The 66,649-nt window shown below is 43.0% G+C and overlaps 1 protein-coding gene across 3 annotated transcripts; it reads right to left on the bottom strand.

The window, feature by feature from the left end:
- Nucleotides 1-12,915: 12,915 nt before the first annotated feature.
- LOC115118634 (uncharacterized) lies at nt 12,916-44,723 on the bottom strand. 3 transcript variants are annotated; one of them, XM_065024914.1, is made up of 10 exons: nt 44,565-44,723; nt 42,157-42,408; nt 41,854-41,973; nt 41,699-41,752; nt 41,435-41,514; nt 41,175-41,268; nt 40,653-40,724; nt 29,310-29,516; nt 28,120-28,211; nt 12,916-13,865 (listed from the first exon to the last, which is right to left on the bottom strand). In XM_065024914.1, exons 1-9 carry the CDS (start codon nt 44,608-44,610, stop codon nt 28,159-28,161), a joined length of 978 nt encoding a protein of 325 aa, XP_064880986.1. In that variant the 5' UTR covers nt 44,611-44,723; the 3' UTR covers nt 12,916-13,865; nt 28,120-28,158. The 3 variants fall into 3 exon arrangements, with proteins under 3 accessions (XP_064880986.1, XP_064880987.1, XP_064880985.1); XM_065024915.1 differs by having other exon boundaries at nt 12,916-16,337; nt 29,310-29,513; XM_065024913.1 differs by having other exon boundaries at nt 12,916-16,337; nt 44,565-44,721.
- Between the last annotated feature and the right edge of the window lie 21,926 nt (nt 44,724-66,649).

The following is a 66,649-nucleotide window of genomic DNA, read 5'->3' as shown; positions in this document are numbered from 1 at the left end:
CAACTACATTCCAACCAAAATAGAAAACCCCCCCAAAAAATCCCATTTAGTCAGTTAACATGATCAGTTAAATATGTGATGCAAAAAACAAAGTAATACGAGTTTTAAAATATCACATAAATAAAGTTGTCCTCAGGGTATTTTCATGGTCAGATATTATGAGGTATTGGTAGGCAGGTAACCTGCCCCATTAGTTCCGGAGACACTTTGAAGTCAACTCGGTGCTCTGATAGGCTATATCATCAGCGATCGCCATGGTAATTTCACATTGTGCTTCACATGAACAGTGGGGTCTTTCAGAAGGGCCAGGTCCAATGCTAATGAACCATGACATCTCTCTTATCATACGGTGGCCTGACAGACAGGCTACCAGAGAATACCCAAAGCCAAGGTCAGTAACGTATGTCCTCTTCCTCCCCTCCACTCTATTCCTGTGTTCAGGGGCCCTGGTGTGTCATCATACCACAACCCCTCACACCTTGGGGTTAACAAGCTTCTATTCTATTTTTCGCTGCATGGGATGATATTTGATAAGGTTTAGAATATCATCATACAAAGCTGTTGATGTTTAATGCAGCAGAAAACACTTGACAACATATGCACAAGGAAAACCAAGGCACAAAGAAAACCTTGAAGTGTTGTTCCCAAGACATCCTGTACAGTGAAAGACTTTCCACGTTAAATTGTTTTATCCCTCATCAATTTACACACAACACCCCATAATGACAAAGCAAGAACAGGGTTTTAGATTGCTTTTGCAAATGTATATATAAAGAAACGTAAATATCACATTGACATAAGTATTCAGACCCTTTACTCAGTACTTGTTGAAGCACCTTTGGCAGCGATGACAGCCTGGAGTCTTCTTGGGTGTGACGCTACAAATTCAATCAATCAAATGAAATGTTATTAGTTACATGCGCCGAATACAACAGGTATTACCTTACAGTAAAATGCTTACTTACTTATAACCAACAATGCAGTTTAAAAAAAATACAGATCAGAATAAGAAATAAAAGTAACAAGTAATTAAAGAGCAGCAGTAAAATAACAATAGTGTGAATTTGATTTTTACCTTTATTTAACTAGGCAAGTCAGTTCAGAACAAATTCTTATTTTCAATGATGGCCTAGGAACAGTGGGTTAACTGCCTGTTCAGGGGCAGAACGACAGATTTGTACCTTGTCAGCTCAGGGGTTTGAACTTGCAAACTTCTGGTTACTAGTCTAACACTCTAACCACTAGGCTACCCTGCCGCCCCAATTTGATATATATAGGGGGGATACCGGTACAGAGTCAATGTGCGGGGACACTGGTTAGTTGAGGGAAAATGTACATGTAGGTAGAGTTATTAAAGTGACTATGCATAGATTATAACAACAGCAGTGTAAAAGAGGGGGAAAGGTGGGGCCTAGGCACACCTGTATTTGGGGAGTTTCTCCATTCTACTCTGCAGATCCTCTCAAGCTCTGTCAAGTTGGACGGGGAGCGTCGCTGCACAGCTATTTTCAGGTCTCTCCAGAGATGTTCGATTGGGTTCAAGTTCGGGCTCTCGCTGGGCCATTCAAGGACATTCAGAGACTTGTCCCGAAGTCACTCCTGCGTTGTCTTGTCTGTGTGCTTAGGGTCGTTTTCCTGGTGGAAGGTGAACCTTCGCCCCAGTCTGAGTTCCTGAGCGCTCTGGAGCAGTTTTGATTTATTTTATCAAGGACCTCTGTACTTTGCTCCGTTCATCTTTCCCTCAATCTTGACTAGTCTCCCAGTAGCTCCCGCTGATAAATATCGCTACAGCATGATGCTGCCACCACCATGCTTCACCGTAGGGATGGAGCCAGGTTTCCTCCAGACTTGACACTTGGCATTCAGGCCAAAGAGTTCAATCTTGGTTTCATCAGACCAGATTAGGTGATCTTTTTTTAGGTGCCTTTTGGCAAACTCCAAGAGGGCTCTCATGTGCCTTTTACTGAGGATGTCCTGGCCACTCTACCATAAAGGCCTGATTGGTAGAGTGCTGCAGAGATGGTTGTCCTTCTGGAAGGTTCTCCCATCTCCACAGAGGAACTCTGGAGATCTGTCAGAGCGACCATCGGGTTCTTGGACACCTGCCTGACCAAGGCCATCTCCCCCGATTGCTCAGTTTGGCCGGATGGCCAGCTCTAGGAAGAGTATCGGTGGTTCCAAACTTCTTCCGAATAAGAATGATGGCCACTGTGTTCTTGGGGACCTTCAAAGCTGCAGACATGTTTTGGTACCCTTCTCCTAGATATGTGCCTCGACACAATCCTGTCTCGGAGCTCTATGGACAATTCCTTCTACCTCATGGCTTGGTTTTTGCAATTTAATTTACCACAGGTGGACTCTAATCAAGTTGTAGGAACATCTCAAGGATGATCAATGGAAACAGGATGCACCTGAGCTCAATTTCGAGTCTCATAGGGTCTAAATTGTTTTATTTTTTAATACATTTGGAACAATGTCTAAATATCTGTTTTCTCTTCGTCATTATGGGGTATTGTGTGTAGATTGATGAGGAAAAACATTTATTTAATCCATTTTAGAATAAGTTTGTAATGTAACAAAATGTTGAATAAAGGAAGGAGTCTGCAAAAGTTTCTGAATGCACTGCATGTAGTCCTCCATATGACCCCTGTGGAATATAACATGGATTTTATTGGTAACATGAGCCATGTTTTAACATTATCCTTCATCCCTGGGAAATAGACATGGACAACAGTAGAGATTGGAGGATCAGTTTACAAAACGGATGTTCAGCCTCTTAGTCCACTCAAACAGTACACATTGACCTAACTTAACATCAACACTCGCTTGAACAAAATACATTTTCAAATGCAACTGTTAACAGCAAAACAAAATGGCACCAGGTTTACAGGCCTACAGGGCAAATATTGAACGCTTCAATAAGTTAAACAATGTGACATGTGTGACCTGGTCATGTGGCGGTTTATGATCTGTTCAAGGGGTTGATGCCCTTTAGGGTCAGGTCTCTGGGACACTCCGGCACCAAACTCCTCTCGGTCACACACTGAGAACCACCCAGCACCTGGCATCAGCTGGCCTAGCAGGACAGGTGGGGTGACAGTGACCCTGGGACACTGGCCTAACAAACCCCTTCCTTTAATGACACTAGACTAGAAACAGCTTATTTTACAATCAGACAGATACAGTAAGCAAAAAGCCATTTCAATCAATCAGTCAATCAATCTATAAATTACAATAACCAGTCCTAGACCCCAAAGTCCAAGCAGAAGCAGAACCAAAGTATCCAGGATAAACTCCCAAGTATGAAGAACCCTAGAGAGGAACCAGGCTTTCCATATGTGAATGAGTAAATATCATATTTATGATTCTTGTCATAATTGTTTATAGCTAGGCTATATTACTGATGATTGGAAGTGACCTGCAGAATTCGATAGACCATGTCTCTACTGTAGTTGAAAAAGCACTGGATGACCTTTCCTATAAATGATTAGTAGAACGTCCAAATATATCCTTTGCGGTGGGCTGTCACTGGCATCAGATTTAAAGCCATGCAATGATGGAAACCCCCCTCCGAGGCCCGTCCTCCCTGGATATGGAGAGATGGAGAGGAGTTGACGCGACACATGATCTAGGCATCTATGCCAGCAGCCAAGTCTTCAGCATTCTCACGTCAATGTCTTAGATTTTTTATGATTATTATATTTTTCATCTAAACCATGATTGGACGACAGTAAGCCTGAGGGTTCGCTGGGTTCTCATGACGGTGGGTCACGATGACACAGCATGACACAGAGAGGCGTGTTGCGGTCAGATTGGGAATCCAGGGAGAATGTGAGAATGCACCCTCGGTATGGCGCGGCGCAAGGTCACGTTAAGATAAATATACTTAGTGACCTTTTATAGAGTAACATACGTGTATGATAGCTATTAAGCTATAATCATGATGACGTTGGTCCACACAGTTTCAATTTTAAAAAACGCAAGTCTTCTATACTTCTTTCTCTTTTATCATGATTACCAAGTATAGTCAAGGAGAATAAGGAATGATTATTGCAGAAACCCAAACTTACTGTTCTAGAAATGTAAGTGTAGCAATAATTTATCATTCATTCAATCTACCACAGCTGGTACAAATGAAAAACAGTTTCAAGTGATTAATATGGCTCTTCTGTCACTGAATCACTTTCTGGTGAAATGGGCTCAATCTATAAATCTCTTTAATACGGATAGGATGCACTGGTCATAAATCTTTTGTACATTTTAAAAAATGTATTTTTTTTACCTTTATTTAACTAGGCAAGTCATTTAAGAACAAATTCTTATTTACAATGACGGCCCACCCCGGCCGAACCCTCCCCTAACCCAGAAGACGCTGGGCCAAATGTTCGCCGCCCTATGGGACTCCCGATCATGGCCGGTTGTGATACAGCCGGGGATCAAACCCGGGTCTTAGAACTCTGCGCCACTCGGTCCCCCCCGGGATGAGATTTTTATAAGGGGGCCCATTGAACAACGCATGGGTGGGTGAACTCTGGGTGTGCTGCTGAACTTATACCTTAAATAATGCAGATAAAAATAAAAGTCTGTACTGTTTCTGGAGATGCTGACGCGTTTCGGACAACACTGCATGGTACTTAGCAACCTCCTCCCGTGACAAACGCCCCTTAACGTGTGCCGAATACCCAGCATGGCATGCATTCTGCATCTAGGTCCTTTCATTACATCTCCTAAATAAGTCCTGCATTACCTCCGCTCGTCTGGACAGTTATAGGAATGGAAAGGTGGGTGTGTCCGAATGGTGTAACTATAGAAACAAACAAACCAAGCTTTTTATATAACTGTATAACCCCAATGGTTATTTACTTTATTTCTACGGTTTAAGAAACTATTTCTGTTTCGCTCCAAGCAGGATAGTGTTTCCTCTCTAGTTGTCATCCAACCCAGGCAGTACTGTAGTTCATTATGGACCATTAAATTGTTCCAGGGGTTAAATGCTAAGTAGAAAATGCTAGCAGTGACTGCCAAAAGAGTTGCGCTGAGTATATGTGCTGCCTGTGTATGCTGCTAATAAGGGTCATTAGCCTAGGATTAGCCTAGCATTAGCACAAGCCTAGCATTAGCCTAGAGATAGCATTAGCCATAGCTGTTGAGTCACAGTACAGTAACAGTATATAACACATGGCATAGTGCTGACTGACTCATTAGCTTGACTGTACTGTATCAATGGCCTAGTTGTGTGAGGTTTACCTTCTCTGTTCCCATGCTCTTAATGATGGCCTTTGGTAAACAGAGAGAGGTTGGGCAGGGGCCAGGGTATTCAGCTCCTGCTGCTGCCAGGTCTCACTTCACCATCCTGGGGACAGGCACACGATGACAGACCCTTAATGACCCATGATGGATGGAGAACAAAGCCGAAGTGTATTCTCAAATCCCCCTCTTTCCTCCCTAGAAGAGATTGGGAATTCCTACTGTCTATGTCATGCTTGACTTTTGCAGCAGTTGTTCGTTCCACTAAGGTGAAGTCAAATTGAGGTCCAGGCAGAAGCTTACATGACTCATGCTTTCCGGTAATGTATATTTTCCCCATGTTCCACATTTTCCCATTACAACCATCGAGAGTTTAGGACTTTAAGGTTCTATCTGCATTTTAGTCCAAATTGAATTATTGCCATAGCCTTGTTCTGTTCAATGTTCTCTGCCTATATAGTACTCTAAATACCCCAATTCATGTTGTTAAGTTCCAAAGAATACAAGATACAAATCACTGACACCATTCAAGCCAATGAGGGTTCGGTACTTTAAATCCAATTATCTCAGAATCGTCTACATGTACGCTACGGTCACAAGACGCAGGCCTCCTTACAGTCCCTTGAATTTCTAAGAAAACAGCTGGAGGCAGGGCTTTATAGAGCTCCATTGCCTATCCATGTGAAAGATGCAGACTAGGTCTCAACCTTTAAGTCTTTATTGAAGACGCATCTGTTCAGTAGGTCCTATGATTGAGTGTAGTCTGGCTCAGGAGTTTGAAGGTGAACAGAAAGGCACTGGAGCGACTACTGCCCCTTGCTGTCTCTGCCTGGCCGGTTCCCCTCTCTCACTGGCTTACTGGTGCTCTTCCATGCTGTCCCTAGGAGGGGTGGGTCACTTGAGTGAGTTGAGTCACTGACGTGATCTTCCTGTCCGGGTTGGCGCCCCCCTTGGGTTCGTGCCGTGGGCGACATCTTCATGGGCTGTACTCGGCCTTGTCTCAGGGTAGTAAGTTGGTGGTTGAAGATATCTCTCTATTGGTATGGGGGCTGTACTTTTGCAAAGTGCTTGGGGTTATATCCTGCCTAGTTGGCCCTTTCCAGGGGTATCGTCAGACGGGGCCACAGTGTCTCCCGACCCCTCCTGTGTCAGCCTCCAGTATTTATGCTGCAATACTTTGTGCGGGGGGCTAGGGTCAGTCTGTTTTATCTCCTGTCTTATCCGGTGTCCTGTGTTAATTTAAGAATGCTCCCTCTAATTCTCTCTCTCTCTTTTTCTATCTTTCTCCTTCTCTCTCTCTTTCTCTCTGAGGACCTAAGCCCAAGGACCATGCATCAAGACTACCTGGCCTGATGACTCCTTGCTGTCCCCAGTCCACCTGATCGTGCTGCTGCTCCAGTTTCAACTGTTCTGCCTGCAGCTATGGAACCCTGACGTGTTCACCAGACGTGCTACTTTGTCCAGGACCTGCTGTTTTGGACTCTCTCTCTCTACCGAACCTGCTGTCTCTAACTCTGAATGATCGGCTATGAAAAGCTAAGTGACATTTACTCCTGAGGTGCTGACCTGTTGCACCCTCTACAACCACTGTGATTATTATTATCTGACTCTGCTGGTCATCTATGAACATTTGAACATCTTGGCCGTGTACTGTTATAATTTCCACCCAGCACAGCCAGAAAAGGACTGGCCACCCCTTAGAGCCTGGTTCCTCTCTAGGTTTCTTACTCGGTTCCGACCTTTCTAGGGACCTTTTCCTAGCCACTGTGCTTCTACATCTGCATTGCTTGCTGTTCGGGGTTTTAGGCTGGGTTTCTGTGTAGCACTTTGTGACATTGGCTGATGTAAAAAGGGCTTTATAAATACATTTGATTGATTGATAATCCCAAGTGCTCACATAATTTTGTCTTTATCTTCCATGAATTTGATTTACAGAAGTCCCTAACAAATGACTAGTCATGCATATACATTGCCAAACATCTATCATGTACACTGAGTACACCAAACATTAGGAACACCTCCCTAATATTGAGTTGGGATATTAAGAGTAACCTGGCAAAGAATATAAAGAAAAATCATTTAATTATATAATCTACATTCATGTGGAAAAAAAGGTGCTATCTGGAACCTAAAAGGGTTCTCCAGCTGTCCCCATAGGATAACCCTTTTTGGTTCAAGGTAGAACCCTTTTAGGTTCCATATAGACCCTTTCCACAGAGGGTTCTGACACCCAAAAGGTTTCTACCTGGATCCAAAAAGGCTTCTCCTATGGGGACAGCCGGAGAACCCATTTGGAACCCTTTTTTTCTAAGAGTGTAGGCTACCATATCAGGACATAAACATTTGTTTTACTTTAGCGTTATATATGTCAGTAAATTCCTAGCCATGTCCATGACACCACTTACTTCTGCGTACTGCTGTGTGCTGAAGCACCACCACTTCGTCGTGTAGGTTGTCTGGTCATATCTGTCACACTGTGTTCACGCCGTGTTTAAAAACATTCTTTGCATTCTCAACAAGTCTGTACATTTTTATAGCACTTGAACATCTCATAACCTCTACATCATGGTGTTGATGAATGGGTTGTTACAGCTGCACGGGACAGTTGTGGACATGCATCCCTGTAGGCCAATGTCAGTAGTGAAGGGGAGTAACGTTACTTGTAGAGGACATACTGTTATTTTACTAGGCTGCGCCATCAAAGCTGCTGTGCTAACAGACGACAAATTATAGTGTCAATGCATTCTGGCTGTTTGTGACAGATGCTGCCTTTACACAGGCATCCCAATACTGATTTGTGTTTCACTGATTGGTCTTTTGACCAATCAGATTAGTTCTGAAAAAGATCTGATGTGAAAAGATCTGAGGTGATTTGTAAATGACCAATTAACAGCCCTAATCACCCACAGTTTTGCACTCAAATGAGCAAGCTTAGTCAGGACTGTTAATAAGTGTGAAGCAGATGCTGAGGTGGAGGATCTGACAGTGAGGAGACAGACAGGATGTTCTGGTGCTCACCACTCAGAGGCTTTTATTTACAATATTGAACAGGTGCAGGACAAAAATATACGTTGTACAGAAAATAACAAACAGGACGTTGACAAAGACTTGAAAAAAATAAAATATCAAAGATATTCTCAGTAAAAACTATTCAGGCAACAACTATTTGCCCATAACAAAACTCAGGTATGGCTCTACTCTAGCCAACCTGCTACCTGCCCAGCCTGCACTCTCATAGGCAAAGGAAAATTGAGCACCTAAGTACTCTTTAAAGAGTCTTTCTCAAACCAATCATTTGTTTCAGTGTCATTGTCTATAAGTCACAGACAATAAGGCAATGGCAAATACTCAGCACCTTCATACTTCACACTAAATTCAGTCGCCTCATACTTAGATCTTGTCATAGAAAATCCTACTTCAGTGAACCTATGGGTCCTGGCACTTCTAGTGGAAAACCTGGAACTGTAGGCTACATGAGGGTCAAGCCCTGCATCTTGGGGGAAGAGGGAAGGGGACAGTACAGTGGCAGTGGGGTGGAATGTTTTCTTAGTTGTGGATGGAGTGTCCTATATAGCAGAGCTGGGTCTGCAGCTGCTGTCCAGGCAAGAGCCATGCACCCTGCCGGGACGCTGTCTGCCACAGTTACAGTATATTACATAGGAATGTTACACTGTACTCTGTCGTTGAATGACCAGACTAGCCCACTTGTCCATGCTGTCCCCATTCTGTCAGGTATAAAGTTACTTTAATGGCTTACACTCGTGGGAATTGGCCTATATGGATCGGGCGAAATGAAGATGTTTCTTACGGAAGAAATATGGAAAGCGTATGTTAGACTAAATTAGACTAAAGGACAAAACAGTCAATCTGACACAAGACTGAATCCAAAAATTACAGTGTTGATTTTATGTGCATTTGACATTTACTGTACTTTCCCCCGCATTTGTTGATAACGAAATCTGAAACACTCTGGACACATTCAGTAACATAAGAATATTCATGGGACATTTGGGGTAGGTACAACATAAGACAAAAAAAAGACCCCAAAAAAGTGTTTGAGTGAGAGGACTAACTGGTTTCTTTCCCCAGGTGGCCACACACCTCTCCAAAGTAATGTCAATGCACTTTTATGACTCAAAGAAGAGTCTTTACCTATAAGTTGTTGTTTTTCAGCTCTCCTAGCTGCTGTTGAGGAACTGGAGCAAGCAGACTTGTTGAACACTGCCCTGTATTCCCAGCATCACACAAGTACTGTTGTTTACACATTCCAAAAAAGGTCCATTATGAATCCACATCTGGTCAGGTGGGCATCATTTGAAAGTGTGTTCTATTGCCAACATGACTAGCTAAGTTACAAAATGCCTTTTTTGTTGTTGAGTGCTCCAACTCCTTTTTATCTTGAATGAGTCCTCTAGGAAGTTTTTCTTGGTAATTTTGGTGTGCATAGAATAGTCACGAGTGCATTCGGATGCTTGTTCCACGCCAAATTTCTTCACAATATGACAAAACAGGCTCATATATTTTTTTAAATTATTATACACAATTATCAACAACTTACATCTCTACATAAAACATGTCTAACAAAAACAAAACACAGGTATAAACAAGAAAAAACTAAATACATTAAAATTAAAAATATATATATATTAAAGTGCAATTGTATTCACTGAAAAAAATGGCATTATAATGATTCAGTAAGATGTTATTCTTTGTTATTCACTATGGATAATGTCTCAACAAGATGATTAAATTCAATCAAAATTATTTGTCATTTTTGTTTGTGTATAAAGTATTTGGCAACAAGAATTTTTAAAAATCACTATCATTTCAATGGTCTTGTTATCTTTGCAATAGTAACATATTATATCCTTCTTGTTAAAAACACGAGTAGTGTTCAAAACGGTAAATACATGGTAAATACGTATTCAGCAAGGTTTCCCCAAAAATCAGAAAACGCAGATATCATCAATAGATGTAGAAACGAGCTCATTCTGTTCAGAACAACCCAGGGTATGACGCCATGTCATCTTGTAACTGTACATCAAGCTTAGTGATCATAAACATTGACACTGTATAAGACATGAGTTTTATGATATGGAAGTGTGAAGTGTACATTTGGACTAACTGGTGTTTGGCTTGTATGACATCAAACCGGTATATTTATTATAATCCTAATCACCTCGTCTTTCAAAATACATGGAGTCCTCTTTATTTGCAGCATTTCCCTCACTCAGACAACACCATTTTTGTTGTTGTTGCGTGCGGTGTTCAAATTCAGAACCGCTGTCAGTCAAAACCAATACTGAACTGTGAAGTGGAGACCTTGAACTCTGACTCCATGTATAGCATGTTACTGTACAGCCATCGCGTCCAATTTAAACGCTTATCAGTGTCCAAATATGCTATTTTGAACCCGTATACACTCCTTCAAATTAGTGGATTTGGCTATTTCAGACACCCGTTGATGATAGGTGTATAAAATCGAGCACACAGTCATGCAATATTCATAAACAAACACTGGCAGTAGAATGGCCTTATTGAATAGCTCAATGACTTTCAATGTGACACCATCATAGGATGCCACCTTTCCAGTCAGTTCGTCAAATTTCAGCCCTGCTAGAGATGCCCCTGTCAACTGTAAGTGCTGTTATTGTGAAGTGGAAACTTCTAGGAGCAACAACGGCTCAACCGCGAAGTGGTAGGCCACACAAGCTCACAGAACGGGACTGCTTCGTGAAATGGATTTCCATAGGAGAGCATCCGCACACAACCCTAAGATCACCATGCGCAATGCCAAATGTTGGCTGGAGTGGTGTAAAGCTCGCTGCCATTGGACTCAGGAGCAGTGAAAACGCTTTCTCTGGAGTGATGAATCACGCTTCACCATCTGGCAGTCCGACGGACGAATCTGGGTTTGGCGGATGCCAGGAGAATGCTACCTGCCCCAATGCATAGTGCCAACTGTAAAGTTTGGTGGAGGAGGAATAATGGTAATGGGGCTGTTTTTCATGGTTTAAGCTAGGCCCCTTAGTTCCAGTGAAGGGAAATCTTAACACTACAGCATACAATGACATTCTAGACCATTTTGTGCTTCCAACTTTGTGGCAACAGTTTGGGGAAATCCCTTTCCTGTTTCAGCATGACAATGGCCCCTTTCGTAAACAGAGATCCATACAGAAATGGTTTGTCGAGATCAGCGTGAAAGAACTTAACTGGCCTGCACAGCCCTGACCTCAATCCCATCAACCACCTTTGGAACGTCGACTGTGAGCCAGGCCTTATTGCCCAACATCAATGGCCGACCGCACTAATGCTCTTGTGGCTGAAAGGAAGCAAGTCCCCGCAGCAATGTTCCAACATCTAGTGGAAATCCTTCCTAGAATAGTGGAGGCTGTTATAGCAGCAAAAGGGGGGGACGAACTCCATATTAATGCCCATGATTTTGGAATGAGATGTTCGAACGAGCAGGGGTCCACATACTTTTGGTCATGTAGTGTATGTTTAGAAGGTCCAATATACCAGATTCTGAACAGGGAGAAGTTCTAGTGGCCACCTTCTCGCCCTGATCACGTCTGATAAGCCCCCCTCCACATCCTCAGAATAGCACCCAGAAAGAGGGTCCACCATAACCCCTTTCTCTTTGCTTTCACCCTTTAACGCAAGCATCCGAATCATCCGGCCCTCCTGTAAAAATAAACAGCGTATAAATAGGGGATACCAAGAAGGATCCGAATACATTTGGATCCGGTTCAGTTCAGGGAGAGGATGGGAGGAGGAGGGTAGTATTCTGCCTCCTTTAGCTGGTTGGCGCGAGGCCCCAATGACTGTGGTCAGGTTTGAAGGGTATGAGCCTGCATTCCAGTGCCTCTCCTGCCGTCACGAACACACCACAAGGCCCAACGCAGCATTTCAGCTCTTAATGGTGGATTAAGATGTAAAAACCACCCGATTGGTCCGCTGGCTGTAGGGACTGGTGTTATCACCTGGCGTTGTCACTAGGCAGAACAGGACAGAAGCCCTGGAGACAAGCTTCATATAACACCTGGAACAGGCCCAAAAACTAGGCACTAGATGGGTGGTACTATAACTACATTACATAAGACTTTAAAAAGTATGTATGATCACGATAGTCATAAGTAAGCATTAATGCACAAGATTGTGCATTGTCAGGGAATAACTACACCTCCAGCGGTGTGAGAAGGCACACGGGCCGAAGGACTTCACCCTGAAGGAGTTGTAGCTACAATGTCCTGGTCCATCCATGTTCCAAGGCTATATTCAAGGTGATGATGAGCTAGCTATTGAACGCCAGTCCAGCTAAAAGAGCCCTGCTAGAGACTTGAGGGAGTGCTGCACTGCAGTCCCAGGAATGTGTGGCAGAGTGTCAGGGAATTCCTGTCTTTTAACGCTGTCACTTTGAAGCGAACGCATTTGCACCTGTAGCCCGTGTTTACACTTACCAAAACCTGACCGGCTGGACCGGAGGTGGGATGCTGGACAGTTGGCCGGTCAGCAAGAAGAAATGACATGTTTGAGACTATGGGAACCTTATTACAATGACAGCTATTTTAAAAAGGTTTCTTGAAATGTTTTTTTCCCCTTGAATAATCTGAGAGAAGGAAGTGTTGTCTCCACGCTTTTAGAAAAACCACAACTAGATGCTGCAGATGTTTTTTGATAGATTTATTAAAATGTACAAACAAGAGAAACAGGTGTTCTAGACAGAGCATTATTTATTGAAACGTCTTCTAGACAACTTAGCTTTTTACATTTTATTTGTGTCAAGATTTCAGACTTAAAAAATATTGTGACACACTACATTGGTATGTTTGTGAATGAGTGTGTAGAAAGAGGATAAACTATCCTTTAAAGGAAATAGTTTGCAGTTGTTGCCCATGTCCCACCTCTCCCAGCTGTTTCTCCCTAAAGACATACTTCCTATTACACCTCTCCCAGCTGTTTCTCCCTAAAGACATACTTCCTATTACACCTCTCCCAGCTGTTTCTCCCTAAAGACATATTTCCTATTACACCTCTCCCAGCTGTTTCTCCCTAAAGACATACTTCCTATTACACCTCTCCCAGCTGTTTCTCCCTAAAGACATACTTTCTATTACACCTCTCCCAGCTGTTTCTCCCTAAAGACATACTTCCTATTACACCTCTCCCAGCTGTTTCTCCCTAAAGACATACTTCCTATTACACCTCTCCCAGCTGTTTCTCCCTAAAGACATACTTCCTATTACACCTCTCCCAGCTGTTTCTCCCTAAAGACATACTTCCTATTACACCTCTCCCAGCTGTTTCTCCCTAAAGACATACTTCCTATTACACCTCTCCCAGCTGTTTCTCCCTAAAGACATACTTCCTATTACACCTCTCCCAGCTGTTTCTCCCTAAAGACATACTTTCTATTACACCTCTCCCAGCTGTTTCTTTGTCATAGCGAAGTTATATAACAGTATCACTTTAATTTCCCCTTGATCATGAACCAACACTGCTATCTTCTTAGCTAAATTGTTTATAGACAGAGAAAACATAAATTTAACCAACTAGCCTATATATATGAATTGAAAGAAATACTTTGTTTTCAGGCGTTTCCGATGAATTTCTTCAGTCTAAAGAACACAAAGAAAACAATGTGGAAGTCAGCATGAAGTCATTGGGTCACTTACGATTCAAATGATTCATTTTGTTGTGCAGAACAGTTATTCATCTGTAAAGCACTTAGCTTCAACCTTTGCTAACCCTGCTTTGTAATCGATGGAGCGTCACGATGGGGAGATCAAACTGGGCCACCTTTCAGGGCTTTTTAACTTTCTCCTCAGTTTTCTCCATCTATATTTCTACCTGGCTGGATTTTCCTGGAAAGTTGTGTCCTTAGTCATCCTGTGACACCACTATCCTGGCTCTCGTCAACTGTAACCCCCTGCCATACCTTCTGCTTTGACCATGTTCACGTGGCCTCTGACCTTTGACACCTGTGCTGAAACATCTGTTTGCGGGACAGGATACCGGACATGGGGGGAAAAAAACTATTGAATTGATTTATGATGACCCTTTTATGGATTCTTCGAACCGGTGTATGCCCCCTAGGTGTGAAGACCGTGGAGTTGAGGTGGTTCAACTCCTTAAAAAGCCATTGATGACTTCGACTAGATTAACTTTTAGGTTGACAAAAAGCTGCGTGTACAGATTTCATACATAAAACTCCTACATACCCAAATAAGAATTGAAGGCAGCTAACAGATGCTTATTGGATATCTATGGAGTGGAGTACATCACCAAATCAATGGAAACCGACCATGCTGTAGGAGTGTCTCATCCTCACAGCTCTTATATCCTGCCATTGCACTTTCAAATGTGACCCCCCGGTAATCTCAAATGCATGCAATAAAAAGGAGACCAGGTAACAGAGAACAGCTTTATGTGATTACTAAGAGGCTGATTGCATATTGCAGAGCTTATGTGATTACTAAGGGTCTGATTGCATATTGCAGGACAGGTGAGCTCTCGCACAGCTCTGGCTGGGCTAAACTGAGCTAAAGTTGAGCCATATAGGAACAGATAGGGATCTGTGTGGAGAGAACCCCCAGTTAGGCAGTTACTATAGTGAAGGAGAAACCTAGTCACTGAAAGGCTTGACATTCCACTGGGGATTTAGTGACTCTGGGGGAAATGCTACTAAGGCTAACCTGAATCCAGCGAGAGACTACCACCTCCTCAATCTGGTCTCTGAACAAGAGCTCAAATGCTGGGTTACAAAAGTAGTGATTACAATTTATTAGATTGCTCACATTGTAGTAAGGCCTAGGAGTCAAGTGTTTGAACTGTAGCGGAGGTAAGTTTCCACCTATCATTTTGTTAATGGATAGTAATAGACCAAAACCTCAGCCGGTTTTCAGTCTCATTACCTACAACCTGCATTAACCTGTTTACTACCTTCACCTTTACCCCCCTCTAAAAACAGGTGGAAACTAAGTGAAATCCGAAATCCTTTGTCCTAAACTGACTATATACCTGTTTTATTATTGCTTTATGACATCACAGAGGGAAAGTTTCAAACATGACAATTTATCACCGCTCTTTCCATCTCCTCTGGGCTTTTACAGCGTGCAGTAAAGCAGATCTGGCCTTTTTGAAACGTCCACTCGTCATCACAACGGTCTCCTCTAAACTACCTGTTCCACGCAGTTAATATTCCTACACTGCATGGTAGAATACAATAGAACTGTAATTGTCCATTTTGTCAGAAGACGTTTCCATAAAGACATTTTTGGAAACACTTTGAATGAAAGAGCAATGCATGTGTCTAAGCTAATTACCTACCTATTAGTATGAGCATGTAAAACAGCAAAATAACCAACGAGAGACAATAACTAGGGAAGCAAAACCTCTGATCTGACAGATTAACAACTGAAAGGTTAAGTGCTGAAAAGTTTAATAGCTAATCGTAATATCTTTTAGGTCAAAGCAATGCAGCGATTTACTACATATTTAGTATGCAGTTGTTAATATCAATGGGAAAGCTTGCTGAGGAAGAACACGACCGCAAGTTCATTTAAAGGTACAGTGTTTCTTCTAATAGGTTTATGTGCAATATAAACATAATGCATTACATTAACAACAACAAAAGCCAAATTCATCATAGTGAATATGCACAGCCCTGCGTCAACTCGCATGACTATTTCTCAACTAGTAACATTTCACTATCAAACATCCCCATTTTAAAACCACCATAAACACACATCAAAATGTAGCAATAGTGGCAGAAGTGTAACATACCTAAAGCGTTCATTTAAAGTAAACTGTTCTTACACCTGGAGAGTGGGGAGAAAAGTCCCCCAACTGAGATGACTAACACACTGAAAGACACAGGCATATTAAGCCGTGGTGTGACTCCTCAGTTTGGGCCTGAGGAAGGAATGTTGGAGGTTGGAGCTGATGCTTGAGGCGATACCAGCAGCTGAATGTCCATCTTTCACCAAGTCTCTGATCACAGTAGGCCCAGAGGCCCGGAGAGTAGGTTCGACCCAGGAGGAGTGGACAGGAATGCTAAAACAACCAATTTTGTTGGATGGGGACACCGGCTGAAAATACAACAAGCAGAAGATGGTGACAGGTCTATACATACTATTGAAGTCACAGACAGTATAACATTATGGGGATGGGCATTAAACTGTTATGGCTGCTGCTCCCTCCAAACAGTGTGCCTCCAGGACAGAATCTGACCACATGGGGACTGTCAATGAGATCAGAACGATGACTGGTTTGGTACTATGACGTCAGTCCATCCAGAGATAGTAAGATAGTTTGAAATACCATGCTTTCTCTTGACTGATGTAGAGATTTGGTTATGGCTCATGAGAATAGTAATGCCTTATCAGGAACTAAGACTAAATCCATCCACAGTACTTATTGATTTGTACATAGAAAGGTGACAGTATTTGTGAATGAGTGTGGAGAAGGCATCACCAGGGCCCAGTTATCCATCTAGATTTCACCTATCGGATAGGATTAAATGCATAGAAATAGAATGAATAGAACATAGTAATTATTGACTTGAATTGGGACACCCGTTCTATTAATTTAAATGGTATCCGATTGCCAAAATCCGGCTAGATAACTTTTGAAAAACTGAGCCTAGGGACTCTAGAGGAGCTGAAAGGATCAGCCACTTCCCTAATCCGGCATGCGGACTCAATTCCCCGGAGATTATCTGGATAATCCTGCCCCAGGGGAATTCTGTTCAGTAAACAAAGCCTGACATTAGTTCTGCAGACTACTAGAGACGTTCGACTAACTGCACCTCCCAACTCCCCACAAATGATTTTCTGAACTCTTAGTAGGTACTCAAAGCACTGACTGTTTGTAAAACAACTGGAAGTGACAGATGGTGTTGGTCAGAGGAACTGTAAGGGTTTTGTTCAATGGCTGGATTATTGTCCTTCATTGTTAGTCTAGGATACCAGATTTCAACTTCAGAGTATAGATACGTATAGTATAGATCTGAATTTGATCACCCTGTTGCAGGAGAACTTTCCTGCAATGCATGACATTTAAAAAGGTTTAGTAATTCCACGATGAAATTTCAGACTTGATTTTCCCTTACGAAATATGTATTTACCCCTACAAAAATGTAGATGAATTATAAACCACATTTCCTGTTGCAAACTGTCTCAAATTAAGATCCTACATCTGCAATAGACTGCCCTTTGGCCTGGTCTCCTTTGTAAAGCTCAATGGAACATCCGGATGCAATAATAGAATAGAGTAGTAGCCTCTATCTCTAGGAAAAGTGTCTGGGCAAAGTGGGCATCACAGCATGCTACCAGATCACACACACAATGTCAAGGGCTGCTGCTAGCCGCAATGAAGGTAGGTGCTATTCGGAAAACCCTGTGTCGAACAACTGGCCCCTATTTAGAGAGCTGGGTGATCCCTGATAAGCTAAACTACCAAGGTGTAAATACCATTTCCATATAGCATATCAAATTTATAGCCATATTATTTTATTGCCATTGCCTTTCTATCGTCTGCTTTCCTTTGTTGACAGACCGGTATTATTGTTATTATTATTATTATTATTATTATTATAAAGCGAAGTCAATAATGGTGTGTGTCTTACAGCACTTGGCAACCAGCGGTCTGCTAGCATGGCGGGAATACAAGAGAGAGAAGGGAAAATGTGACAGCTACGGTGGAACTCTTGGGAAGAGTCTAAAATAAAACACTCAAAAAAGGTCAGAGGTCACCGTCCTCTGACATCCATCAAAGATGGGTAAGGTAGAGGGTATGGTGAACAGTGAAATTGTAAAAGTGAGCTCTTAAGAATTATCTTCCTTTACCTGGCTTGTGTGTGTGTGTGGCATCTTTTTATTTTATAGGTGCAATATGCAGAAATCGCTCTCCCATTTCCTGGTTGCTCAAATTCTAATAGTTAGCCTAATTTTAGTTTATGTGACCAAACAAGCAATGTATAGTGTAGATAATCATTATACCATCTAAACCGCTGTGAAATATCTTATGAACATACAAAAAAATATGTTCTGTTTGTAGCTGGTGTATGAAAGAAAGTAAAATTCGCAACAACGAAAGGTAAGAATAGAAATATTGCACCTAGAACATATCTACCACTTCTTAGAGTTGAGAATGACACATTTCTATGTGAATTTTGTCGTGTCCCCCAAACAGTTACATATTGCAGCTTTAAGTGAGTGCAGGTCTAGATGTTCCTCGAGGACAATTCCCTCTAGCTCAACCTCTGCATGGACATGTCTCAGTGACCACTAAAGAATGTGGGTGTGTCTCCTAGGACACAGGGAGTACATCACTCTCCTCCTTGTGTTCAGCGTATACCCTTTAATTAGGTTGCGCTGACCTCTGACCTTTTCATTTAGCTTCCACCGCAAAGGGTCACTGAAGGTCAAGGAACCCAAGCAGGAAGTTGGACCGACCCCACCCAGCGGTTTTGTGATGTGGAGACAAGTTCAGGAAGTGAACATGTGAGATGTGTGTGGTATTATACAAACTAGATCTGACTGATCTCTGGACCAGATAGCAGTGGTAAAAGCACTGCCGATATGACTAATGGGTTGGGGCATGGTTTCAGGTCACATAAAGGAGAGATACTTCCTTTCATAAAGAGAGGCACAGTATAGTGTGTAAAAATATCACGGACCAGGGCTAGCAATAGATACTCAAATCAATGTCTCAATTATAATCCCTTGTATTCTACAGAAAGCTTATGAAGAAGGCTAATCAGTTTACTACGCAACAAGAGTTTGATAGCAATGGAAGGCTATATTTTAGGCGACTATATGAGTATGATTAAACAGCTAAACTATAATTCAAACAGAGTGAGAGAAAAAGAGAGAAAGAGAACAAGAAAGAGACAGTGGTTGGAGGAGGTTGTAGTTCCTCATTGGTTATAGATAGCTCTCAAGCATCTGTTTGACTTGACCCCATTTGTCAAGGTTTCAGCTTCTTCTACAAAGGCAAGCCATGACCACATAATGGGGCTTGCTTTCAAAACAACCTGCCTCTAAATTGTTTGGAAAGCCATGTCCTCTAGCATAGGCTACCCATGAAGGTTGACATGGTGTTAACATTGGTGGAGATCCATAAGAGTCAATGAGCCTAATGGTATCTAAACTAGCTAAGGGGTTATCTGAATTTTGTCTTTGATTGACTTGTATACTTAGGGTTGTTACAGCAAACAACTGCCACTAAATCAACTGGCTGAACTAGCAAATGTCTTTTTCACTCAGTTATTGGATTTTTCACAAGATGAATTTGACACCCAGGATGCTCTGACCTCTGCCACAGAAAGTGATAGTGTTTCAATTGCGAGCAGCTAGCTAGCTACATTCGCTACATTCCACCCACACCAGCAGCTGTGTACGGTACTGTGTGGCAGGGCTGCATCCTACCGTTTAAATATAGTAATGGTTAAATACACTAATGGTTTCACTGAGTGTTGGTAAAAAATTAAAAATTAAAAACAGGAAAAGGGCAAAGGGCTACGACCAGGTCATGACAGATGCAAAGCTAACAGGAAGCCTTGGGTGAGCCAAATGTTTATAATAGATTAATTAGCACCTGTAAGTGGCCCTCTTGTAAATTTACCCTCTTGTATTCTAAACACATTTAGATCGTCCGAAACACGCCTGACCACTAAAGCCAAAGGAAAAGACAGCTGGGTTGCAGTTGTAGGAAGTGTTTCTGTCTACCAAAAAAAGTGAATATACTCCCACATGGAATATTAATTTATTTATTTAACCTTTATTAAACTAGGCAAGTCAGTAAAGAACGAATTATAATTTACAATGACGGCCTACCAAAAGGCACAAGTCCTCCTGCGGGGACAAGGGCTGGGATTAAAAATAAAAATTGGACAAAAACACACATCACGACAAGAGAGAAAACACAGCACTACATAAAGAGAGACCTAAGACAACACAGCACGGTAGCAACACAACATGGAAGCAGGACAAAAGATGGTACAAACATTATTGGCACAGACAACAGCACAAAGGCTAAAGTAGAGACAACAATACATCACACAAAGCAGCCACAACTGTCAGTAAGAGTGTCAAAGATTGAATAAACAGTGCATCGGAAAGCATTCAGACCCCTTAACTTGTTCCACATTTGTTACTTTACAGCCTTATTCTAAAATGGATTACATTTTATCCCCTCATCAATCTACACACAATACCCCATAATGACAAAGAGAAAACAGGTTTTAGAAATGTATTAGGACAATAATTTACTTACATAAGTATTCAGACCCTTCTCTATGAGACTCAAAACTTTGCTCAGGTGCATCCTGTTTCCATTGATCATCCTTTAAAGGTTTCTACAAATTCATTTGAGTCTACCTATAGTAAACTCAATTGATTGGACATGATTTGGAAAGGCACACACCTGTCTATATAAGGTCCCACAGTTGACAGTGCACTTCAGAGCAAAAACCAAGCCATGATGTAGAAGGAATTGTCCGTAGAGCTCTGAGACAGGATTGTGTCGAGGCAGAGATCTGGGGAATGGTACCAGATCTCTTGGTACCAGACGCTTGTTGCGTCATACCTAAGAAGACATGAGGCTGTAATCGCTGCCAAAGGTGCTTCAACAAAGTACAGAGTAAAGGGTCTGCATACTTATGTAAAATGTGATATTTCCGTTATTTGAATTTTTTGCAAACATTTCTAAAAACCTGTTTTTGCTTTGTCATTATGGGGTATTGTGTGTAGATTGATGAGGACAAAAAAACAACTTAATCCATTTTAGAATAAGGCTGTAACGTAACAAAATGTGGAAAAAGTCAAGGGGTCTTTATAATTTCCGAATGCACTGTACATGTACAGTACTAGTCAAAAGTTGACACACCTACACCAACTTTTTCTTTATTCTGACTATTTTCTACATTGTAGAATAATAGTGAAGACATCAAAACTATGAAATAACACATATGGAATCGTGTAGTAACCAGAAAAGTGTTAAAAATATATAATTATTGGCATTCTCTCAACCAGCTTCACCTAGAATGCTTTTCCAACAGTCTAGAAAGAGTTCCCACATATGCTTGCCTAGTTGTTGGCTGCTTTCCCTTCACTCTGCGGTCCAACTCATCCCAAACCATCTCAATTGGGGGTGAGATCGGGTGATTGTGGAGGCCAAGTAATTTGCTGCAGCACTCCGTCACTCTCCTTCTGGTTCAAATAGCCCTTACACAACCTGGAAGTGTGTTGGGTCATTGTCCTGTTGAAAAACAAATGAAAGTCCCACTATGCACAAACCAGATGGGACGGCGTATTGCTGCAGAATGCTGTGGTAGCCTTGCTGGTTAAGTGTGTCTTGAATTCTAAGTAAACCAGAGACGGGGTCACCTGCAAAGCAACCCCCACACCATCGAACCTCCTCCTCCATGCTTCACGGTGGGAACCATATATGCAGAGATCATCCGTTCACCTACTCTACGTCTCACAAAGACACAGCGGATGTAACCAAAAATCTCACATTTTGACAGATTTCCACTGGTATAATGTCCATTGGTTGTGTTTCTTGGCCCAAGCAAATCTCTTCTTATTATTGTTGTCCTTTAGAAGTGGTTTATTTGCAGAAATTTGACCATGAAGGCCTGACTCAAGCAGCCTCCTCTGAACAGTTGATGTTGAGGTGTGTCTGTTACTTGAACTTTGTGAAGCACTTATTTGGGCTGCAATTTCTGAGGCTGGTAACTAATGAACTTATCCTCTGCAGCAGAGGTAACGCTGGGTCTTCCTTTCCTGTGGCGGTCCTCATGAGAGCCAGTTTCATCATAGCGCTTGATGGTTTTTGTGACTGCACTTGAAGAAACTTTCAAAGTTCTTGAAATGTTCCGTATTGACTGACCTTCATGTCTTATGTCTTAAAGTAATGGACTATCGTTTCTCTTTGCTTATTTAAGCGCTTGTTGCCATAATATGGACTTTTACCAAATAGGGCTATATCTGTATACCACCCCTACGTTGTCTGTCACGTTCTGACCTTTATTTCCTTTGTTTTGTATTTATTTTAGTATGGTCAGGGCGTGAGTTGGGTGGGCAGTCTGTTTGTTTTTCTATGTTTTGGGGTATTTCTATGTTTCGGCCTAGTATGGTTCTCAATCAGAGGCAGGTGTCATTAGTTGTCTCTGATTGAGAATCATACTTAGGTAGCCTGGGTTTCACTGTGTGTTTGTGGGTGATTGTTCCTGTCTCTGTGTTTTGCACCAGACAGGGCTGTTTTTGGTTTTCCACGTTTATTGTTTTGTAGTGTCCGTGTTTATCTTTGTTTATTAAACATGAATCAATATAATCACGCTGCGTTTTGGTCCGCCTCTACTTCACCTAAAGAAAACCGTTACATTGTCACAACACAACTAATTGACTCAAAGGCATTAAGAAGAAATTCCACAAATTAACAAGGCACACCTGTTAATTGAAATGCATTCCAGGTGACTACCTCATGGAGGTGGTTGAGAGAATGCCAAGAGTGTGCAAAGCTGTCATCAAGGCAAAGGGTGGCTACTTTGAAGAATCTCAAATATAAAATACATTTTGATTTGTTGAACACTTTGCTGGTTACTACATGATTTCATATGTGTTAATTCATAGTTTTGATGTCTTCACTATTATTCTACAATGTAGAAAATAGCAAAAATAAAGAAAAATCATTGAATGAGTAGGTGTCTGGTCCTGTATATGTCAATAGATCCACTGTTACAATCCGGCCTGGATCAGCACTACAAATAGAGGCAAACAAACAAGGTGTGAGGACTTACAGAGAAATCAACAATCTGTGATGGATGCAGCACAGCAACGTCAAGCACTGGAGGCTGCTGAGGGGAGGACGGCTCAAAAATAATGGCTGGAATGGAGTCAATGGAATGGTATCGAACACGTGGTTTCCATGTGGTTTATACCATTTCAATGACTTCATTCCAGCCATTACTTTGAGTCGTCCTCCCCTCAGCAGCCTCCAGTGACTTCAACGTAGGAGGGGACCCAGGCCAGTGTGTGTGTGTGTGTGAAAGAGTGTTTGCGGAGCCCAGCCAGCATAGGGCATGTCTGAAGGCCTTTAACTCATTATCTGAGCATCAAAGGGAACCTTTACTCTGCATCTCTCAACACACTTGCTGAGTAGAAACACGGAGACAGGGAGGCAATTCAAGACCTTCTGTGTTGCGCTGGTTTAAATAAGTAGGGCACAAGGAATTAAAGAAGGGGTGTACGAAATATTGAGGGTAATGGCTTTACAAAATGAGATGTGGGGTGTCATTTGACAGTGTTGTGTGATAAACAATGACTACGAAGATGCTCATTATGTGGTCTTTCAGTCAGTAATGGAATTTAGGGATTACAAGTTGACATCAGGTCAGGAATTCATGTCAAACCAGATGCATGCATTTCGTGATCAAAGAAATGTGTTTTGACAGAACATTAGCTAACAGTAACATCCAGAGGCTGTATATAACAGTATCACATTAAAAAAACTAGACGCCATTTTGTCATAGGGCTTTTGGGACCCTCGGACAGTTTAAGTACCATCAACACTGAAACCTGACTCCACGCTCTCCACCTTCAAACTTCGGTCACAGGCAGCAGTCAACCACTAACACAAACGTGTGTGTTTTAATCTCATTCAAACACAATAAGTGTTTAATCTCATGGCTATATACTGTAATAACTAGATCATTGTCAGGGTAGAGGACTACTCGTGCTATGTGAGCCACACAATATGACCTAATACTAATCTAATCTAATATAACATTAGAAATATCAGTCTGCAGATACATGCAGCTGTTGTCATACTACACAACCTGAGCTGGTCTATTGTTGAATGATTCTCAGTGTGGAGCCCTGCACAATGTCTAACTCAGTTGGTGAGCAAGGGCAGAGAGTACACTGCTTATTTAATGGTTTGGGGAATCAAGCTTGTCTGAGGCCTGAAGACTTGTGTTAGCTCCCCAAGCGAATGCTTAGGCTTTTAGCTTAGTGGGCTAACATTGTTGTGTTGTGCAGGACACAAGAGGGAAATTTGGGATTAGCTGACACCAGCTGTTTCTGTCCAGTGTGTGTGTGTAAGGGGCCTTTCCAGCCTGCCTTTCCACTAGTCCCTCCCTGTGATAAAACATCAAGCCAGTCAGGTGACATGACAGAGCCCTGTCATCTCCATCACCACATCAAAACCCACACATGCAGGAAACGCCACCCAGCAGCACCCAGCCACTGTTATTACTGAGACCAGGCCCCCTCTCACACTGCCATAGAGCCATTGGGACGTCCAAAATGGTGGTCTCAAACCCCAAAATGGAGGTCTGGTTTCTTTTTTTATTACTGGGGACAGCATTGCCACTACATAAACAAGAAAAATATTTATTTTGGAGCCGATGAATGACAAATATATCTAAGCAAAGTTAGTAGACCTGTTCATAAGCACATGAGATATAATCTGACCCTTGACCTCTGAGTCTTACACAGCCTTGCCCTGTCTTTGAACCTGTGTGTCCAATCACATCGAACGAAAACCCCTCTCGAACAATAAAATAGCCCACACTAATTACTAGCTAGGCTTGTCCACATTTTCTCCACTCTCTCTCTGGACCGAAGGTCTATTCCAGTCAAATTTAAGATAACCCCCGTGAGCTGACGGCATGAAAGCAAACCCGATTAGAAAATAACACAGCCGGCCTAACCAGCTAATTATGCTGTTTCATGAGCTGTCAGGTCATGTCCATTATCTCCCCTGGATGGGGGAGACAAGAGACCTTTCAAGTTCAGGCTTTCCAGCTTGCTCATCACTACCTAAACCAGGTGGAAGGAAGAAAGGACTGGTTGTTTCTTGCTTTTCTCTTTATGTCTCCTTCAAGGTCGATTCATTCTGTTTTCTATGCATGTAAAGCACAAAATAGACCGCTTTTGTTATTGTTTATGAGCAAGGCCCAGCTTGCCTTCCAAGAAGGGCATTTTCTCCTCATGCTAAATGTGAAATCCACCGCTGAAGCAGCTGTATCATCCAGTCATTTCCACTGTATTGGAAATATAGAGTTAATAACTACAATTCAACAGTGAGAATAATAGGCTACAGTCTTAGAAAAAAGGTGCTATCTAGAACCTAAAAGGGTTCTTCGGCTGTCCCCATATAGGACAGGGGTGTCAAACTCATTCCATGGAGGGCCTAGTGTCTGCTGGTTTTTCCTTTCAATTAAGACCTAGACAACCAGGTTGACATTAATTCATCAATTAAGTACAAAGGAGGAGCGAAAATCCTCGGCCCTCCGTGGAATGAGTTTGACACGTGCTATAAGAGAACCCTTTGAAGAACCCTTTTGTGTTCCATGTGGAATGTTTCCACAAAGGGTTTTACATGGAACTCAAAAGGGTTCTACCTGAAAACACAATGAGTTCTACCTGGAACCAAAAAGGGTTCTCCTATGGGGACAGCCAAATAACCCATTTGGAACCCATTTTTTTATGAGTGTAACTACCAAGCCTATCAGTGGGCATACTTGCTTTCCATTGCCGAAATATAAATCATGTCGCTTTAGTTGCCGTGATCCAATACCACTCCCCCAGTGTGAAACTCTAAACCATATCAATAACCTGCTGCTAGAAGGTAGCCCTGGTAGACTCAGCTCTCACTGTTTGTGTAAGTCAAACAAAAGTTCTGGAAGGCAATGGTATAGGAGCAATTACGTACCAGAATCTCCAGGAACTAAAATGTTAAACGGTGTGTATATGTGATAATATATGACTGTGACATAGGTAAATAGAAACTAGCATAAAACATGTTATTTTAACAGCTGTACTTTGCTACATTACACATGTATGATTATTAACGTCGTCATATATTATCTACGGTTAGTTATTCTCCATCTACATGGTCAACTCTGTCTCCAACGATTCTGTTAAATACATATGTAAATAAATGACATGAAATGGATCCTGGGACAGTGAGGTGCATGGGGCCTTGTGTACTGTAAAATACTCTGAACCAAGGTAGTCATTTCTTCAGAGAGTGGCTCTGTCTGGACCAATTATCCAATCCTCTAATGAACTAATTATGGCAGCCTGAAGGCAATGATTGTAATTATATACACAACCACAGCATAGCCACCTTACTTGAAGCTAGCAAGACTTTCTTTCACGTTTTCTCCTACCTTAAAGACTGAGATTGGAGACATGTCAGTCGTCTTTAAGAATGACTATGGTTACACTGCATATTTGTGTACATGCATAGTGTACACATGCATGCCTGCATTATAAAAACATAAAAATGCTCATAAAAATGTATCCATTAGTCCACTGCCTCTATTCTCCCCCTACTGACCCTCATTCCTGCTCAAACCATCCTGGAGGGGGGAGAGCGAGAGAAAGAAGAAATAAAGGAAGAGAGAGGGAGAAAAAGGGGAGACCCTGATTATTCTTCCCACCGGGATGGAGCAACGGGCTGCCTTACAAATCCCCACGCTTCTTATCCAGCCTTTCCTAAATACCCCAAAAGGACAGGTTTGTCAGTGGTGCTAGGCAGTAGCCTTCTCTTCTAATTGCACTCTCCTACATGACCAAATTCATTCTGCTGTAAATGTAGTTTTATGAGACCTAATTCATTCTGCTGTAAATTTAGTTTTATGAGGGATGGTCACTAGACATCTTTCTACATTATGTGATTCTACTATACTGTATGAGGAAATGTCAACACTACACGTCATCTTAAGGGTCACACAAAAACGCAGGCCAAGCAAAACAACTGACTGAGCGATAGAGAAAGAGGGGAGGAAGAGAGAGGTGAGAAAAAGTGAGGGACTGACAGCCCCTGATGGACGTGAGATAACAGGTATTTCTGGGGGTCTGCTTTTTTGTGAAATTCGACGCGACCTGTGACTGTTAACAAGATGCGTCTCTGCGGCGGACCTAAGATCTGGGCCTATCATCGGCTGCTAAGAGCGGTGGATTTCTCAGGTCTTCCGGGTCCAGGCCCTGTGGCGGAAGGCTTCAGAGAGAAGAGACACAGGTGCAGGGGGCTATAATTAGAACTTCCTGTCTGACTGACTGGCTAGCTGACTGGCTGAGAGGACCCAAGCTGCTGGGGTCTGTCTGAGGAATCTAGCTGGAGTGCCTGATCAAAATGAGACAAGAAGCAGAGTTATGAGCAGAACAACTGTATGAGAGAGTATGAGTGGAAATCAGAAATGCATTGTTTAGCGGCAAGTGGGCAAGGAGATCTTGAAGAGGGTTGGGAGCTGTTTGGTAGATTGTGAAAGATATTTGATGTGCAAGTTGTGGTCGTTTCCTTCTAACTGCATGACTTGTTCTTGTAGAGGCTAAACGACCTCTGTCCAATAAATAAGTTATAAAATTGCAGAGGTATAACAAATACGCCTTCATGTGTCCCTCTCACTCAACCTGGAGCCTATATAAATCCTCCCTACACCAAAAATTCTACTTTGATATATGCTGCAATATCTTATATCTGCAACTCTCCAACTCAATGGAGAGTTGAGTCCAGAGGCATCAACAACCACAAACATTCCTTCAAGGAATATATATATATATCAATGTGGATTAGCCTCGTCAAGAAGACTTAGGAAGATGGGAACCCATAATCTAATGCAGACTGATAGATAATGGCCAGCGGTACCGGTAGATTGGTGGTTATGACGTCCTATTTATACTGCAATGTTAATTCAGGGAGACCGGTTCAGTAACATATCTGGCACTTCCAGCAGAAGTCGTTTGCGGCCTGCTGACCTGGCTGGTAGGGGGGCTGATCCGTTTACTAACACCTGAGCTGGGGAAGTAGTTCAGCAGCTGCAGGGGGGAGGTTGGGGGTCCGATGGGGGCTTACCGTGGTTGCGAAGGGGCTGCAGATAAAGGAGGATCTCTTTTAGGCCGGGTTGTCCAGAGGAACCTCAGAGAAGCTGCTGGTCATGGCCCGTCCTGAGAAAGTGTGTGAGAGAGAGAAGAAAGTGTGAGAGAGAGAAGAAAGTGTGTGAGAGAGAAACAAAATAATGAGGAGACAGGGCATAGATGAAGTGATGACTGTGGGGAGTTTTAACCCTAGATCTGTGGCTACATTTCACCTGCTAATGGTTACTGAAGGATGCTTGAGTAATGGCAGCAGGCCTACAGTCAGGATACCTGCCAAAGTAGAACATTCAATACTGATGCGATGGTAGAACATGTGTTCTGAATCATATACTGTAGAACCATCTGACAGTAGTGGGACTAAACAATGGAATCCTACAGCCATCCTTACGAGTGACCCTGCAGCCACGGTTTACAAATGTTCCATGCATTTTTGGACCGCTGAACGGCTGAAAGGACAACTGGCGTTCTCTCTTGGTTTGAGCTCTGCGACATGTCTTAGTAAAGGGGAAGGGTCAAACACACACATCTGCTGCTAACCACTGCCTTTCACTTGCCATGGCTTGACCATATAGTGATGCTTTCCATTGGTTTTGACCAGACATTGAAAACTGACTCAAGTGTCCCCAGCGTTCATTTATGTTCCACTGCTGTGAGAAACGCCACTGCTATTAGAGCCCAACTGAATGTTGCTTTAGAAAACGACAGCTTGAACTAACTGTCGTGTTGAGTTGTTGGTTCAGTCTTCACCACCCAATTATAGAAGAATCCTTCACACTGAGATATGGACATAGTCTGGGAGTTGTGGTGCTATCACCATGCTGTGTTAATTACATTCTCACCCAGGAGAGGAATGTTCAAGGCATAGTAGAACACTTCTGTTCAACATTGTATCCCTGAGTCAATTACAGAGGAAGTGGATAAACCAATCTGTCTTGTTGTGTTTTCAAATGACGCAAAGAAGCGAAAAGAGAGGTGTGATTTGTTTTTGGCCAGTTTTTTTAAACAGCGAGGAACAGTTTTCAATTAACGGCATCAATAGACATAGATACCATGACGTTAGAAGAAGATGTATACAAATGTTCAACGGAAATGTGTATTCTTTACCCCAAGCCGTCAGAAAGACACACATACACACAGAGGTTGTAGCAGATATTGAACTAAACCAACCTCTTGGAGTTGTTGAAGCGATCCTGGCGGTGATGCTGGTGTTGTTGTTGTTCTTGTTGGCCTCCATTGAGGTCTTATTGGAGACAGTGTTCTCGTCATCAGTCTCCCCCGCTGGGGCCTCAGGGGCCACATCTCCAGGGGCCCCATCATCAGGTTCGTCCACAGGGCTGGCAGGAGGTGGGTAGTCAGAGATTTTTTCACTATCTACTGCAGAGAGAGTACAGAGTTTAATCATGTCAGTGTCTTAACATATTATAGTAGAATTATACACACAATATCTCTGAAGAGCTTGCCACAGAACATTTCAACACACCCATTAATGCATAAACCTGTATTTAACACATGTTCACCCAAATTCCAGCTAAGAAAGGCATATTTACCTTGCTCTGCAAGACTGTGCTTTGTCATTACCCCTAAGCATTACTATAATGATAGCATTTCCTATCTGAGTCTCCTGGCCGGCAGTGTTTCTCTTTCTGTTTCTACAAGAATGTTTCTGCTCACTTTGACTGTTGGGGGATTTCTCCTCTACTGAACCAGCTGATCCAGGCCCAGGCCTCTGGTTGGTCGCCTAATGAGGTCCTGATTACTGACCGGGCCTTGCTGGGAGAGCAGCACCACACAGCTGGTTAAGAGCTGTGGGAAAGTATGGCCGCCTCATTATTATCTTACCCAAGGTGATGGGGGGGGGACTGAGGGGGATGGTGGGGACAAGGGTACTACGAGGCTGGGGAGGGTAACACCACTGCTGTTCTGGACATATCTGCAGCATTATTCAGATCTGTAAACCACTATTTGTTAAGCACCATTGCTACCTCTTGTGAGGACAGACGCCGGGAGACCAGAAGCAAGTACAGGGAGTGAATATTTAATAGATAACAGACATGAAACAAAACACGGACAGCGTCTGGACAAGAGAAACATAACATTATTGCTGACACAAACTGCGGCTATGGAACCCTGACCTGTTCACCGGACGTGCTACCTGTCCCAGACCTGCTGTTTTCAACTCTCTAGAGACAGCAGGAGTGATAGAGATACTCTGAATGATCGGCTATGAAAAGCCAACTGACATTTACTCCTGAGGTGCTGACCTGTTGCACCCTCGACAACCACCGTGATCGTTATCATTTGACCCTGCTGGTCATCGATGAACATTTGAAAATCTTGGCCATGTTCTGTTAAAATCTCCACCCGGCACAGCCAAAAGAGGACTGGCCACCCCTCATGGTCTGGTTCCTCTCTAAGTTTCTTCCTAGGTTCTGGCCTTTCTAGGGAGTTGTTCCTAGCCACCGTGCTTCTACACCTTGCTTGCTGTTTGGGGTTTTAGGCTGGGTTTCTGTACAGCACTTTGTGACATCAGCTGATGTAAGAAGGGCTTTATAAATACATTTGATTGGATTTGATTGAATATATAGATAGGAGTCAATCAATAAAGTGATGGAGTCCAGGTGAGTCCAATGAAGCGCTGATGCCCGTAACTATGGTGACAGGTGTGCGTAATGATGGGCAGCTTGGCACCCTCGAGTGCCAGAGAGGGGGAGCGGGAGCAGGCATGACACCTCTGGCTACTGTGTGTGTGTTCATGTTTTCCTGCCTTATCAGGACCACAATGTCCTTTTCATATCCTGAATTTGTTAAAATCCTATTTTTGGCTTAAGGGTTAGGTTTCGGGACTGGGGTTAAGGTTAGGTTTAGGAAAATAGGATTTTGAACGGGAATACATTTTTACCCCTCAAAATGTCCTGAAAATGCACTCAGTGGCTGGTTGCTAAAGCTAATCCCCGTCATTAGTTCAATTTCTTCCAGGCCCCCGACACGCTAATATACTGTCCAAGGGAATGTGGGAATGGAGAGTGAGATCTGTAATTAGCCTTGATGAGAGCTAAAATCAGTCTCTGGGACCAGACTCCATAATTGAGAAAATAAAGTGTCAAGGTTGGTCGCCGGAGCAGTTGGTAGAGATTAAGGTTGTTTCAAGTCCTCCCTCACAGCTGGAGCCAAAGCTAAGAATGAGAGAGTGACAGGCAGAGGTACAAATTGAGAGTGGCTGACTAATTAGAGGCCAAGGTATTGCTCTGCATGCTAGCAAGAATGAATGATAATGTTAGGGTTTTTCATAGTTTGTCAAATATGGTTACAAATATATACAGTACCAGTCAAAAGTTTGGACACACCTACTCAATCAAGTATTTTTCTTTATTTTTTACTATTTTCTACATTGTAGAATAATAGTGGAGACATCGAAACTATGAAATAACACATGGAATCATGTAGTAACCAAAAAAGGTGTTATAAGTTTTGATTTGTTTATTATTTATATATTTGTTTATATATTTGAGATTCTTCAAAGTAGCCCTTTGCCTTGATGACAGCTTTGCACACTCTTAGCATTCTCTCAACCAGCTTCATGAGGTAGTCACCTGGAATGCATTTCAATTAACAGGTGTGCCTTAAAAGTTTATTTGTCGAATTTCTTTCCTTAATGCATTTGAGCCAATCAGTTGTGCTGTGACAAGGTAGGGGTGGTATAGAGAAGATAGCCTTATTTGGTTAAAGACCAAGTCCATGTTATGACAAGAACAGCTCAAACAAGCAAAGAGAAACGACAGTCCATCATTACTTTAAGACATTAAGGTCAGTCAATGCGGAAAATGTCAAGAACTTTGAAAGTTTCTACAAGTGCAGTCGCAAAAACCTTCAAGCGCTACGATGAAACGGGCTCCCATGAGGACCGCCACAGGAAAGGAAGACCCAGAGTTAGGATAAGTTCATTAAGAGTTACCAGCCTCAGAAATGTCCTCAGAGTTCAAGTCAGACACATCTCAAAATCAACTGTTCAGAGGAGACTGAGTGAATCAGGCCTTCATGGTCGAATTGCAATTTTTTTTTAAAACACTACTAAAAGGACAATAACAAGAAGAGATTTGCTTGGGCCAAGAAACACAAGCAATGGTCATTAGACCGGTGGAAATCTGTCCTTTGGTCTGATGAGTCCACGTGCAATTTCTGGTTCTAACTGTGTCTTTGTGAGACGCAGAGTAGGTGAACGGATGATCTCTGAATGTGTGGTTCCCACCATGAAGCATGGAAGAGGAGGTGTGATGGTGTGGGGGTGCTTTGCTGGTGACAATGCCGGTAATTTATATATAATTCAAGGCACACTTAACCAACAAGGCTACCACAGCATTTGCAGCAATACGCCAATCCCATCTGGTTTGCGCTTAGTGGGATTATCATTTGTTTTTCAACAGGACAATGACCCAACACACCTCCAGGCTGTGTAAGGGCTATTTGACCAAGAAGGAGAGTGACGGAGTGCTGCATCAGATGACCTGGCCTCCACAGTCACCCGACCGCAACCCAATTGAGATCGTTTGGGGTGAGTTGGACTGCAGAGTGAAGAAAAAGCAGCCAACAATTGCTCGGCATATGTGGGAACTCCTTCAAGACTGTTGGAAAAGCATTCCAGGTAAAGCTGGTTGAGAGAATGCCAAGAGTGTGCAAAGCTGTCATCAAGGCAAAGGGTGGCTACTTTGAATATATTTTGATTACTACATGATTCCCTGTGTGTTATTTCATAGTGTTGATGTTTTCACTATTATTCTACAATGTAGAAAATAGTACAAATAAAATAAAAACCCTTGAATGAGTAGGTGTTCTAAAACTTTTGACCAGTAGTGTGTGTGTGTGTGTGTGTGTGTGTGTGTGTGTGTGTGTGTGTGTGTGTGTGTGTGTGTGTGTGTGTGTGTGTGTGTGTGTGTGTGTGTGTGTGTGTGTGTGTGTACTTCCGCAAGCAGAGAACTCTTGAAAACAAGAATAGCAAAGTTGACCCTTTTTCTGCAGAGAACATATCTCCCTAAACAAGAGGTTCTTACAACATCATACCAAGTACATAGTAACGCAATCTAACCCTTACATCATGGTACTGAAAAACAATCCTACAAAGTGGAAGTCGACCAAATCGATCAGGACATGTAGGACATTTTGGTCAAGCAAAACCATAAAAAGGAACACAAATACATAAAGGACCGACAACAACCAAAATATTTCAAAAAAGGAGACGGACTGCACTGCAAGGATCTTGACACCCGTAAAGACCATAGAGAGGTTAAGAAATAGAGACCATGTCTAATTGTGTATCTGTGTGTCTTTGTGTGCATGTGTAATTCATTCTAAAAGAAGTTCAACTGTTCTCATTACTTCATACACATAAGATCCTTTCCATTGTGTCCATCTCAAACCCAGTCCTAGTGACAGTTGTCGATCATTTTTAACAGACTTACTTTACAGTCATGGGGCAGCAGTATGCTTTCACAACAGTGGAATTCACACCTCTCCAGGCCATGGTTTCATTTGTTTGACTTGTATCCCTTTTAGAAAGAGCACAGAAAAAAGTAAAGGTGAAAGGTCATGGCCGGGAGAACTTCAAAAGAAGCAGACGTCTGTCGCTACTGAGCTGTATCAAAACAGTAGTAACACATGATGCCAGCGCAACGTCTTGAGTTGATGATTTAAAGAAAGGAGAGGGAAAAAACTACTCGAGGTAGTTACTTTTAAAAGAGCCAATCAAAACTGACCCATTCCACAAAGTGTGACCCAGAGCAAAGAGAGAAAGACAGGCTCAGACATGTCCACAACAGTCACAAAGCCTGGGAAGACCTCTGTGAGAAATAAGAATTCAACCACTTTCAACCTAAATGAAAAGTTATGTCAAAAGGAAGGGCTATCACAGATTGAGAATAAATTAAAACAGCTAATGCTGCATGGTGTTCTCTTCTCTTACTATAACGGTTGATGTTTCCATTATTTCACTGTGTGTGTTTTATTACACAGGTGTCTGATGCCTGACATCCAGGATTCTTTAGCAGGGTTCTACAGTGCCACCATTTTTCTCGCATGTGTGGCAAAATATTTTGCTGTGCGACCTGGACTTGTCATTTAGGAACACCAGTGCACATATAAAAAAAAATATCATTCAAGCTTTATATATTTCTCATTGTGCTCCTAAATGTTCTTGCGTGAGCTCGCCTAGATTTTTCAACATAGGTGCACACGTGCTCTTACTAAAAAAAAAAGTCATCCCTATTTAAAGATGTTTACTGTGCAGATAAGATGGGGTTGAGGACAATACACTTGTTTGACAAGATAGCACTCTGGTAAAAGAGGATATGGTCATCCACAACCAGCTGAGCAGCATATTAGAGCTATGGGATTTTCTGACACAAAACCTGTCACTATTTTGAAATGTCCTCTGTTTAAAGCACTGAGACCAATAGACCACAGTATAAAAGGTAATGTCTTATAACACAAGAACATATTAAAGGTTACATATCAATCAGAGACCAATGAACAACTCCCTCTGTGCTTTGACTCTCCTGTTCATTCTCTAGGGTTTTGTTTCCATCCAGTGGCGGACGTTGGTACGGCACCTCACCACAAAGATGACATTACACAGAGTAGGTTGGGTGCTGTCATTCAATGGCGCAAGACGGGACATTCCATTTTCTAGTGTCTCTTATATTACATTCAACAGATTGAAAGCACTGAAAAGCTAATCATTTGACGTTTTGTAAAGGTCCCAAATGCGTAAACCCTTCCTATCTGGCAGGCAAGCTCGGTCAAATGCTTAATGCTTAACGTTTTGGCAAGAAAACTAATACTGTTTGAACCCAGGTCTGCTGCATAGAGGTCAGTCTCCCCCTTATCTGGAGGTTATCACACTGAGATCAGACTGAAGTCACACACAGACATACACATGTCATACAGTCTATTCTCGCATATCAACCTCCATGAGTCATGCGGCTCTGTTATTCAAAGTATGATCTGACACCAAGCAGAGTTAGCCTGGGGAGTGAGAAAACATTTTACAAATCAAACGTGTTGGATGGATGGTGACCATGGTGTCACAAAGGAGTGGGCAATGAGAGCTGACCCACTAGGCAGTTCAACATCTAGTTTTGATTTACAGTGCATTTGGTTGAGTTGTTAATTAACGTGAATTCAATGTGACAAAAAAATTCACCATCTCATTGGATTTAGGTTAAAAAGTAAGGAGAAAAAATATATAAAAATCCCTAACATTGATGACTTCTTTCAAATCCAATCAGTTTTCTACTTGGAAACAATGTTGATTCAACCAGTTCTGCCCAGTGGGGAAGCTCTTATCTAAACAATGTATAGTCATGACCTAAATTGGCACCCTTGCTAAAGATGAGAAAAAATACTGTATAAATAACATAAATACTGAGATACATTGGGGCAAAAAAGTATTTAGTCAGCCACTAATTGTGCAAGTTCTCCCACTTAAAAAGATGAGAGGCCTGTAACACTTCAACTATGACAGACAAAATGAGATTTTTTTTCTCCAGAAAATTTGTACCCTTTGTTGGCAATGACAGAGGTCAAACGTTTTCTGTAAGTCTTCACAAGGTTTTCACACACTGTTGCTGGTATTTTAGCCCATTCCTCCATGCATATCTCCTCTAGAGCAGTGAGCGGGCAGCCGAGCGGAAATGGAGGAAAACTCGCCTCCCTGCGGACCTGGCATCCTTTCACTCCCTCCTCTCTACATTTTCCTCTTCTGTCGCTGCTGCTAAAGCCACTTTCTACCACTCTAAATTCCAAGCATCTGCCTCTAACCCTAGGAAGCTTTGCCACCTTCTCCTCCCTCCTGAATCCCCCTCCCCCTCCTCCCTCTCTGCAGATGTTTTCGTCAACCATTTTGAAAAGAAGGTCGACGACATCCGATCCTCGTTTGCTAAGTCAAACGACACCGCTGGTTCTGCTCACACTGCCCTACCCTGTGCTCTGACCTCTTTCTCCCCTCTCTCTCCAGATGAAATCTCACGTCTTGTGACGGCCGGCCGCCCAACAACCTGTCCGCTTGACCCTATCCCCTCCTCTCTTCTCAGACCATTTCCGGAGACCTTCTCCCTTACCTCACCTCGCTCATCAACTCATCCCTGACCGCTGGCTACGTCCCTTCCGTCTTCAAGAGAGCGAGAGTTGCACCCCTTCTGAAAAAACCTACACTCGATCCCTCCGATGTCAACAACTACAGACCAGTATCCCTTCTTTCTTTTCTCTCCAAAACCCTTGAACGTGCCGTCCTTGGCCAGCTCTCCCGCTATCTCTCTCAGAATGACCTTCTTGATCCAAATCAGTCAGGTTTCAAGACTAGTCATTCAACTGAGACTGCTCTTCTCTGTATCACGGAGGCGCTCCGCACTGCTAAAGCTAACTCTCTCTCCTCTGCTCTCATCCTTCTAGACCTATCGGCTGCCTTCGATACTGTGAACCATCAGATCCTCCTCTCCACCCTCTCCGAGTTGGGCATCTCCGGCGCGGCCCACGCTTGGATTGCGTCCTACCTATTCTCGCTATACACCAAGTCACTTGGCTCTGTCATAACCTCACATGGTCTCTCCTATCATTGCTATGCAGACGACACACAATTAATCTTCTCCTTTCCCCCTTCTGATGACCAGGTGGCGAATCGCATCTCTGCATGTCTGGCAGACATATCAGTGTGGATGACGGATCACCACCTCAAGCTGAACCTCGGCAAGACGGAGCTGCTCTTCCTCCCGGGGAAGGACTGCCCGTTCCATGATCTCGCCATCACGGTTGACAACTCCACTGTGTCCTCCTCCCAGAGCGCTAAGAACCTTGGCGTGATCCTGGACAACACCCTGTCGTTCTCAACTAACATCAAGGCGGTGGCCCGTTCCTATTGGTTCATGCTCTACAACATCCGCAGAGTACGACCCTGCCTCACACAGGAAGCGGCGCAGGTCCTAATCCAGGCACTTGTCATCTCCCGTCTGGATTACTGCAACTCGCTGTTGGCTGGGCTCCTGCCTGTGCCATTAAACCCCTACAACTCATCCAGAACGCCGCAGCCCGTCTGGTGTTCAACCTTCCCAAGTTCTCTCACGTCACCCCGCTCCTCCGCTCTCTCCACTGGCTTCCAGTTGAAGCTCGCATCCGCTACAAGACCATGGTGCTTGCCTACGGAGCTGTGAGGGGAACGGCACCTCAGTACCTCCAGGCTCTGATCAGGCCCTACACCCAAACAAGGGCACTGCGTTCATCCACCTCTGGCCTGCTCGCCTCCCTACCACTGAGGAAGTACAGTTCCCGCTCAGCCCAGTCAAAACTGTTCGCTGCTCTGGCCCCCCAATGGTGGAACAAACTCCCTCACGACGCCAGGACAGCGGAGTCAATCACCACCTTCCGGAGACACCTGAAACCCCACCTCTTTAAGGAATACCTAGGATAGGATAAAGTAATCCTTCTCACCCCCCTTAAAAGATTTAGATGCACTATTGTAAAGTGGCTGCTCCACTGGATGTCATAAGGTGAATGCACCAATTTGTAAGTCGCTCTGGATAAGAGCGTCTGCTAAATGACTTAAATGTTAAATGTAAATGTAAATGTTTTGGGGCTGTTGCTGGGCAACACGGACTTTCAACTCCCTCCAAAGATTTTCTATGGGGTTGAGATCTGGAGACTGGCTAGGCCACTCCAGGACTTTGAAATGCTTCTTACGAAGCCGCTCCTTCGTTGCCTGGGCAGTGTGTTTGGGATCATTGTCATGCTGAAAGACCCAACCACATTTAATCTTCAATGCCCTTGCTGATGGAAGGAGGTTTTCACTCAAAATCTCACAATACATGGCCCCATTCATTCTTTCCTTTACTCGGATCAGTCGTCCTGGTCCCTTTGCAGAAAAACAGCCCGAAAGCATGATGTTTCCACCCCCATGCTTCACAGTAGGTATGGTGTTCTTTGGATGCAACTCAGCATTCTTTGTCCTCCAAACACGACAAGTTGAGTTTTTACCAAAAAGTTATATTTTGGTTTCATCTGGATCATCCAAATGCTCTCTAGCAAACTTCAGACGGGCCTGGACATGTACTGACTTAAGCAGGGGGACACGTCTGGCACTGCAGGATTTGAGTCCCTGGCGGCGTAGTGTGTTCCTGATGGTAGGCTTTGTTACTTTGGTTCCAGCTCTCTGCAGGTCATTCACTAGGTCCCCCCGTGTGGTTCTGCGGTTTTGCTCACCGTTCTTGTGATCATTTTGACCACACGGGGTGAGATCTTGCGTGGAGCCCCAGATCGAGGGAGATTATCGGTGGTCTTGTATGTCTTCCATTTCCTAACAATTGCTCCCACAGTTGATTTCTTCAAACCAAGCTGCTTACCTATTGCAGATTCAGTCTTCCCAGCCTGGTGCAGGTCTACCATTTTGTTTCTGGTGTCCTTTGACAGCTCTTTGGTCTTGGCCATAGTGGAGTTTGGAGTGTGACTGTTTGAGGTTGTGGACAGGTGTCTTTTATACTGATAACAAGTTCAAACAGGTGCCATTAATACAGGTAACGAGTGGAGGACAGAGGAGCCTCTTAAAGAAGAAGTTACAGGTCTGTGAGAGCCAGAAATCTTGCTTGTTTGTAGGTGACCAAATACTTATTTTCCAACATAATTTGCAAATAAATTCATTAAAAATCCTACAATGTGATTTTCTGGATTTTTTTTCTTCTCATTTTGTCTGTCATAGTTGAAGTGTACCTATGATGAAAATTACAGGCCTCTCTCATCTTTTTTAAGTGGGAGAACTTGCACAATTGGTGGCTGACTAAATACTGTTTTGCCCCACTGTATATTGTATGTTCAACATTTTGGGGAAATTGTATTATTTTATATTAATACAACTGCTCACAGAAAAAATATTTAGTTGAACAAGTAATCATTTAAAAAATGGGTATCAAAATGATTGAAAGTCCGGAGATGGGATGGCTACCACAAATGTTTTATTTTGTGGCCAACTAACCATTTCTTTGTGGATTTTGATGTATTCTTGAGTCCATTCTCTTGCTGGAAGATCCACTTGCGGCCAAGTTTCAGCCTCCTGGTAGCAGCAATCAGGTTTTTGGCAAAGATGTACTGTAACTTTGGGCTCCCAGGTGGCGCAGCGGTCTAAGGCACTGCATCTCAGTGCTGGAGGCACTACAGACACCCAGGTGGTGACCCCAGGATGCAACCAAGTTCGGTAATTCTCCAACGATGACCCTTGGTCTTTTCTTTGCCTAACCATCTTCCTCACTGTGATTGGGGACAGGTTACACTCAGGTCTTCTACTAGACATGCTAACCGCTGTTTCAGTGGTTTTAAACTTTGTAAATGTTGCCCAGTAGTTTCCTTTTCCCCATTGTGATGGATGACAAATGGATTTTTACATGTGTGTTACCAAATTTTTACCCCAGTGAAACAGGAAGTCATGAAAGGCCACAATACAGTTCTTTAAATGATGCATTTTGTGTCACCATGAATAAGTGGCCAGGGACACTTTGCTTTAGGGGGAGTTGTAATATGCAAGAAAACACATGTGTGTAACAGGACAAATATCTTCAAAACTTGACTGCTTAACATGCAAAGCATTTTGGGACTGTATCAACATTGGACTAAAGAAAAACAAAACCAGAGTTCCCCTTTAAACTGAGATGAATAAAAAAATATATATACTAAGTTACTGCTGATTCAATTTTGTTTGATTTTATTTTATAAGAATCTTTAGGGGTGCTGATCATATTGATCTTTTTTAAATTTGTTTTATTACTTGTTCAACAAATAATTTTTCTGTGAGCAGTTGTATTAGTAATATAATGTTCCCATACATTGGCCAGGTCGCAGTTGTAAATGAGAACTTGTTCTCAACTGGCCTACCAGGTTAAATAAAACAATTAAAAAGTATTTGCATTATTTATTTTACACAGTTTTACACTCTTTTGATCATTATCAAGGGTGCCAATGATTTCGGTCGTGACTGTAAATGTAAGCTCTTAGGGACTCTAAACCTCACACGGTGCTCAATTCACTGTTTTGAATCAAACTTGACTAAAAACAGTGATATGAGCAAGAGCCGGCGAGAGCAGTGTGTGGGTTTCTCTTTTCTTTGAAGTTCTCACTATTCCCACACAAGACATCATGAAGTTTTAAAATGAAGTTGAAAAATGTATTATTTCAGCTGTGACTCTGGCCATTTTAAAACGTAGATAACTATGAATGTACAGTATAGTTATCAGCACACATTGACTTCCTTCTCTCTTCTCTGTTGCAAAAGAGGAAATCCACTCTGAACACAAAATCCATTCCAGTAACCAAACAATACGTCACACTTGACAGATCACTGTGCAATAACTCAACTCGTAAAAACTACAAATATAGAATTCTCAATAGAGAATTGTTTCTCTTTTGGGGGCACATTGTCATAGGCCCAGCAAAGTGACCCTACGAGAGGACAGTACATGCACTTGTCCATTGCTTCATCAAGCTCACCTCTTTCTCCCTCACTTCCCTTAACCAGGACCTCGGTGATGTTGAGATCCACGGCGGTAAAGGTGTCCATCCCTGGAGTGGTGATCAAAGAGAACATGCGTTAGCCATGGTTTATAGGCCGGCATTGTAAACAAGAATTTGTTGTTAACTGACTTGCCTAGTTAAATAAAGGTTAAATAAAAAATGGTTACTGCTAGTCTAACACGTATTATCAGTTTGACCACAAGTTAATGTACATTAGCTAGATGCTCATTGTTCTTTTTGGGGTAGTTCAGTTTCTCTTTCTCTCTGCATTGTTAGGAATGGCCCATAAGTAAGCATTTCACTGTTAGCATGGGATGAATCAAATCTAAATCAAGATTTACAGAAGTGTTTTGGTGATGTCTAAGTTTCCCTATTAATGTGTAGTAAATGATCGTTATTGAGGAGAGTGTAAATGAATGTAGTGTATTCTCATCCATACAGATGTATAATACTGCATGTTTTATTCTATACATATTCTATGTCATTCTATGTTGTCACCCTTCTGTGTTGAGGAGTTGTCAAACACGGCATCGGGATCCGCAGTACTCAGAGGCAGATCCTCATGCCTGTCTCGGAGATCTACGGAGTACCTCTGGAAACACAACAGGGTACAACACACACACCTCAACGGGCTAGAAAACAGACAGGCATCTACAGACAATCATTGAATGCTAGCGTTTGTTGAAGATATATCATAGAATGTTAGAATGGATTAAATCACAGAATTGAACTGGACAAACAGCATATACCTTACTCACCCTTGATGCCTTCTTTGTAAAGAAGCATGCTGCTCCAAGCACACAGGCAGCGATGATGAGCACAAGAAAGATGATCAACCCTATCAAGAAGCAGAAAACAATCAATTGTTGAGCAACAAGATAAAAGGCCATGTCATTCTGGACCTAAATGTTGATGTCATTTATAATGTGGGTTAGTCTGACAAATGAGAACCAATTCAGATTTGGTGTCAGAACACACACCGTTGGGCAAGTTTTAACATTTTTTAAATGCAATCATGTTACCAATGTGGGGCGATTTTCTCGCAGAGGGTTTTGGTTGAGCAGTTCCCGCCAAACCTTTTGATTAAAGAGAAGATAAAAGTTGTGTACTGATGGATTCACTTCACAGTGGATTCACTTCACAGTGGATTCACTTCAGTCTGGTGAGATCAACTCACTTCTATTCTCGGTGGTGCTAGTAGCAGAAGTGCTAGCAGTTGTGCTGCTGGTCTCTGCTGGGGGCTTTGATGTAGAGACGTCAATTGGTGAGGGCCAGGTTGTCGGTCCTGGAGAGGCATCTTGAGAAAAATGACTGTTACTTTACCTCCACCAAAGCAGGTAGGAAATTAGCATCGATCAGAGATGGAGCCAAGACTTAGACCCCTCGAGACAGAGACTTTATCGACTGGTCTTGAGGGGTCTCCAGTATCGACCACTGACCATAAACTGACCATACAGTGAAAGCAGCAACTCCAACCTACCTGAACTGGTCTTCAGTGGTGTGGTTACCGTGTGGTTAAGCCTCCCGGTGGAATTGGTTATAGGGACGTTATCAAAAATGAGATCAGTAAGGTTTGGGGTTATGGCGGATAATGTTAAATTATTGTTGTCTACAACCGTGGTATGTCCTGGAGTTGCTGTGTTGTTGGCTGGGTCGGAGGCTGAGGTGGGTTGGGTTACAGTGGGATTGACTGGCTGTGTCTGGGCTGTGGTGGTAGAAGCCAGGACGAGACCTGGAAAAAGACATGGGTATGGTTTAGAATCAGTGTTGGGGAGTAGTGAACTACATGTGTGAATCTAAGTGTGCGTTCTCTAATTCTCTCCTTCTCTCTTTCTTTCTCTCTCTCGGAGGACCTGAGCCCTAGGACCATGCCCCAGGACTACCTGACATGATGACTCCTTGCTGTCCCCAGTCCACCTGACTGTGCTGCTGCTCCAGTTTCAACTGTTCTGCCTTATTATTATTCGACCATGCTGGTCATTTATGAACATTTGAACATCTTGGCCATGTTCTGTTATAATCTCCACCCGGCACAGCCAGAAGAGGTCTGGCCACCCCACATATGCTCTCTCTAATTCTCTCTTTCTTTCTCTCTCTCGGAGGACCTGAGCCCTAGGACCGTGCCCCAGGACTACCTGACATGATGACTCCTTGCTGTCCCCAGTCCACCTGGCCATGCTGCTGCTCCAGTTTCAACTGTTCTGCCTTACTATTATTCTTTGAACATCTTGGCCATGTTCTGTTATAATCTCCACCCGGCACAGCCAGAAGAGGACTGGCCACCCCACATATGCTCTCTCTAATTCTCTCTTTCTTTCTCTCTCTCGGAGGACCTGAGCCCTAGGACCGTGCCCCAGGACTACCTGACATGATGACTCCTTGCTGTCCCCAGTCCACCTGACTGTGCTGCTGCTCCAGTTTCAACTGTTCTGCCTTATTATTATTCGACCATGCTGATCATTTATGAACATTTGAACATCTTGGCCATGTTCTGTTATAATCTCCACCCGGCACAGCCAGAAGAGGACTGGCCACCCCACATAGCCTGGTTCCTCTCTAGGTTTCTTCCTAGGTTTTGGCCTTTCTAGGGAGTTTTTCCTAGCCACTGTGCTTCTACACCTGCAGTGCTTGCTGTTTGGGGTTTTAGGCTGGGTTTCTGTACAGCACTTTGAGATATCAGCTGATGTACGAAGGGCTATATAAATACATTTGATTTGATTTGATGTAGTTCAACTGGTCCTATTAATGACATTTTGCTGTAGCTTGGTGGTACTGTAGTTTAACTAAATTCACATCTTGGTAGTGTTTTCAGTAGTTCATTACTTTGTTGACATGTAGTGGTGTAGCTAACTACTGGAACTACACACTACTTGTTTTTGCAATAAGAAAATGAAGTATGGGTGAAGTAGGAAATAATCTCCTTTCTTTTTTATTTTTTTATTTTGAAATGATCATTTTCACAAAGTAGCTTCGATGTAGTGAACTACTTTTTTTTTTTTTTAAGTTAAAACGACGTTGTAGGCACATTATGCATATTGAGCAGCAACTGTCCCGTAGACGGGACACCGATCCACAACAAGTAAACTATAGTTCCCTTGAGGTAGGGCTCTACAGCACCACCTTTTAACTTGCATATGCACCTAATTATTTTGCTGTGAGACCTGGAATAGAAAAATCAAGGATGTAATATCTCAAATATCTTCCATTGTGCTCCTAAATGTATTTGTGTGCGCCTGCATTTTTCAACTTAGGTGCACACGTGCTCCTCGTAGAGCCCTGTAAGGGTAGCTTTAGTGTAGCTCATCTTCTTCCAATGTAAAGTAATTGGGAGTTTGGTAGACTATAATATCAGAGTAGCTTCCCCAACACTGTCTAGAATATAGAGAGAAGAAACCATTGCATAGATTACAGGTATATATATATATATATATATATATATTATAGATAGAGCATTGATTACATCAGCAGCTTTTTTGGGCAGATAAACTGAATTGACAAAACCGGTTGAGAAAACAATCTCGTATTTGTACAATAACCTGTGCAAAATAATCAAAGACTTGATCTTAACTATACAAAAACAAGCAAAGTACATCAAAGTAATGTTATACTAGATAAAAATTCATCAAGTAATCTAGTGGTTAAGAGTGTTTGGCCCCAAAAAATGAAATCTATTTTTGTTATTATTTTAAAGATAAAAAAATAACTTTGACAGTAAACGAAAGGTCGCTGATTCGAATCACCGAGCCGACTAGGTTGACGTGCTCTTGCACAAGGGCACATCAACACGTCTCCTGTAAGTCGCCCTGGATAAGAGCGTCTGCTAAATGACTCAAATGTAAACATACTGTAAATGTCACAAAAACAGAGAAAGGCAGAGAGCCAGCTTACCCAAAAGGACAGTCAGACAGGGAAAAGTCAACTGCATTTTGTCCATTTTGAGTAACCCTTGTGTGTAGTTCTCTTTCCCTGTTACTCTAGTAGCCTGCTGTAGACTGTGTCACTAACAGAGTGAGGAAATGCAGTGCAGTCTAGTGCATCCCTCTCAGGATGCTGGGCCATGAAGCCACAGAGAACATTCACCGCCACAGGATGTATAATAGAGAAATAGCGTTGCTCAAAAAGTACTGGGGGAAATGACACATTTTTATACAAAACTAACCCCCCCCCCCTTCAGGTCCAGAATTCAGACATTCTCTCAAAAGCAGAGTAATGCTTTTCTATCATCTAGGATTCTGCCCATACCCAACCCCAGACATTTAATGTTTGATTCCATCATTAAAAGTGGACGCTGGATTTGATTCCTGATGCTTGTGTGTTGTGTTGTGTTGTGTGTTGTGTGATGTTGTGTTGTGGTGTGTGTGTGTGTGTAATACAGTACCCTTACAACACCCTTATCTTACCTCATCTTATGACTGCATTGGGTCATGTCTGTCTTTATCAGGTTGCCACAGATACTTGTTGTTGATCTGAGTCATCATGCTGCATTTATAACTTCCTTGTAACCTCTCAGTTCTTTCCTTTGAAGGCAACAGACAGCAGGCACATACAGCGACGATGGAGCTCATGCAATCTTTTTAAGGACAAATAACTAAATATCTACTTACAATAGCAGTAGTCAGTACTCACAGAAAAAAAGGTGCTGTCTGAGATATCAGCTGATGTACGAAGGGCTATATAAATACATTTGATTTGATTTGATTTAAAAAGGGTTCTTTAGCTGTCCCCATAGGATAACCCATGAATTAACCCTTTTTTGTTCCAGGTAGAACCCATTTGGAACCAAAAAGGGTTATCCTATGGGGACAGCAGATGAACCCTTTTTTCTAAGAGTGTAGTGATAGTGGATTTAAAGGCCTCTCGCACACTCCTCATCCTCTCCAGTTGCCTAATAAATCATACTTTGATACCAATTGGTATGGACATGTTCCTTACAAGCCAGAATGTTGAATACAATTTTAACTTACACAATAAATTGTCTACCTGTGTAACAGCTGTTGGAAGGAGAGGACCAAGGTGCAGCGTGGTACGTGTCCATACTTTTATTTGAACTGAACACTGAAATAACAAAGAGAACAAACGAAACAGTTCTGTCTGGTGCAGACACAAAAACAGAAAGCTACCTAAGTATGGTTATCAGAGACAACGATAGACAGCTGCCTCTGAGAACAACACCCGGCCAAACACACAGAAATAAAAAACATAGAACACAAAACATAGAATGCCACCCCAACTCACACCCTGACCAAACCAAAATAGAGACATAAAAAGGATCTAAGGTCAGGGCATGACAGTACCCCCCCCAAAGGTGCGGAAAACCTAAACCTATAGGGGAGGGTCTGGGTGGGCATCTATCCGCGGTGGCGGATCTGGTGCGGGACGTGGACCCCGGTCCACCTTAGGCTTGGCCCACTTAGGTGGCGACACTGGCAGCTCCGGACAGGAGGGCGACTCCGGCAGCTCCGGACAGGAGGGCGACTCCGGCAGCTCCGGACAGGAGGGCGACTCCGGCAGCTCCGGACAGGAGGGCGACTCCGGCAGCTCCGGACAGGCGGGCAGCACAGGACTCACCAGGCTGGGGAGACATACAGGAGGCCTCTTCCTTGGCCGAGGCACCGGATACACAGGGCCGTGGAGGCGCACTGGCGGTCTCGAGCGCAGAGCTCCCAATCAGAGACAACGATAGACAGCTGCCTCTGATTGAGAACCACACCCGGCCAAACACACAGAAATAGAAAACATAGAACACAAAACATAGAATACCCACCCCAACTCACGCCCTGACCAAACCAAAATAGAGACATAAAAAGGATCTCTAAGGTCAGGGCGTGACATCCTATGCGATTGGTCCTTCAACTGCTTGAAATTTGAGGCAATATAATTGTTAACACTGACATTTCTATTACCTAGCACATGCGCAAAACCGCATGCAGGGCGTGAATGTCAGATACAATCAAATCAAATATTATTTGTCACATGCGCTGATGCACAAATAATATTTTGATTTTCACCCCCCCCACAACCTCAGGGCTCTCCAGAGGGTGGTGCGGTCTACCCAATGCATCACTAGGGGCAAACTACCTGCCCTCCAGGACACGTACAGCACCCGATGTCACAGGAAGGCCAAAAAGATAATCAAGGACAACAACCACCCGAGCCACTGCCAGTTCACCCCGCTATCATCCAGAAGGCGAGGTCAGTACAGGTGCATCAATGCTGGGGCCGAGAGACTGAAAAATATATTCTATCTCAAGGCCATCAGACTGGCCATCATATACTGTATTCTATACTACTGTATCTTAGTCTATGCCGCTCTGACATTGCTCGTCCAAATGTTTATATATTCTTAATTCAATTCCTTTACTGTAGATTTGTGTGTATTGTTGTGAAATTGTTAGATATTACTTGTTAGATATTACTGCATTGTTGGAGCTAGAAACACAAGCATTTCGCTTCACCCGCAATAACATCTGCTAAACATGTGTATGTGATTTGATTGGATTGGAGATCAGAATGCCGGTTTTATTTTTATCCACAAGAGGTCAGCATTGTATCATAGGCAAATAAAACCATCACCACAGCTCTCTCCTCTAAATCCAAAACGCTTTGTCAATGGAGCTTTTGAGAGTGTCTTGGCAACATCTGACCCAACAGTGAGACAGACGCTGCTGGTACCTTTGGGCGGAAAGTTGGACTTATTTACACCAAATGATTTACACTTTCCCCATTAAAACAAGCCAACGTTCTGAGAAACCCTTTTAATCTCAAATAATGTGCTAGTAATTCATGAAGCTAAACGTACAGTCAGTACATGCCAGTGTTGATGTCTACGGAGCCAAAGTAGATAGAGTTGAGGCCTAAAGTAAAATAATATCTTAACCAATTGGTTCATAAGATCTCAACATTGGACCGGAGTGCGAGTGTGGTGCTATGTGGTTAGGTCGAGGTGAGGTCTCGGGTTGTGGGTTGTTCCTGGGGTTTAGACTTGAGTGGAAGTTGAGGTTCTATTTGGCCTGGTTGCTATAACATGGAGCAATACTAGTTAACCTTTTAGGGCTCATTACTGTAAGCTTAGTTTTCATGTTCTTTTGTCATGCAGAAATATTTTAAAGATAAAAAAAATGTATGTTTTGATAGGCTTTGATATGATATTTTGATAGGCTTTGATATGATATTTTGATAGGCTTTGATATGATATTTTGATAGGCTAACTACAGCGACACAGGGCAGAATAAAAAAATAACGAAACGTGTCTAGATGTAATAGGTTGCTGTGCCTGTGTATAGAAACGCTTTGATGGGTGGAGGAATGCAGTGTGAAGGAGTGTGCGTGTGTGTGTGTGTGTGGCAGATTGGCGTTTATTGGGATGAACACAGAATTTAGCGATATCCGCTAGATAGGCCAGCTGCAAAGTCAAAATTGGCTACATTGTGAAAACAAAAATATGCCTTTTGGTCTTCATTTAAGGATAAGGTTAGGCATTAAGGTTAGCAGTGTGGTTAAGGTTCGGTTTAAAATCAGATGCCATGACTTTGTGGCTGCGCCAGATAGTGACCAATCTGCAGAGCTGCCTCCAGAACAACATTCATGAGTATTCAGACCCCTTGACTTTTTCCACTTTACAGCCTTATTCTAAAATGGATTAAATTGATTTTCCCCCTCATCAATCTACACACAATACCCCATAATGACAAAGCAAAAACAGGTTTCAGAAATGTTTGCAAAAAAATTCAAATACCTGAAATATCACATTTGACATAATTATGCAGAACCTTTACTCAGTACTTTGTTGAAGCACCTTTGGCAGCGATTACAGCCTCATGTCTTCTTGGGTATGATGCTACAAGCTCGGCACACCTGTATTTGGGGAGTTTCTCTCATTCTTCTCTGCAGATCCTCTCAAGCTCTGTCTAGTTGGATGGGGAGCATCGCAGCACAGCTATTTTCAGGTCTCGTCCTAGAGATGTTTGATCGGGTTGAAGTCCAGGCTCTGGCTGGGCCACTCAAAGACAAAGACTTGTCCCGAAGCCACCCTTGTGTTGTCTTGGCTGTGATCGTAGGGTCGTTGTCCTGTTGGAAGGTGAACCTTTACCCAGTCTGAGGTCCTGAGCGTTCTGGAGTAGGTTTTCTTCATGGATCTCTCTGTACTTTCCTCCGTTCATCTTTCCCTTGATCCTGACTAGTCTCCCAGTCCATGCCGCTGAAAAACATCCCCACAGCTTGACGCTGCCACCACCATGCTTTAGCGTAGGGATGGTGCCAGGTTTCCTTCAAACGTGACGCTTGGCATTCAGGCAAAAGAGCTTAATCTTGATTTCATCAGACCAGAGAATTTTGTTTCTCAAGGTCTGAGAGTCCTTTAGGTGCCTTTTGGCAAACTCAAAGAGAATGTCATGTGCATTTTACTGAAGTCCTTCTGGCCACTCTACAATCCTGTCTTGGAGCTCTATGGACAATTCCTTCGACCTCATGGTTTGGTTTTTGCTCTGACATGCACTGTCAACTGTGAGATCTTATATGGACAGATGTGTGCCTTTCCAAATCATGTCCAATCAATTGAATTTACCACAGGTGGACTGCAATCAAGTTGTAGAAACATCTCAAGGATGATCATTGGAAATTGGATGCACCTGAGCTCAATTTCGAGTCTCATAGCAAAGGGTCTGAATACTTACGTAAATAAGGTATTTCTGTTTTTTTTACTTGAAATACATTTGGAAAAATTCAAAAAAACTTATTTCGCTTTGTCATTATAGGGTATTGTGTGTAGATTGATGAGGAAAATGTTTTATTTAATCAATTTTAGAATCAGGCTGTAACGTAACAAAATGTGGAAAAAGGGAAGGGGTCTGAATACTTTCCGAATGCACTGTAGTCTCCCTGTCTGTGTCGGCCCCTGGGCCCTGGCCCTGTAAGAGCAGGGCAGAGTGCCGGGCTGGCTGGCCGGTGACAGGCCCTTGGCTCCCAGCCTCTCTCATACAGTGATCCCCTCGGGGCAGCCTGCCCAGCGAGCCACCAGCCCTTTCATACATTCCCCCACACCGCCCCCAGCTCCAGGCCTTTACCCACCCGCTGCCAACCAACGCAAAGCCACACAACCGTGCCACCCAGCGCTCCCCAGGCAGACACAGACACCTGAGCTGGCACAGCAGAGAAGGAGAGGAGGGATGGATGGAGGGATGGAGGGAGGGAGAAACCAGCCAGACTTCTAGCCAGTCGGCCAGCAAGCGATCCCTGCACCCCGCTGCAGCTGTTCCGTCCCGCTCCACAACGCTCCCACTGTTCCACTTCCAATACAGAACTAATTAAAACTGTGCCCATCTCCGTCCCTGCCAGAACGCCCCCCCGCACACACACACACACACACACACACACACACACACACACACACACACACACACACACACACACACACACACACACACACACACACACACTCCCCCTCCCTCTACCCCCAACTCCTCCCCCCTCCTAAACCCACCCCAACAGCTGCCTCCACTGCACAGTTGAATTGAGTTATTGACCAGCCTTTTTGTAAACTAAATTTACTGCTTTCGCGCTTTCCTCCATTGATTAAATCATCATGTAATTGATTCCTTCTCTGTGGGCTTCACTCTGCTCTGCTCCCCCTCCCTATCTCATGTTCCCCGTATGCCTTTACAGAGCTGCTTGAGACATTAAGCGCAGGGCAGTGGTGCACCCTGCTGCCATCAAGGCATATAAATACCAATTGCACCATAATAGTAGGTGATCTTGGCTCAGTTATAATCTCAGAGGTCAGGAAATACCATATAAGGTCAGGCCACCAACTGACACGGTATTATCAGGTGTTCATTACACATCCCTGGTGTTATTGTTTTCCCACGTTGCCAACCTCCAGGTTTGGTGCTCGGAAACCTTCCTCTTACCACAAAATTACACAATAGTGATAGCTTCTTTCTGTAATTTCAAGGCAAATTTGTTGTTCCAGAGGACCAGAAATAGGTTCTAGCTTCTCTCTCTCGCATCCATCCACCCCGTAATTGCCATGCAAAAAAATAATGAAGAGTGTTGGCTTCCAAGAGCAGCAACCCTCCTAGTCTCGGCCACTTCCTTTACCTTGTCCTCACCAAGCATTCCGATATAGATTAGCTGGAAATCTTTCCTGCTCTGCCAGGATAATCCCTTGACCGTGTATTAGGAATGATTTAGTCACACTGTATTCCGGCCAGAGCAGGACATGGCCAGACCTTAGTTTTCATTGCACCCCCCATGATTTGGGTGTTCCCATTGTTTTACATTGTTAAGGGAGGGGGGTCTTTTGTCATTGAAGAGGGGGGCAAAAAGTGGGCAATGTATACTACTTATACTGCGGAAACAGAGTTCAAAGTCATCATGTGGACGTGAGGAGATGAATTAGAGTCACTGTTAAAGGGCAGAGTCGGAGCCCTTGGAGGAGAGTGTGTGTGTGTTCGTGTGTGTGTGTGTGTGTGTGTGTGTGTGTGTGTGTGTGTGTGTGTGTGTGTGTGTGTGTGTGTGTGTGTGGTTTTGAAACCAGGGGGTCCTGGGAGTGAAGTTATTAAGAGGTTTGATGTCTGAGGGGTATTTCCACATTTTTCAGCCACACCGACCGACGTTACCCACCACAAAGCTGGGTTACATTCATCAGTCAGGATTGTTAGTAATATGAATGAGGATTTCAACAAAAGAGCGCTGCAACGCCTTAGTGTGGGAGATGAAATATCTGTACATGGACGTGTTCTATTGGACACAGTGTTACATACACTCTTAGACAGGAAGGTTCCAAAAGGGTTCTTCAGCTGTCCCATAGGAGAAGCCTTTTTGGTGCCAGGTAGAAATACCCTTTTGGATTCCAGGTAGAACCCTCTGTGGAAAGAGTTCCTTATAGAACGCAAAAGGGGTTCTACTTGGAACCAAAACGGTTATACCTGGAACCAAGAGGGTTCTTCAAAAGGTTCTCCAATGGGGACGGCTGAAAACCCTTTTAGGTGTATAGACAGTGTGTATAGACAGTGATACGTAACATGGAAAATCCAATATAGATGTGAGCTAGAGGATATAGGCATGATGTCCACAGTCGTTTCTGACAGCCCTCTGTCAGGTTCTATATACTGATCTGAGACTCTACAGTGCATTCAGAAAGTATTCTGACCCCTTGACTTTTCCCACATTTTGTTAAATTAGACTTATTTTAAAATGCATTAAATATTTTTTTTCCCTCATCAATCTACAAACAATACCCCATAATGACTAAACGAAAACAGACCCTTTGCTACGAGACTCGAAATTGTTTCCATTGATCATCCTTGAGATGTTCCTACCACCTGATTGCAGTCCACCTGTGGTAAATTCAATTGATTGGACATGATTTGGAAAGGCACACACATGTCTATATACGGTCCCACAGTTGACAGAGCATGTCAGAGCAAAACACAAGCCATGAGGTTGAAGGAATTGTCCGTAGAGCTCCGAGACAGGATTTTGTCGAGGCACAGATCTAGGGAAGGGTACCAAAACATTTCTGCAGTATTGAAGGTCCCCAAGAACACAGTGGTATCCATCATTCTTAAATGGAAGAAGTTTGGAACCACCAAGACTCTTCCTAGAGCTGGCCGCCCAGCCAAACTGAGCAATCGGAGGAGAAGGGCCTTGGTCAGGGAGATGACCAAGAACCCGATGGTCACTCTGACAGAGCTCTAGAGTTCCTCTGTGGAGATGGGAAAACCTTCCAGAAGAACAACCATCTCTGCAGCACCATCAATCGGGCCTTTATGGTAGTGGCAAGAAGGAAGCCACTCCTCAGTAAGGCACATGACAGCCTGCTTGGAGTTTGCTACAAGGCACCTAAAGGACTCTCAGACGATGAGAAACAATATTATCTTTTGCCTGAATGCTAAGCGTCACGTCTGGAGGAAACCTGGCACCATCCCTACTGTGAAGCATGGTGATGGCAGCATCATGCAGTGGGAATGTTTTTCATCAGCAGGGACTGAGAGACTATTCAGAATCAAGGGAAAAGATGAACGGAGCAAAGTACAGAGAGATCCTTGATGAAAACCTGCTCCAGAGCACTCAGGACCTCAGACTGGGGCGAAGGTTCACCTTTCAACAGGACAACGGCCCTACGATCACAGCCAAGACAACGCAGGAGTGGCTTTGGGACAAATCTCTGAATGTCTTTGAGTGGCCCAGCCAGAGCCAGAACTTGAACCCAATCGAACATCAAAATCAAAATAGCTGTGCAGCGACGCTCCCCATCCAACCTGACAGAGCTTGAGAGGATCTGCAGGGAAGAATGGGAGAAACTCCCCATATACAGGTGTGCCAAGCTTGTAGCGTCATACTCAAGACTCGAGGCCGTAATCGCAGCCAAAAGTGCTTCAACAAAGTACTGAGTAAAGGGTCTGAATACTTATGTAAATGTGGTATTTCAGTTTTTTATTGTTAATACATTTGCAAAAATGTCTAAAAAACTTTTTCTGCTTTGTCATTATGGGGTATTGTATGTACATTGATGAGGGGAAAAAAACTATTTTAATCCATTTTATAATAAGGCTGTAACGTTTTATTTAGATTTTTTACCTTTATTTAACCAGGTAGGCTAGTTTAGAACTAGTTCTCATATGCAACTGCGACCTGGCCAAGATAAAGCAAAGCAGTTCGACACATACAACAACACAGAGTTACACATGGAATAAACAAACATACAATCAATAATAGGAAAATCTATATACAGCATGTGCAAATGAGGTAGGATAAGAGAGGTAAGGCAATTAAGGCCATGGTGGCAAAGTAATTACAATATAGCAATTAAACACTGGAATGGTAGGATGTGCAGAGGATGAATGTGTAAGTTGAGATACTGGGGTACAAAGGAGCAAGATAAATAAATATAAATAAAATGTAAATAAATAAAAGAGAAAAATAGAAGGACAGGCGGCAAAAGGAAGAATTGGCTTTGGGGGTGACCAGTGAGATATACCTGCTGGAGCGCGTGCTATGGGTGGGTGCTGCTATGGTGACTAGTGAGCTGAGATAAGACGGGGCTTTACCTAGCAGAGACTTGTAGATTACCTGGAGCCAGTGGGTTTGGCGACGAGTATGAAGCAAGGGCCAGCCAACGAGAGCATACAGGTCACAGTGGTGGGTAGTATATGGGGCTTTGGTGACAAAACGGATGACACTGTGATAGACTGCATCCTGTTTGTTGAGTGTTGGAGGCTATTTTGTAAATGACATCGCCGAAGTCGAGGATCGGTAGGATGGTCTGTTTTACGAGGGTATGTTTGACAGCATGAGTGAAGGATGCTTTGTTGCGAAATAGGAAGCCGATTCTAGATTTAATTTTGGATTGGAGATGTTTAATGTGAGTCTGGAAGGAGAGTTTACAGTCTAACCAGACACCTAGGTATTTGTAGTTGTCCACATATTCTAAGTCAGAACCGTCCAGAGTAGTGATGCTGGACGGGCGGACGGGTGCGGGCAGCAATCGGTTGAAGAGCATGTATTTAGTTTTACTTATATTTAAGAGCAATTGGAGGCCACGGAAGGAGAGTTGTATGGCATTGAAGCTCACCCGGAGGTTAGTTAACACAGTGTCCAACGAAGGGCCAGAGGTATACAGAATGGTGTCGTCTGCGTAGAGGTGGATCAGAGAATCACCAACAGCAAGAGCGACATCATTAATGTATACAGAGAAAATAGTCAGCCCAAGAATTGAACCCTGTGGTACCCCCATAGAGACTGCCAGAGGTCTGGACAACAGGCCCTCTGATTTGACATACTGAACTTTATCAGAGAAGTAGTTGGTGAACCAAGAGAGGCAATCATTTGAGAAACCAAGGCTGTTGAGTCTGCCAATAAGAATGTTGTGATCGAAAGGCCGATGAATACGGCTGCACATGTCTCTTATCGATGGCGGTTATGATATCGTTTAGGACCTTGAGCGTGGCTGAAGTGCACCCATGACCAGCTCTGAAACCAGATTGCATAGCGGAGAAGGTACGGTGAGATTCGAAATGGTCAGTGATCTGTTTGTTAACTAACGTAACAAAATGTTGACAAAGTCAAGGGGTCTGAATACTTTCCGAAACCTGTGAAAGAGTGTCATCACACTAGGCTGGGTAATAGCATGGTATATCACGCCTGCTCTACCGCAGATCGCGCGTGTGTGTATGTGTGTGTGTGTGTGTGTGTGTGTGTGTGTGTGTGTGTGTGTGTGTGTGTGTGTGTGTGTGTGTGTGTGTGTGTGTGTGTGTGTGTGTGTGTGTGTGTGTGTGTGTGTGTGTGTGTGTGTGTGTGTGTGGCGAGCTAAAATCAGGAGCAAATGGCTCTCTAACAAGATTTCTCATTTTATGACATGGTCTCAAGCTGTGCCGGGGCTCCCTGGAGTGGGCCAGGTCAGCATGTATCATTTTAATTATTCATTCATGGAAACACACTGTGACTGTGTTGTATTACTCAGAGTGACTGTCTGGGTGACGAAGCAGTGGCAGTCCCAGGCTGAGTCCGCAAATGGCACCACGTTGCGTATCTAGTGCACTACTTTTGATAGGGCTTTGGTCAAAAGTAGTACACTATAAGGAGAATAGGGTGCCATTTGAGACGCGAACCAAGTCCTACGCCGGGTACATAATAGGGCATTAGACATGGAAAATCCCTTCCGGATGGGCCAGGCCGAGGGGAGAAAAGACGGGCTTATTTCACCTAAAGTGAATAGGACAGTATGGGTAAGACAGGGGTTTTAGTGGTTTTGCAGTTCATTGCCTGTGTTTGAAAGCATGCTCTTTCAGCAACGTGGGTGGCAAGGTTTTTTCTTACTACCATCTCTCCCCAGTATTGTAGTTGGCTCTTTGCACTTGTCAGAGCCATTGCTCACTTGCTCGGAAAATGTTAATATTGTTTTATAATGAAAGCCGAGAGGGACGTTGTTGAATTCCCCCTCACACACAGCACAGCCCGCAGGACCGTAGAGCTTGTTGTCATCGCAGATGTCCAAATTCAATTAGCATATTTATTGTTTTCCTATTTTTTCCGAGTGCTGTGTTCCCGTAGCTACTCGTCCATGTGAAAACACAGTGTGTCACGTAAACACAGGACGGAGAACAACAAGCACAAGCAAAGAGAAACGTTCCACTCCTTCCTGATCCTCCCTTCTCTCTCTCTCTCCCTCTCTCTCTCTCTCTCCCTCTCTCCCTCTCTTTCTGTCTATCTCCCCCTTCCTCTCCTCCCACTCCTTGTTGTCCTATATTTGTAGTCTAACACTTGGCATTAAATCTTATTATTTTTTGGTAAATAAACCTGTTTCTAGTAGGAATTACACACAACTTAGTGTGAGGTCCTTTTCATAAAGTGGGTCTGGAACCTTTCATTTAAAAGGTTTTCTATTTGTGCTGCTTTGAAAGAGAGAAATCAGGTTTTCTCGCACTTCTGGGGGTGAGTTTGGGATTCTGTCTGGGCATTGTGGTGAGAGTTATTCCAAGAGGCTTCATTTCTTCCTGATTTCCCTCCTTTGTTCTCAGCTATGCTGTAAGTAGTTCCAGGTCCCCCCCCCACACACATACCCTCATCTGTGTGTGCATCTGTGTGCATGTGAGGGCAACGCGACATGACACCTGCTGTTGGGATGAATGGGGTCAGCGGCAGGGCCCATCTAGCAGCTGCCTCTTCCCACTGCAGCCACAGACACTCACAGTGCCAGATAGAGCCCTGCTAGTACAGCCACAACCAGAACCACTGGGACTGGGGCCCATATGGTGCACAACACAGTGCCCCCTACCACCACCCACTGTCACTGCAACCTCAGGGAGAGCAGACAGTGCAGGAATGGGACATATCATTATGCTGTCACTACAGAAATGGTTGGGGATTAGAGAGGTGCTGAGAAACAAGACATCTGTTTTTTTGGTCTGACCTGTCTGTGCTCACTTGCTGTGTGTGTGTGTGTGTGTGTGTGTGTGTGTGTGTGTGTGTGTGTGTGTGTGTGTGTGTGTGTGTGTGTGTGTGTGTAGAGCAGCGGTGGAAAAAGTACTAAATTGTCATACTTGAGTAAAAGTATATATACCTTAATAGAAAATGACTCAAGTAAAGTCACCCAGTAAAATACTACTTGAGTAAAAGTCTTAACGTATTTGGTTTTAAAAATACTTAAGTATCAAAAGTAAATGTAGATGCTAAAAAATACTTAAATATCAAAAGTAAAGTACAAATAATTTTTAATTACTTATTAAGCAAACCAGACGGCACAATTTTCTTGTTATTTTTACACTCAGACATCATCTATAAACAAAGCATTCGTGTTTAGTGAGCTCGCCAGATCAGAGGCAGTAGGGATGACCATGGATGTTCTCTTGATAAGTGTGTGAATTGGACCATTTTCTGTCCTGCTAAGCATTCAAAATATAACGAGTACTTTTGGGTGTCAGAGGAAAATGTATAGAGTAAAAAGTACATCAATTTCATTAGGAATGTAGTGAAGTAAAAGTTGTCAAAAATATAAATATTAAAGTAAAGTACAGATACCACAAAAAAATTGTTAAGTAGTACTTTAAAGTATTTTTTCTGAAGTACTTTACACCTCTGATGTAGAGTGTGGCAGCTTGTTTTACCCTGATTTCCTGCCATGACGGGTCATGAAATGGGCATGACCATGTTAGTACTGTAAGTCAGAAGCATTATTGTGGCCCAATATGGATTTAAAGGCAATTTTCTCTGCGGAATCCAAAATCATGAAACGTCTACAATCCCGACTGACTTCCATTCCCATGTGAAGGGCAAGTGAAGCCACAATACATTACAGAGCCCACACAACAATAATAATAACAACAAACTTTATTGGTTGGTTCCCATTCAACAATTATACCGTTATTCCAGACATTTTACATCATCAAACAGACGATCTCTCAAAGTGCCTTAATTAATTAGCACGACTCAGCAAATACATGCATTTCAACTGCTTTCGGTTATGTAGCCTATCTATGATCCCTTCTATGGAGAAGTCAGGGAGATGCTGCTATCTATGATCCCTTCTATGGAGAAGTCAGGGAGATGCTGCTATCTATGATCCCTTCTATGGAGAAGTCAGGGAGATGCTGCTATCTATGATCCCATCTATGGAGAAGTCAGGGAGATGCTGCTATCTATGATCCCTTCTATGGAGAAGTCAGGGAGATGCTGCTATCTATGATCCCATCTATGGAGAAGTCAGGGAGATGCTGCTATCTATGATCCCTTCTATGGAGAAGTCAGGGAGATGCTGCTATCTATGATCCCATCTATGGAGAAGTCAGGGAGATGCTGCTATATATGATCCCATCTATGGAGAAGTCAGGGAGATGCTGCTATCTATGATCCCTTCTATGGAGAAGTCAGGGAGATGCTGATATCTATGATCCCTTCTATGGAGAAGTCAGGGAGATGCTGCTATCTATGATCCCATCTATGGAGAAGTCAGGGTGATACTACTGACTATGATCCCATCTATGGAGAAGTCAGGGTGATACTACTGACTATGATCCCATCTATGGAGAAGTCAGGGTGATACTACTGACTATGATCCCATCTATGGAGAAGTCAGAGTGATACTACTGACTATGATCCCATCTATGGAGAAGTCAGGGTGATACTACTGACTATGATCCCATCTATGGAGAAGTCAGGGTGATACTACTGACTATGATCCCATCTATGGATAAGTCAGGGTGATACTACTGACTATGATCCCATCTATGGATAAGTCAGGGTGATACTACTGACTATGATTCCATCTATGGAGAAGTCAGAGTGATACTACTGACTATGATCCCATCTATGGAGAAGTCAGGGTGACGCTGCTCTCTCTCGTCTCCCTTGTATATGACAAATATCCTCCCTTATCTTTCCACCAGAGGTCAGCCTTTTATTAACAAATAATGACGTATACACTCCTCTCAAAGACTAGTCCCTACGGACTAATAGTCCCCTCGTGTACACCCACTGGCCTGTCAGAAAACTACTCACTACATGAAGTCCCTATGAAGATCCCTTATGCTGACAGTATGGCAGTGCGTGTGAAACTTGTTCTTAACCGTGTCCTTTTCCGAGACAATAAGCTGGGAAACTTAAACAAAGGAAAATTCCATGTCATCACAGAGCGTTTTGAGTCTGAAGCATGGCAGGCAGACTACAGAGTGTGGTTCCTTGACGAATGTGTTTGTCAAATGAGTGGCTTCTTTGACTGACAACAAACAGCAGACCACTAATGGCACCATGTAGCAATCTAGGATCTTTGTTGACTAACTGAAGAGAGGCCTGGCAAATGATAGGCTCAAACAGAACGTTACCACACTTTCCAGTTGTGTGAGGAATTCTTAGCATTACTCGGCTTTAACTATGTTGTGATAGCTGAACTCCGCCTCAATTTACCCCACATCTACCTCATGAATTGTCCTATGAAGCTGCTTCAACACAAATCTATTTTCCTCCCATGTGCTGCTTCAACACGACTCGACCCAAAATGTCCGCCAGTAACTACTTCACAACAGTGTTATCAGTCAGAACCAGAGGCACCGTCAGAGCTGCGGACGTCGTGGTTGTTGTATGGGCCTGGTCCTTTTGGAGAGTTTGTACCGGAGGTACATGGAGGTCTTGGACTGGGAGGCTCTCCTCGGCCAGCACGTGTGGCCGTCGCCAGAGTAGTCCTCCAGACACTGACAGGTGTAGGAACCAGAGGTGTTGAAACACTGGGAATGACGGCTACACAGGTGAGTACTGTCCAGACACTCGTCCTTATCTGGGGAGAGGGAGGAGGATACGGTGACATGTTGAGAAGAAGATGATTATCAGCACCAAGCAATAATGCTTGTGTGGATTCTTAAGAGAATCAACATCAATACACAAGTATTGTTTTGTCAGTCTCATCCTAACTGAAACAGCCATATCTAAAGTATCAACAGATCTGAATTCAAATCAGTCAATTCTCCATTGAAGCTAACCCTGAGACACGTGTGGATGTTGTAGAATGTTTTCCAGATGTCCTAATCTACAGTACTAGACAGCATCTATGTCAAAGTCAGCTTTGTGTTTACTCTCCTCTCTCTCTTCTCTTTCGCGCTTCTCTCGCTTCTCTCTCCTCTCTCTTTCTTCTCCCTCCTTTATCTCTCTCTTTCCTATCTCTCTCTCTCCCCTCCTCTCTCTCTCCTCTCCTCTCTCTCTCTCCTCTCTTGGCCCTGCTCATCACGTTCAACACAAACTGGTGGTCTGTTTAATTAGCATTCTGACTTAATTTCAGTTACTTCTCCTTTGCCTGTAAGCTCTGAATTTGGCAACCCAAACCAAGCTGGAAAGCAGAGACCAAACCCATGCAGTTTTACAGTAAGACCCATGCTTGTTTTGAGTATTACTGGATAGCTTTTCCACCTTTTCACTGGCTCTGAGGTGAAGACATTATCGGCCAGCCAGCACACAGAGAGAGCCAGCAGGAAGCCATGACTTGACTCGACTCACTGAGTGTGAGGTCAAGGGGTTGTTAAGTAACAACTAGTCTGTCTCAAAGCTCCAGGAAATAGGTGTTGCAATGTTCGCCAAGGAAGCATAAGCAATAACAGCTACCACAGCTGAGCGAGCGGGGGAGGCAAGCTAGAGAAATACATTCAGGCTCTCACTGGGTTGCTGCAGCCAAAGCTCATCTACAGAGGATCGGTCTGTTTGACAATGAAACGTAGGCTAAATGAGAGGAACATGTGAGGGCGTGCTGTGAGGTAGTCATTCATTTAAACAGCACTGACACTGAGAAAAGTGGGTCTGTGGCTTACACACACACACACACGCATGAATGCACACACATACACACTACCACAGCATATTTTACGAGACACATGGCCATCTGCTGAGAGATGCTGAAGGAAGAAATTATATTAATGTCATACATCGGTTAAAGTCATACACAGACAGACAGACAGACAGACAGACAGACAGACAGACAGACAGACAGACAGACAGACAGACAGACAGACAGACAGACAGACAGACAGACAGACAGACAGACAGACAGACAGACAGACAGACAGACAGACAGACAGACTGTTTCTCTAACATTCCCTGTTAATATTAATACTGGTATCTAACAGCCGTATATTCCCTGTTAATATTAATACTGGTATCTAACAGCCTTACATTCCCTGTTAATATTAATACTGGTATCTAACAGCCTTACATTCCCTGTTAATATTAATACTGGTATCTAACAGCCTTACATTCCCTGTTAATATTAATACTGGTATCTAACAGCCTTACATTCCCTGTTAAAATTAATACTGGTATCTAACAGCCTTACATTCCCTGTTAATATTAATACTGGTATCTAACAGCCTTACATTCCCTGTTGATATTAATACTGGTATCTAACAGCCTTACATTCCCTGTTAATATTAATACTGGTATCTAACAGCCTTACATTCCCTGTTAATATTAATACTCATATCTAACAGCCTTACATTCCCTGTTGATATTAATACTGGTATCTAACAGCCTTACATTCCCTGTTATTATTAATACTGGTATCTAACAGCCTTACATTCCCTGTTAATATTAATACTGGTATCTAACAGCCTTACATTCCCTGTTAATATTAATACTGGTATCTAACAGCCTTACATTCCCTGTTAATATTAATACTGGTATCTAACAGCCTTACATTCCCTGTTAATATTAATACTGGTATCTAACAGCCTTACATTCCCTGTTAATATTAATACTGGTATCTAACAGCCTTACATTCCCTGTTAATATTAATACTGGTATCTAACAGCCTTACATTCCCTGTTAATATTAATACTGGTATCTAACAGCCTTACATTCCATGTTAATATTAATACTGGTATCTAACAGCCTTACATTCCCTGTTGATATTAATACTGGTATCTAACAGCCTTACATTCCCTGTTAATATTAATACTGGTATCTAACAGCCTTACATTCCCTGTTAATATTAATACTGGTATCTAACAGCCTTACATTCCCTGTTAATATTAATACTGGTATCTAACAGCCTTACATTCCCTGTTAATATTAATACTGGTATCTAACAGCCTTACATTCCCTGTTAATATTAATACTGGTATCTAACAGCCTTACATTCCCTGTTAATATTAATACTGGTATCTAACAGCCTTACATTCCCTGTTGATATTAATACTGGTATCTAACAGCCTTACATTCCCTGTTAATATTAATACTCATATCTAACAGCCTTACATTCCCTGTTGATATTAATACTGGTATCTAACAGCCTTACATTCCCTGTTAATATTAATACTCATATCTAACAGCCTTACATTCCATGTTAATACTCATATCTAACAGCCGTATATTCCCTGTTATTATTAATACTGGTATCTAACAGCCTTACATTCCCTGTTAATATTAATACTGGTATCTAACAGCCTTACATTCCCTGTTAATATTAATACTGGTATCTAACAGCCTTACATTCCCTGTTAATATTAATACTGGTATCTAACAGCCTTACATTCCCTGTTGATATTAATACTGGTATCTAACAGCCTTACATTCCCTGTTAATATTAATACTGGTATCTAACAGCCTTACATTCCCTGTTAATGTTAATACTGGTATCTAACAGCCTTACATTCCCTGTTGATATTAATATCGGTTTCTAACAGCCTTACATTCCCTGTTAATATTAATACTGGTATCTAACAGCCTTACATTCCCTGTTAATATTAATACTGGTATCTAACAGCCTTACATTCCCTGTTAATATTAATACTCATATCTAACAGCCTTACATTCCATGTTAATACTCATATCTAACAGCCGTATATTCCCTGTTAATATTAATACTGGTATCTAACAGCCTTACATTCCCTGTTAATATTAATACTGGTATCTAACAGCCTTACATTCCCTGTTAATATTAATACTCATATCTAACAGCCTTACATTCCATGTTAATACTCATATCTAACAGCCTTACATTCCCTGTTAATATTAATACTGGTATCTAACAGCCTTACATTCCCTGTTAATGTTAATACTGGCATCTAACAGCCTTACATTCCCTGTTAATATTAATACTGGTATCTAACAGCCTTACATTCCCTGTTAATATTAATACTGGTATCTAACAGCCTTACATTCCCTGTTGATATTAATACTGGTATCTAACAGCCTTACATTCCCTGTTGATGTTAATACTGGTATCTAACAGCCTTACATTCCCTGTTAATATTAATACTGGTATCTAACAGCCTTACATTCCCTGTTAATATTAATACTGGTATCTAACAGCCTTACATTCCCTGTTGATATTAATACTGGTATCTAACAGCCTTGCATTCCCTGTTAATATTAGTACTGGTATCTAACAGCCTTACATTCCCTGTTAATATTAATACTGGTTTCTAACAGCCTTACATTCCCTGTTAATATTAATGCTGGTATCTAACAGCCTTACATTCCCTGTTGATATTAATATGGGTATCTAACAGCCTTACATTCCATGTTAATACTCATATCTAACAGCCTTACATTCCCTGTTAATATTAATACTGGTTTCTAACAGCCTTACATTCCCTGTTAATATTAATACTGGTATCTAACAGCCTTACATTCCCTGTTGATATTAATACTGGTATCTAACAGCCTTACATTCCCTGTTAATATTAATACTGGTATCTAACAGCCTTACATTCCCTGTTAATATTAATACTGGTATCTAACAGCCTTACATGCCCTGTTAATATTAATACTGGTATCTAACAGCCTTACATTCCCTGTTAATATTAATACTGGTATCTAACAGCCTTACATTCCCTGTTATTATTAATACTGGTATCTAACAGCCTTACATTCCCTGTTAATATTAATACTGGTATCTAACAGCCTTACATTCCCTGTTGATATTAATACTGGTATCTAACAGCCTTACATTCCCTGTTGATATTAATACTGGTATCTAACAGCCTTACATTCCCTGTTGATATTAATATCGGTTTCTAAGAGCCTTTACAGCCTGCTGTACAGTATGGGGGATGTCCGTACCTCGACACTGCACTGAGTCCTGGAGCGTCCCCAACACAAAGCCCTCCCTGCACACACACACAAAGCTGCCAAAGGTGTTCTTGCAAGTGCGCCGGGGAGGGCAAACATCTGACGCCCCGCGACACTCGTCCACATCTGCAAAACAGCACAACAAGGCCACACAAACTCAACACCTGAGCATGCATAAACACACACACACACCCACTAGACGTAACATATACAAGGGAGACGACAAAGTGCTGTAAAGAACCTAGGGTTGTTTTCTCAGATCAAAACAATCACTAACTATACATCAGAAAGAGGACATGAGTGCTTTGGCCATCTTGGGAGTTTTTTTGTACAGGTGCTTTGAAATGTACACTGCTGTTGTTCAGTCACAACACACTTACACACAATACTTTTCAGGTGCTTCTCTGTCTCTCTGTAACTAGAACAATTCTAATGTTTCAAATGTAGATGTCGTTGAAATGAAGGCAAATGAGTGATACTGTATATACCACAATATGATGTCACTTCAGACACTGAGGAGTTGGTCCAAGTACAGAATAACAGGGGAATTGAACCTGTCATGATGATGCTATGGTTATGTCTTTGTTCTAATGGTTCTGTTGAAGCTGCCCATGTCCTGGAGAGAAACCCTCCTGTTGTAACTAACCTGATTCAGCTTATCAACCAGCTAATTATTTGAATCGGGGTTGGAGTGAAAACCTACAGGACGGTAGCTCTCCAGGAACAGGATTAGAATGAAAACCTACAGGAGGATATCTCTCCAGGAACAGGGTTAGAGTGAAAACCTACAGGAGGATATCTCTCCAGGAACAGGGTTAGAGTGAAAACCTACAGGAGGGTAGCTCTCCAGGAACAGGGTTAGAATGAAAACCTACAGGAACAGGGTTAGAGTGAAAACCTACAGGAGGATATCTCTCCAGGAACAGGGTTAGAGTGAAAACCTACAGGAGGATATCTCTCCAGGAACAGGGTGAGAGTTAACCCCTGCAGGAGGATGTCTCTCCAGGAACAGGGTTAGAGTAAAACCTACAGGAGGGTAGCTCTCCAGGAACAGGGTTAGAATGAAAACCTACAGGAGGATATCTCTCCAGGAACAGGGTTAGAGTGGAGACCTAGAGGACGGTAGCTCTCCAGGAACAGGGTTAGAATGAAAACCTACAGGACGGTAGCTCTCCAGGAACAGGGTTGGAGTGAAAACCTACAGGAGGGTAGCTCTCCAGGAACAGGGTTAGAGTGGAGACCTAGAGGACGGTAAGCTCTCCAGGAACAGGGTTAGAGTGAAAACCTACAGGACGGTAGCTCTCCAGGAACAGGGTTAGAGTGGAGACCTAGAGGACGGTAGCTCTCCAGGAACAGGGTTAGAGTGGAGACCTAGAGGACGGTAGCTCTCCAGGAACAGGGTTAGAATGAAAACCTACAGGACGGTAGCTCTCCAGGAACAGGGTTAGAGTGATAACCTAGAGGACGGTAGCTCTCCAGGAACAGGGTTGGAGTGGAGACCTAGAGGACAGTAGCTCTCCAGGAACAGGGTTAGAGTGGATACCTAGAGGACGGTAGCTCTCCAGGAACAGGGTTAGAATGAAAACCTACAGGACGGTAGCTCTCCAGGAACAGGGTTGGAGTGAAAACCTACAGGAGGGTAGCTCTCCAGGAACAGGGTTAGAGTGGAGACCTAGAGGACGGTAGCTCTCCAGGAACAGGGTTAGAATGAAAACCTACAGGACGGTAGCTCTCCAGGAACAGGGTTGGAGTGAAAACCTACAGGAGGGTAGCTCTCCAGGAACAGGGTTAGAGTGGAGACCTAGAGGACGGTAAGCTCTCCAGGAACAGGGTTAGAGTGAAAACCTACAGGACAGTAGCTCTCCAGGAACAGGGTTAGAGTGAAAACCTACAGGACGGTAGCTCTCCAGGAACAGGGTTAGAGTGGAGACCTAGAGGACGGTAGCTCTCCAGGAACAGGGTTAGAGTGGAGACCTAGAGGACGGTAGCTCTCCAGGAACAGGGTTAGAATAAAAACCTACAGGACGGTAGCTCTCCAGGAACAGGGTTAGAGTGATAACCTAGAGGACGGTAGCTCTCCAGGAACAGGGTTGGACTGGAGACCTAGAGGACAGTAGCTCTCCAGGAACAAGGTTAGAATGAAAACCTACAGGACGGTAGCTCTCCAGGAACAGGGTTGGAGTGGAGACCTAGAGGACAGTAGCTCTCCGGGAACAGGGTTAGAGTGGATACCTAGAGGACGGTAGCTCTCCAGGAACAGGGTTAGAATGAAAACCTACAGGACGGTAGCTCTCCAGGAACAGGGTTAGAGTGATAACCTAGAGGACGGTAGCTCTCCAGGAACAGGGTTGGAGTGGAGACCTAGAGGACGGTAGCTCTCCAGGAACAGGGTTAGAGTGGATACCTAGAGGACGGTAGCTCTCCAGGAACAGGGTTGGAGTGGAGACCTAGAGGACAGTAGCTCTCCGGGAACAGGGTTAGAGAGCCCTGCTGACTAGGCCTCTGCAGTACCTAGAGAAGGGGTGTTCAACTCTTACCCTAAGAGGTCCGGAGTACTGCTGCTTTTCTGTTCTACTTGATAATTAATTGCATTCACCTGGTGTCCCAGGTCTAAATCAGTTCCATTTAGAGGGGAAGAATACAAAATAAATTAAAAATATGTTCCACTGTAACTACCTACAGTATATGACTGTTATGATTTCTCTGAGGTCTCAGGCCTGGTTGGTTAGTTCCTAGAGCTACTCTCCTGTGGCGTGAGAATGAGGCAATGGCTCTCAGGATCAACCATGGAGGCTGGGCCTCGTTACAGGACAGGAGGTGTCTGCTGCGAGGACTTTATGACCGCACTACAGTTATCGAGCTAAGGGACTTCAAAGTAATGAGTGCTAGCTATTTTAAGGAGAGGGCAAAGAGTAGAGTACAGCTAC

This window comes from Oncorhynchus nerka, linkage group LG11 (assembly GCF_034236695.1).
Source record: "Oncorhynchus nerka isolate Pitt River linkage group LG11, Oner_Uvic_2.0, whole genome shotgun sequence".
In the NCBI taxonomy this organism is placed as follows: domain Eukaryota; kingdom Metazoa; phylum Chordata; class Actinopteri; order Salmoniformes; family Salmonidae; genus Oncorhynchus; species Oncorhynchus nerka.
This window is presented reverse-complemented; position numbering and strand designations above follow the sequence as displayed.

Bases quoted from the DNA above. Each gene is read 5' to 3' on its own strand.
- LOC115118634 (XM_065024914.1), bottom strand. From the start codon at position 44,610: ATGGACAAAATGCAGTTGACTTTTCCCTGTCTGACTGTCCTTTTGG. The intron at 41,753-41,853 runs GTGAGTTGATCT...TTTAATCAAAAG, and splicing joins TAGCACCACCGAGAATAGAA to GTTTGGCGGGAACTGCTCAA. The intron at 40,725-41,174 runs GTGACAACATAG...TCACCACTCCAG, and splicing joins CAACTCCTCAACACAGAAGG to GGATGGACACCTTTACCGCC.